We start from the raw sequence: 72,089 nt of genomic DNA on the forward strand, positions 1-72,089 counted from the left end.
GTCTCTCATACACGTCCAGCAGGGTCTTTATTGCCACTTTTCATCCCCAATAGGCCATGGACACATCTGTCAATGGATTTCATCACTGACTTACCGTTGTCAGCGGGTAAAACAGTTATCTTGGTAGTAGTAGACAGGTTTAGCAAAATGGTACACTTTATTGCGCTACCCGCACTTCCTAATGCTAAAACTCTCGCTCAGGTGTTTATCAGTGAAATCGTGAAGCTTCACGGGGTCCCTTCCGATGTGGTTTCGGATCGGGGAACCCAGTTTATTTCTAAGTTTTGGAAAGCTTTTTGTTCCCGTTTGGGGGTTCACTTGTCCTTTTCCTCAGCTTTCCATCCTCAGTCGAATGGACAGACTGAGCGTACCAACCAAAACCTAGAAACATATTTAAGGTGTTTTGTGTCTGAAAACCAAGAGTTGTGGTCATCATATTTACCGTTAGCTGAGTTTGCCATAAATAATCATTATCAGGAGTCCACTGGCAAGTCACCATTCCTTGGTGCATACGGTTTTCATCCCCAATTTTGTACTTTCAAAAAGGGGGGGGTCTTCTGGGGTTCCCGAAGAGGAAAGGTTTTCTTCATCTCTTTCATCGGTATGGCAGAAGGTGCAAGTTAACTTGAAAAAGATGAGTGGTAAATATAAATGCATGGCCGATAAGAAACGGTCGCCAGGTCCGGACCTAGGAGTGAATGACTATGTGTGGTTGTCTACTAGGAATATTAAGTTGAAGGTTCCTTCTTGGAAACTGGGTCCTAGGTTCATTGGTCCCTATAAAATAGTAGCCGTCATTAACCCTGTGGCTTTTCGCCTGGAGCTACCTCAGACTTTTAAGATCCATAACGTCTTCCATAAATCGTTACTCAAGAAGTATGTTCCACCTCTAGAACCATCGCCGCTGCCACCTCCTCCTGTCATTGTGGCTGGTAATCTGGAGTTTCAAATAGCCAGAATTGTTGATTCTCGTCGGGTCCGCCGCTCTCTTCAGTATCTGGTGCATTGGAGGGGTTACGGTCCCGAGGAAAGAATGTGGGTTCCAGCGTCAGAGGTAAACGCCAACAGGCTAATTCAGACTTTCCATGCCTCTCATCCGGAGAGACCTGGTCCTGAGTGTCCGGAGGCCCCTCGTGAAAGGGGGGGTACTGTCACGAGGGTATCAAGAGCCACGTCTGACTCCGTTATACCCGGGGTCAGGAAGTCGCAGCGGGTGGCTGCGCGCTCTATATCTAAAGATCACGTTGTTTTTTAGTCATTGTTTTCTGTGTTTGCCTTGCTATCCTTTTTGTCTCTCTCAGGGATCCGTAGCTTCTCCTCCTCAGCTGTTTCTTGTCTGCCACTCCCTACCTCCTTATATTCTCCCCTCACACTTCTCTAGTTGCCAGTTATAGAGCTTCCTGCCTGGACATCTATACTGACCCACTGGAGTGGTGAATCCTGCTTGTCGTTCCTGAGTGCTACCCTCCGGATCCCTGTTGGGCTTATTGTTGTCTCCTGTTGTCGCCCACCTGGGAATATATGTTGAGTCTGTGTTGTCTGTCCTCCCCTTGGTGTTTTCCCTTAGAGTTAGTGGTGCGGACTAGTGTTCCCATCGCCCTGTTCACTACTTAGGGCTCAGCTCAGGGAAAGCCAGGGCTTTAGGCACGTGATCGGCGTACGGGTGAGGAACCCATCTAGGGACGTCAGGGCAGCCAGGTGCCAGCCGCCAGGTGAGTCAGGGGTCACCATCTTCCCTCTCACTTGGGCAGGGCCTTCCTCGTTCCCTCCCTCTGTGTCACGTATGTGATAGCCACGCCGACCGTGATAATATGGTTTTCATCCGCAGTCTGGGACATTCTCTGGAGAGGGGTCTTCTGGTTTACCTGATGAGGAGAGATTTTCCTCGTCTTTGTCATTTATTTGGCAAAAGATCCAGGGTAATCTGAAGAGGATGAGTGAGAGATATAAGCGTGTGGCGGATAAGAGACGTGTGCCTGGTCCGGACCTGAATGTGGGTGATCTGGTGTGGTTGTCTACAAAGAATATCAAACTGAAGGTTCCCTCCTGGAAGTTGGGTCCTAAGTTTATTGGGCCTTACAAGATCTTGTCCGTCATCAATCCCGTTGCCTTCCGTCTTGATCTTCCCCAGACTTGAAAGATCCATAATGTTTTTCACAGGTCCCTATTAATACCTTATGTCCAACCCACTGTACCCTCCTCTTTGCCTCCTCCTCCGATTGTTGATGATGGTAATCTTGAATTTCAGGTCTCTAGGATTGTGGATTCTCGCATTATCCGCGATTCTCTCCAGTACCTCGTTCATTGGGAGGGTTATGGTCCTGAGGAGAGGATGTGAGTCCCAGTGGCGGACATTAAGGCCACTCGTCTCATCAGGGCTTTCCATAGGTCTCATCCTGAGAAGGTGGGCTCTGGGTGTCCGGAGTCCACCGTAGAGGGAGGGGTACTGTCACCGCCAGTTCTGTGAGAAGGTCTGTTAAACGTTCTTCTCTACCTCTTGCATGAGGTTTTTTGTTTTGGTTTCACTTTGTCATCTCCTTTCCTTCTCCTAGCTGTCACCTATTTACACTAATTATCTCCCTTTATATTCCCTCCCATACTGCCTCACTTTGCGGTTTATACTTCTTCCTGGCTGAGATGTGCACTGCTGGATGGAGGCTGCTACTGCTGATTCCTCAGATAAGTCCTTTTCCTTTATTTGTGTTTCCTTGCTGGCTTGATTCTAGGTGACCCTGACTCCGTCCGTATTAAGTGCAGGGAGCCGGTGGTCGTGTCCCCTCACTATTATAGGGTTTTCAGGTGTCACACAGTATAAGGTACGTGGGCATGCAATCGTCTACCATAAAGACCTTTGCATGGACATAGCAGTCAGGGAGAGCTCTAGGGGTTTTATAGGGCTCACCCATATACTCCTTAGTTTGTGATCAAGCCAGTCGGATGTTTATTTATAAGTTCCAGCTTTCTGCATCACCATCCGTGACACAGTGTCACTTTAAGCGGTGATAACTTTAAAACGCTTTGATTTATCCAGGCCATTCTGAGATTGTTTTTTCGTCACATATTGTACTTCACGACACTGGTAAAATGGAGTAAAAAAAAATAAAAAAATTTTATTTATAAAAAAATACCAAATTTGCCAGAAATTCGCAAATTTCCAAGTTTCCATTTCTCTACTTCTATAATACATATTAATACCTACAAAAATAGTTATTACTTTACATTTCGCATATGTCTACTTCATGTTAGGATCATTTTGGGAATGACATTTTATTTTTGGGGGACGTTACAAGGCTTAGAAGTTTGATTGAGATGACAGTTTGATTGGCACTATTTTGGGGTGCATATGACTTTTTGATCGCTTGCTATTACACTTTTTGTGATGTAAGATGACAATGTTCGTATTGACAGGCGTCTTAGAGAGAGAGAGGAGACTACTCCTTCCTGTCATATTCAGCCCAAGGACAGTGGGGCTGTCTCATTCAGTGCGCAGGGGTCTCAGTCTCTCTCAATCCCCTCTGAGGAGGAGGCCATGCAGCTGGGTTTGCTTGCCTCTGATAGTAGAGAATTCAGCTCTCAGAGGAGGGTTTGTTTCTGTTGTGGGGGTATAAATCATTTGGCGAATGTTTGCCCCTCTAGGAGATTCATGGAGTTTTCTGAGGGTAATAAAAGAAAAAGAAAAAGAAAAAACCCTCTAAAAACTTTCCATTTGCTACTATTGGCAAGGTTGATGCGGAAATTGAAGGTTTGCCGTTTACTTGTAGTTCCCGTTTTCTCCTACCTGCCAGGGTGGCGCTAGACAGCAAGAACATTGTTTGTGAGATTTTTGTAGATAGTGGAACAGCTGTCAATCTCATTGATAATCAATTTGCAATAACGCATGGTTTCGAGGTATGCACTTTGGAAAAGGATATACCTGTTTTTGCTATCGATTCCGCTCCATTTTCTCAAAGATCATTAAAGGGCATAGTTCACAATATCCATTTGACTGTGGGTGATGCTCATGTTGAGGATATGTCATGTTTCGTCTTAAGCGGATTACCTACTCCTCTAGTGTTGGGGCTACCCTGGCTCACTAAACATAACCCCACCATTGATTGGCAAGCAAGGCAAATAAATGGTTGGAGTGAGTTTTGCAGAGAGAATCGCCTCACGGCATCTCTTTCAGAGGTTTCTACCAAGACTGTGCCATCTTTTCTCTCTGAATTTTCGGATGTGTTTTCCGAGAGTGGTGTCCAAGAGTTGCCCCCGCATCGGGAGTATGACTGCCCTATTAACCACCTCCGGACCGCCTAACGCAGATTCGCGTTCCGGAGGTGGCAGCCCTGCGCAGAGTCACGCATATATGCGTCATCTCGTGATGGCCGAGATTTCCTGTGACACAGGCGCGCGCGCTCACAGGAACGGAAGGTAAGCGAGTGGATCTCCAGCCTGCCAGCGGCGATCGTTCGCTGGCAGGCTGGAGATGTGATTTTTTTTAACCCCTAACAGGTATATTAGACGCTGTTTTGATAACAGCGTCTAATATACCTGCTACCTGGTCCTCTGGTGGTCCCCTTTGTTTGGATCGACCACCAGAGGACACAGGCAGCTCAGTAATATGTTGCACCAAGCACCACTACACTACACCCCCCCCCCCCCTGTCACTTATTAACCCCTTATTCACCCTTGATCACCTCTGATCACCCCATATAGACTCCCTGATCACCCCCCTGTCATTGATTACCCCCCTGTCATTGATCACCCCCCTGTAAAGCTCCATTCAGATGTCCGCATGATTTTTACGGATCCACTGATAGATGGATCGGATCCGCAAAACGCATACGGACGTCTGAATTGAGCCTTACAGGGGCGTGATCAATGACTGTGGTGATCACCCCATATAGACTCCCTGATCACCCCCCTGTCATTGATCACCCCCCTGTAAAGCTCCATTCAGATGTCCGCATGATTTTTACGGATCCACTGATAGATAGATTGGATCCGCAAATTGCATACGGACGTCTGAATGGAGCCTTACAGGGGCGTGATCAATGACTGTGGTGATCACCCCATATAGACTCCCTGATCACCCCCCTGTCATTGATTACCCCCCTGTCATTGATCACCACCCTGTAAAGCTCCATTCAGACGTCCGCATGATTTTTACGGATCCACAAAACACATACAGATGTCTCCCTGGAGCCTTCCAGGGAGGGTGATCACCCCATATAGACTCCCTGATCACCCCCTTGTCATTGATCACCCCCCTGTCATTGATCACCCCCCTGTCAGGCTCCATTCAGACATTTTTTTTGGCCCAAGTTAGCAGAATTTTTTTTTTTTTTCTTACAAAGTCTCATATTCCACTAACTTGTGTCAAAAAATTAAATCTCACATGAACTCACCATACTCCTCACGGAATCCAAATGCGTAAAATTTTTTAGACATTTATATTCCAGACTTCTTCTCACGCTTTAGGGCCCCTAGAATTCCAGGGCAGTATAAATACCCCACATGTGACCCCATTTCGGAAAGAAGACACCCCCAGGTATTCTGTGAGGGGCATATTGAGTCCATGAAAGATTGAAATTTTTGTCCCAAGTTAGCGGAAAGGGAGACTTTGTGAGAAAAAATAAAATAAAATCAATTTCCGCTAACTTGTGCCAAAAAAAAAAAAAAATTCTATGAACTCGCCATGCCCCTCATTGAATACCTTGGGGTGTCTTCTTTCCAAAATGGGGTCACATGTGGGGTATTTATACTGCCCTGGCATTTTAGGGGCCCTAAAGCATGAGAAGAAGTCTGGGATCCAAATGTCTAAAAGTTTTTATTTTTTGTCACAAGTTAGTGGAATATGAGACTTTGTAAGGAAAAAAATAAATAAAAAATAAATCATCATTTTCCGCTAACTTGTGACAAAAAATATAAAATTCTAGGAACTCGCCATGCCCCTCACGGAATACCTTGGGGTGTCTTATTTCCAAAATGGGGTCACTTGTGGGGTAGTTATACTGCCCTGGCATTTTCCAGGGGCCCTAATGTGTGGTAAGTAGGTAAATGACCTGTGAAATCCTAAAGGTGCTCTTTGGAATGTGGGCCCCTTTGCGCATCTAGGCTGCAAAAAAGTGTCACACATCTGGTATTGCCGTACTCAGGAGAAGTTGGGCAATGTGTTTTGGGGTGTCATTTTACATATACCCATGCTGGGTGAGATAAATATCTTGGTCAAATGCCAACTTTGTATAAAAAAATGGGAAAAGTTGTCTTTTGCCGAGATATTTCTCTCACCCAGCATGAGTATATGTAAAAAGACACCCCAAAACACATTGCCCAACTTCTCCTGAATACGGCGATACCACATGTGTGACACTTTTTTGCAGCCTAGGTGGGCAAAGGGGCCCACATTCCAAAGAGCACCTTTAGGATTTCACAGGTCATTTACCTACTTACCACACATTAGGGCCCCTGGAAAATGCCAGGGCAGTATAACTACCCCACAAGTGACCCCATTTTGGAAATAAGACACCCCAAGGTATTCCGTGAGGGGCATGGCGAGTTCCTAGAATTTTATATTTTTTGTCACAAGTTAGCGGAAAATGATGATTTATTTTTTATTTATTTTTTTCCTTACAAAGTCTCATATTCCACTAACTTGTGACAAAAAATAAAAACTTCCATGAACTCACTATGCCCATCACGAAATACCTTGGGGTGTCTTCTTTCCAAAATGGGGTCACTTGTGGGGTAGTTATACTGCCCTGGCATTCTAGGGTCCCAAATGTGTGGTAAGAAGTTTGAAATCAAAATGTGTAAAAAATGACCGGTGAAATCCGAAAGGTGCTCTTTGGAATATGGGCCCCTTTGCCCACCTAGGCTGCAAAAAAGTGTCACACATGTGGTATCTCCGTACTCAGGAGAAGTTGGGGAATGTGTTTTGGGGTGTCATTTTACATATACCCATGCTGGGTGAGAGAAATATCTTGGCAAAAGACAACTTTTCCCATTTTTTTATACAAAGTTGGCATTTGACCATAATATTTATCTCACCCAGCATGGGTATATGTAAAATGACACCCCAAAACACATTCCCCAACTTCTCCTGAATACGGAGATACCAGATGTGTGACACTTTTTTGCAGCCTAGGTAGGCAAAGGGGCCCACATTCCAAAGAGCACCTTTCGGATTTCACCGGCCATTTTTTACAGAATTTGATTTCAAACTCCTTACCACACATTTGGGCCCCTAGAATGCCAGGGCAGTATAACTACCCCACAAGTGACCCCATTTTGGAAAGAAGACACCCCAAGGTATTCGCTGATGGGCATAGTGAGTTCATGGAAGTTTATTTTTTTGTCACAAGTTAGTGGAATATGAGACTTTGTAAGAAAAAAAAAAAAAAGAAAAAATCATCATTTTCCGCTAACTTGTGACAAAAAATAAAAAGTTCTATGAACTCACTATGCCCATCAGCGAATACCTTAGGGTGTCTACTTTCCGAAATGGGGTCATTTGTGGGGTGTTTGTACTGTCTGGCCATTGTAGAACCTCAGGAAACATGACAGGTGCTCAGAAAGTTAGAGCTGCTTCAAAAAGCGGAAATTCACATTTTTGTACCATAGTTTGTAAACGCTATAACTTTTACCCAAACCATTTTTTTTTACCCAAACATTTTTTTTTATCAAAGACATGTAGAACAATAAATTTAGAGCAAAATTTATATATGGATGTTGTTTTTTTTGCAAAATTTTACAACTGAAAGTGAAAAATGTCATTTTTTTGCAAAAAAATCGTTAAATTTCGATTAATAACAAAAAAAGTAAAAATGTCAGCAGCAATGAAATACCACCAAATGAAAGCTCTATTAGTGAGAAGAAAAGGAGGTAAAATTCATTTGGGTGGTAAGTTGCATGACCGAGCAATAAACGGTGAAAGTAGTGTAGGTCAGAAGTGTAAAAAGTGGCCTGGTCTTTCAGGGTGTTTAAGCACTGGGGGCTGAGGTGGTTAATCTCATCCCAGGCGCCAAACTGCCAAAATCACGTTTATACAATCTCTCCCAACCTGACTTATCCAGTCCATTCTGAGATTGTTTTTTCGTCACATATTGTACTTCATGACACTGGTAAAATGGAGTAAAAAAAAATAAAAAAAATTTATTTATAAAAAAATACCAAATTTGCCAGAAATTTGCAAATTTCCAAGTTTCAATTTCTCTACTTCTATAATACATATTAATACCTACAAAAATAGTTATTACTTTACATTTTGCATATGTCTACTTCATGTTAGGATCATTTTGGGAATGACATTTTATTTTTGGGGGACGTTACAAGTATTAGAAGTTTGATTGAGATGACAGTTTGATTGGCACTATTTTGGGGTGCATATGACTTTTTGATCGCTTGCTATTACACTTATTGTGATGTAAGATGACAAAAAATTGCTTTTTTTACACCGTTTTTCTTTCTTATTTTTTTACGATGTTTATCTGAGGGATTAGGTCATGTGATATTTTTATAGAGCCGGTCGATGCGGACGCGGCGATACCTAATATGTATACTTTTTATAATTTAATTAAGTTTTACACAATAACAGCTTTTTTAAACCCAAAAAAATAATGATGTTTTAGTGTCTCCATATTCTGAGCCATAGTAGGGGCTCATTTTTTGCGGGATGAGGTGGCAGTTAGATTGGTACTATTTTGGTCGGCATACGCCTTTTTGATCGCTTACTGTTGTACTTTTTGTTATGTAAGGTGACAATTTTTTTTTTTATTTTGCACAGTTTTATAATATGTTTATAGAGCCGGTCGATACGGACGCTACGATAACTCATATGTCTACTTTTTTTTTTTCCTATTTTTTTTAACTTTATTTGGGGAAAATTTAGTTTTTGCTTATTTTTACTTGCAACTTTGAATTTTTTGGGGGGAAAACTTTATTTTTTCAACTTTTTTTTTACTTTATTTTTTGTTAACTTTGGGACTTGAACTTTTGGGGGTCTAATCCCTTTTACAATGCATTCCAATACTTCTGTATTGGAATGCATTGGCTGTATGAGTAACACTGTGTGTATTACTCATACAGATTCCGGCCTGTGAGATCCAGGGGGCTGGATCTCACAGGCTCGTCACCGGAAGGCAGCGCTGATGCCTAAGGAAGGCATTGCGCTGCCTTCCATGCCATCGGGTCCCCCCTATAGCCGCATGGGGACCCGATGGCACCTCCGCTCGCCGCATAAGGTAAAACCACAAACCGCAGGTCTGAATTGACTGACATGGGGGAGGTCACGGGACCCCCCCTCGCATTTAGCCAAGGTGCCTGCTCAATGATTTGAGCAGGCACCGGGTTCCGATCACCGCCCGCTGATCGGAAATACACAGGGCGTACACGTACGCCCTGTGTCCTTAAGTACCAGGACATCAGGGCGTACCTGTACGCCCTGTGTCCATAACAGGTTAATCAAGGATTTGGATCAGGCCGGAGTTGTGACCAGTGTAAGGCTACTTTCACACCTGCGTTAATCCGTCTGGTATCTGCACAGACGGATCCGCACCTATAATGTAAACGCTTGTATCTGTTCAGAACGGATCCGTTTGCATTACCATGAACGGATCCGTTTGCATTTTGTTCATGATAGTCAATGGGAGGCGGATCTGTTTTCAATTGCGCCATATTGTGTCAGTGAAAATGGATCCGTCCCCATTGACTTACATTGTAAGTCAGGACGGATCCGTTTGTCTCCACATCATCAGGCGGACATCAAAACGCTGCAATCAGCGTTTTGGTGTCCGCCTCTAGAGCGGAATGGAGGCTGAACGGAGGCAAACTGATGCATTCTGAACGGATCCTTATCTATTCAGAATGCATTGGGGCTCAACTGATCCGTTTGGGCGCTGAAACGGATCTCACAAGTGGACCCAGAAACGCCAGTGTAAAAGTAGCCTAAGACTTTCATTATTACCAGCCTAATCTGAGCAGTAGCTTTCTTATGTATTACAAGAGCCTGTATTTCATTGAGGATTTGCATTTCCCTTTCCCCATATGTACGGGAGATTGTGCTTAATGCCGGATTGTATTAAGAGACTGTTTAATGCATTGGATGTATTGTAATCAAGAGTCATCATCAGTAAAGTGCCATTTGGAGCTTCATCCTGCTTGCCTCAGACTCAAGTTCCTCTATTAACACTATAGTAAATGGTTGTACCTCTATACAAAAGGTACTGGCGTAACAACTACAAGGGACCTATCCACTGGCACATTAATACAGACCACCAAGGGCACCTCGAACCACCATCTGGCCAGTGTCCCTTACACCAGAGTGTGCCCCAGAGAATTCCTGTGTCGTTCTCCTTTTCACTTATGCAAACCTGCCCAGGGACGACGTAACCGTGAGTAACCAAAACTGTATTTTCCTCGGCCCACCTATTGCTCACACCGTGACCTCACGCATAATTCCCCTGCAAGGTCTGGCATACCGGATAATAAAATTTGGCGTCACGAACAGGATAAATATCCTCTGTGCCTTTAAGAAACTGGACTTGTGCATTGTTGTATTTTTGTGCACTACAATAACTGAAATTGGCGCTGTGTGTGAACAGGACTTGCAAAACCCAGCTTTATTGTGGATTGCCTATTGTGAATGAGCCCCAACTGTTTATTGCTTCTATTGGGCCAAAGAACTGTTAAAACTGCTTAAAGACTGTCTGCATGTGTTGCGCTATTCATCTACTACAAAACCGCATCGTTGAGACTGCAAAATTGTGGATTTTTTAAAAGTTAGTAGCGCTGCTTTCTGTATTTGAATGGACTGTTTTTGCATTTAAAATGGCCGCCGAAGAACTTGTAATTGTTTGCTGCGCCATCACTGAGCAGCTTGGCGGTAAAAACTAAGGACACTCCCCCCTGAAAGCGGGAAAACTTGGCGCCACTACATTTGAAAAAAAAACCGGTAGAAATATTTCTGCTGCGCCACAGACCAAGCCTCATTTGCATGGATTACAATATGTGCACCGCATCCCCTATACTGGTCTACCTAGGGGGCGTGCCAAAAAAAGGAGTAAGTCTGACTGAGCAATAAAGAGGTTTGATAAATGTCCTGCTGTCTGCAAGCATGCCGGAGACTGCGCTCCCAGGAACGACGGGCACCGGAGCAGTGAACAAGACTCCAGCATCTGCCGATGCACAGCCTGGAGCCGTAGCCTTTGAAATGGGTGAGCCACCAGCTTACTCTCCGGGACCGGAGAGGCCGCCCTGCCCCTGCCTAAGCAGGAGATACGTGCCGCTGCGGTACGCAAGACGACACAAGCCAAGATATACTTCGAAGAAGTTGCTAAAGCCATACATGAGGACCCAAGAGAATATCAGCCCTTCCTGGAAACGGAGGTCGGGTACCGTAATTGCCTTCGACAAAGATCGTGGGTTTGGCTTCATAAAAGATCTTACCACTGGCCGTGATCTATATGTAAACCGCAGATTGGTGAAGCGGAGCTACTTGCCGGGATACATGCACAATCTCCGTGAAGGTGAGCCCGTTGAATTTACCCCTGCGGAGGGCCTGAGAGGTCCGTACGCTACAGCTGTGACGCGCCCGCGGCCTAAGTCTAAAAAACTGGGAGGAAGCCGATGAACTATCTGAGACTACCCCCGAGGTTCCCAGTAAGCCGATCCAAACCAGTAATCAGGAGAAAGCCATCTTCATTGGGCCCAAAATTTTCTGGCAACCCACTGTGCTGGAGTGTCCTATCAGCCCATATCCATCACCGGAGCTGCCGCACAAAGTCAAAACGCCTGAAGACATTGTGAATCAGGGAAGGTTCAGCGCATACCTGGATCAGATGCGTCAAGACAAAATGAAACCTGCTACTACAGAGCCTGATGCCAAAACTCAAAACCTACAAGAGAGAATTGCTAGACTGGAGATACATCTAGAAGATCTACGCCACATTGCTACACTCCAGACAGACCAGACTCAACATGGTGAGTGTGAACAAATACAGTCACTTGAGAAAAAACGCACTCCTATGGACTCTGCTACATCAGAGCCAATTGACACTGTACCTTTAAATACAAAAGCTATCCCTGACGAGCCTATGATTCCAACATCTGTAAGAAAACTATCTTATGCTCCCAGCCGGGTCCGACTACAAAGAGCACCTGCCCCACAACCTAAAGAACCAATGCAATGGGTAAGTCCTTTTCCAATTTACTTGCCAGCATTCACCATTACAAAGGTTAACCCTTTATTGGATCCAGATTACCAACCTCAGTTAAAGGCAGAGCCTGGATTAACCATCTTTGATGATCAAGGAGGGATGGACACTTATTTGTGAATAGGCCTGCTAACTTAATCCAATTTACCACGACTTTTCCAGTGTGGGATTTCCTTTGTTTTCTACAATGTTTAGCTGCTGCCAGTTCACCATAGCTTCTGACCAAATGCCACATTGTGCCTGTTTCAGGATTCCCTACTGAGCAACAAATGCTCATCATCACCGTTGTGCCTGTTTTTGCACATTTTTCCCTTTTAACCCCCTTTTCAGGTTGATTAGGGATTTTTGCAATGGACCATGTTTTATAATGGTTTAAGCCATATGCCCAGAAAGACATTTTCTGTGATCATTGCACTAAACTATTTTCTTAAAAGTTTTATATGCTATAATATTATATTTGCACTTTGATATATACCAATGCTAATTGGGACTCCTATTACTTGCCATGGACTTTATTGCCCTTACTGATGATCGTCACCCATATTTCCCCGTCAAGCACCGAACAATGTCAACGCCCACTATTCACCCAAACTACTACTGATACATATATATATATATATATATATATATATATCTGCTATATGTGACATATTTGCCTAAAATGTATTTATATTACATTGCAAAGTCCATATTTATATTTGCTCTTTTTGGAGGTGATTGTATATGGCGTATGTATTGGTGTTTTTCATATGACCATCTTCCTGCTACTGGATGTGTCGGGGGCAACACATGTTATACAACGGGTGTATGCAGTGTCCCACTCAAGTTACCGTGGGCCCCGCAAACGTGTCTTAATTATGTATTAATGTCATGTGATATGCCTGTATTTTGTATATTATCTCCTGTCATATTCTCCATGTCACAATGTGATTTTATATGCAAATATCCTTTAAACAGGCCTAGTCAGGGTGCACTACACTTGTTTCTCCACAAGATGGAGCAGTGTCAGTGTGTATATATAGCTTAGCTCAGACCTAAGTTAGGCTGTGCAGTTCAGTTCAGTTCAGTTGCTGGTTGAGGTAAATCCAAACCAGTTCAGAAGAGCTCAGGTAAATCCAAGTGAGAGTTCAGTTGAATGCAGTTCTCTCATGAGCCTACAAGAAAGCAACAGCCATGTAGCTGAATATATGGAGGGAGGCATCTTCCTAGCCTCTCTACTCTGTCCCTGTCGGCTCCACAGCCCAGGGTTAAGGCCTGCAATCATTTTACCTAGAGGTGAGCAATCCACTCCTATAGATCGCTCTTCCAGGGTGACCAATGTCTAAACTGCATGCAGCCGAGTATTTAAGGAATTATCATGTTTATATGCAAGACAAAGGATTAGCAAGATAGTCATTACCTGAGGACTTATTTGGCACCTTTGTAGTAGGTGTAGGAGATAGCTTGAAGCATCTACATCTCCAGTTTAAATCCTGAGGACAGTCAGGCCAACTGTCAGAACAACATTGGAATAGAAGTTTCAGGATTCAGAAAAGCACCTTTAATCAAGGATTAGGATCAGGCCGGAGTTGTTACCAGTGTAAGATTTTAATTATTACCAGCCTAGTCTGAGCAGTAGCTTTCCTATGTATTACAAGAGGCTGTAGTTCATTGAGGATTTGCATTTCCCTTTCCCCATATGTACGGGAGATTGTGCTTAATGCCGGATTGTATCAAGAGACTGTTTAATGCCTATGGATGTATTGTAATCAAGAGTCATCATCAGTAAAGGGCCATTTGGAGTTTCATCCTGCTTGCCTCAGACTCAAGTTCCTCTATTAACACTATAGTAAATGGTTGTACCTCCATCCAAAAGGTACTGGTGTCACGACAACAAGAGACCTTGCCACTGGCACATTAATACAGACCACCAAGGGCACCTTAAGCCAACATCTGGCCAGTGTCCCTTATACCACAGTGTGCCCCAGAGAATTCCTGTGACGTTCTCCTTTTCACTTATACGAACCTGCCCAGGGACGACGTAACCGTGAGTAACCAGAACTGTATTTACCTCGGCCCACCTATTGCTCACACCGTGACCTCACACATAATTCCCCTGCAAGGTCTGTCATACCGCATGCGCAATTGTCTAGACTGGCTGGCGAATTCGAACCATTATTCAAATTATGATATAGAGTCTCAATTAGCCCACCCGTGAAGAACAGCTTATTGATAAAAGACACAGTGGCAACTTGGAAAGCAGATCGAAAAGAATATGGTCTGCCCTTCTCCCTATCCAAACATATGTCAATATGGGAACATCCGGAATTTTTAGAGGGGAAAAGAAACAAACAATTCACTGAGTGGAGAAACAAGGGGATAAGGACAGTGGGTGATCTATGGCATGAATCTGAACATAGGTATCTCTTCTTCAGAGAAGTATGTTCTAAATTCGGACTTGCTTCCAGACATTTTCTGGCATATTTACAAATACAGAACTTCCTAAAAACACGACTGAGGGATTTCTCACGAGAATTCCCGTCAAACCAGTTTGACCTACTAAATCAATCAAACAATGTCCCCATGTCACTCTCAGATATTGTGTTTAGGATACGGAAAGCACAATTAGAGAAATCCCCACTCAGACCCTTTAAATCCTGGGTAAAAGAACAGAAAATTCCTAACTTACAGGACAAAATTACCAGGGGATGGATAGCAGTCAAAAAAGTAACTCCAAATGAGATCTGGCGGGAAACACAGTTAAAAATCGCACACAGGGCGATATACGGCTTTTACAAACCACAGAATGATCTACGACAAGGTAAAATACCACAATGCCCAGAATGCAATACTAGTAATACCAACCTATACCATGGATTATGGACATGCCCGCAAACAATTTCCTATTGGAAAATGTTTATAAAGTGGTTAGAGGAAGTATTGAAGGTCAATATTCCATTATCTCAGAAAATAATACTATTCCACTATCACCCAGAGAATGCGCACATAAGACAAATAACGCACATAAGCATATTAGCAGCAAAAAGATGTTTATTACAAAATTGGTTGAAAACATCACCACCTCAACAAACATAATTAATCAAGTTAATTGGTGCATGAGAATGGAATTCCTAGCGCCAGAACAGGCGAAAGACAACTTAGTAAAAGGGCTCATGAAAAAGCGGAGGAGCTTTATAACAAAAGTGCTTGACAATGAAGAAATCCAAATGGTAATAAATCCGTATAGAACAACAACCTGCTATCGGAGAGAACATTCGAGGGCCACACTGGGAAAATTGGAGCAATAGCATGGTACACAGACGGAAAGACAATTTAATAAACAAACAAAGCTGTACGACCAATTCTAATAAAAGGGCTATGATGGGGGGGTCCTGGTGATTGGGGATTGAATCTGAAAGAAGGGAGAGAGAGAAGTATGTTAGGCCTTTTGCACATACACGAACACCCACCGTTGGGCAGCCGCAGCGGATCGCGGACCCATTCACTTTAATAGGTCCACGATCCGCAAAAAGATAGGACATGTTCTATCTTTTTGCGGAACGGAAGTACGGGACGAAACCCTACGGAAGCACTCCGTAGTGCTTCCATAGGGTTCCGTTCCGTACTTCCGTTCTGCACCATTCCGCATCTCTGGATCTGCAGACCCATTGAAGTGAATGGGTCCGCATCCGTGATGCGTAATGCACACAGAATGGTGCCCGTGTATTGCGGATCCGCAAATGCGGTTCGCAATACAGCCACAGAGTGCACACGTTCGTGTGCAATAAGCCTTAGTTGTTATAATTAATATTACGTTATGTCAGCAGATTTTTCCACTATACGGTGAACTAAGGCTACTTTCACACTTGCGGCAGTGTGATCCGGCGGGCAGGTCCGTCGTCGGAACTGCACTCCGGATCCGCCGATCTGCATGTGACTAAAAGCATTTGTGAGACACATCCGGATGCGGATCCGTCTCACAAATGCAGTGTAAGAACGGATCCGTCTCTCCGCTTGTCATGCGGACAGACAGATCCGTCTAGTATTTTGAATGCCGCATCCGGCACTAATACATTCCTATGGGGAAAAATGCCGGATCCAGCATTCAGACATCCTGATGCATCCTGAACGGATTACTCTCCATTCAGAATGCATGGGGATATGCCTGATCAGTTATTTTCCGGTATAGAGCCCCTGTGACGGAACTCTATGCCGGAAAAGAAAACCGCTAGTGTGAAAGTACCCTAATATTGTATCCATTATTGTACCAATGAAACGATGTATGCACTTTTCTATGAAGAGATAAAATAATGAAGTTTTGTTTACAAAAATATAAAAACACACATCATGTGTGAAAACTGCCATAGTATAAAAATATATTCCCCATATGGCAAAGAGCAAAACGGAAAAAAGTGTCCAAATGGCCGATTCGCCGTTTTTGGTCGCTTCATTTTCTAAATTTTTTTTTCATAAAAAGTGATCAAAAAGTCATGTACATCCCAGAATGGTATCAATGAAAAGTTCATATCGCCCCACAAAAAATGAGCCCCCATACAGCTCTGTACACATAATTACAAAAAAGTTATAAAGGTCAAAATATGGCAAAAAAATTTAACAGATTTTTTCCCCCCACTTTTTAATTTTTAAAACACAAGAAAAACTATACATGTAACTATACATATACCGCCGGATCCGTACTGACCTGTAGAATAAAAGTAACTAGTCAGTTTTATCGCATATCGAACATCGTAAAAAAAAACGTAAAACTGTGGTGGAATTGCTTATTTTTTGCAATTTCACCCCATTTAGAATTTTTGTCCTACTTCCCACTAGATCATATGAAATATTAAATGGTGGCGTTGGAAAGTACGACTTGTCCCGCAAAGAACAAGCCCTCATACAGCTATGTGAACAGAAAAATAAAAAAGTTATGGCTCTGGGAAGGCAGGGAACACAAATCGAAAAAGCAAAAAAAAAAAAAAAAACCTTAAGGCCTTAAGGGGTTAACATAGCTAACCACACCAACTTTTCCAACTGTTTTCCACCTTATAATGCAAAAAAACTTTGTGAAGGTGACCTAAAAAGTCGCAATAGCCTTATTTTGCAACTTTTTGAACATAGAAATTTTGAGTGCAAATTTCCCTCTTAGGGCTCTTTCACACAGATTGGCTCCGGGTGCGTTCACTGAAACTGTCACCATGTTGCAAGCAAGTTCAGTCCGTTTTTTCTGCGATTGCATTCAGTTGTGATGACGGACCATGTGATGAGCGCAGTGACGTCACCAAAGGTCCTTTTCCTCCCAGGTCATCAAAGAAGAAGAATGAAGATGAGCCAGGCTTCGCGAACAAGTGGATGAGGTGAGTTTAATAATTTATTTTTTTAACCCCTCCATCCCTAATTTACTTTGCATAATGTTATAAGGGAAAATAATAAAGATCGGGTCCCCATCCCGATCGTCACCTAGCAACCATGCGTGAAAATCGCACCGCACCCGCACTTGCTTGCGGATGCTTGCGATTTTCACACAGCTCCATTCACTTCTATGGGGCCTGCGTTGCGTGAAAAACGCACAATATAGAGCATGCTGCGATTTTCACGCAACGCACAAGTGATGCGTGAAAATCGCCGCTCATGTGCACAGCCCCATAGAAATGAATGGTTTTGGATTCAGTGCGGGTGCAATGCGTTCACCTCACGCATTGCACCCGCGTGGAAATCTCGCCCGTGTGAAAGCGGCCTTAGTGTTCTTTTCTTTTTGGAAGAAAAGCTCACTTAAATATCTTTCTTGGAAACCCAAAGGTATGCAAATTAGCTTTCCTTCAATAGAATCCAAATTTTTTAGTGCAAATCTTCTAACAGTCAGTGCATAAAACCATATAAACAACATAAGTGGTATTATAATTTATTTAGCTTTTGATAGGGAATTGCTAGTTGCCTCCACTATTATTAAAATGTTGATCCGAACTCACATAATTGCAGGTTTTACATGGGTGAGTGCCACATTTATAAAATCCTCTGCAACATAGCCACTTATGCCGTCAGTCTACAGGTGCAACACACATGCCAGGGGCAATTACATTTCCTAAAGTGGCTGATGTTCTGTAAATAACACGATAACCCTGTTGTAATGCATTGGACAACACACACATCATCACAATATTCTTAAAGGGGTTAAGCCAACCTGCGGCTCTCCAGCTGTTGTAAAACAACAACTCCCACCATGCCCTGCTGTAGGCTGATAGCTGTAGGCAGTCTGGGCATGCTGGGAGTTGTAGTTTTGCAACAGCTGCAGAGCCTCAGGTTAGCCATCCCTGGGTTAAGCCATGATTGATGTAATTGACAATACCTTTTTAACAAAGCTAGAAGCTGCCCCGTACTGCACATTGACCCAGAGATCTCCACATTCATTGCTCCAATTGATCTGCTAGATTTATTTCCCACTGGCAGCTCAGGAGGCGTGTCAATTTAGCTGTAACTCTTTCCTGGCAACTGCCAAAACAGAAGATATGGCAGGTGACAGTTGAAGATTTAAACTGAGCATGTGCGACCACCTCATTGAGGTGGACTGAAGTAAGAAAAAAAAACTGCAGGTGGCGCTACAGATACATTTTATTGAATAGCTGATATATATATATATTGAATTGAATAGTATAATGCGTTTTGCATGTGCGTGAGAAAAAACAGAATGTGGTACCCAGACCCGAACCCGGACTTCTTCACTGAACATGGTTATAAGGGAAAATAATAGTATTCTTAATACAGAATGCTTAGTAAAATGTGGCATGAGGGGTTAAAAAAATAAATAAAATTAACTCACCTCATCCTGTTGTTCTTTCTTCATCTTTCAGGACCTGCAAAAGGACCTTTGATGACGTAATCCTTCTTTCAGACTAGAACCTTCAGAATGACAGGTGCATATCCATGAAGCAAACATAATTACAAAAAACAAAATGGCTGCACACCGTTATACACTCACCTAAATAATTATTAGGAACACCATACTAATACGGTGTTGGACCCTCTTTTGCCTTCAGAACTGCCTTAATTCTACGTGGCATTGATTCCACAAGGTGCTGATAGCATTCTTTAGAAATGTTGGCCCATATTGATAGGATAGCATCTTGCAGTTGATGGAGATTTGAGGGATGCACATCCAGGGCACGAAGCTCCCGTTCCACCACATCCCAAAGATGCTCTATTGGGTTGAGATCTGGTGACTGTGGGGGCCATTTTAGTACAGTGAACTCATTGTCATGTTCAAGAAACCAATTTGAAATTATTCGAGCTTTGTGACATGGTGCATTATCCTGCTGGAAGTAGCCATCAGAGGATGGATACATGTTCTCATTCTGTTTACGCCAAATTCGGACTCTACCATTTGAATGTCTCAACAGAAATCGAGACTCATCAGACCAGGCAACATTTTTCCAGTCTTCAACAGTCCAATTTTGGTGAGCTCGTGCAAATTGTAGCCTCTTTTTCCTATTTGTAGTGGAGATGAGTGGTACCCGGTGGGGTCTTCTGCTGTTGTAGCCCATCCGCCTCAAGGTTGTGCGTGTTGTGGCTTCACAAATGCTTTGCTGCAGACCTCGGTTGTAACGAGGGGTTATTTCAGTCAACGTTGCTCTTCTATCAGCTTGAATCAGTCGGCCCATTCTCCTCTGACCTCTAGCATCCACGAGGCATTTTCGCCCACAGGACTGCCGCATACTGGATGTTTTTCCCTTTTCACACTATTCTTTGTAAACCCTAGAAATGGTTGTGCGTGAAAATCCCAGTAACTGAGCAGATTGTGAAATACTCAGACCGGCCCGTCTGGCACCAACAACCATGCCACGCTCAAAATTGCTTAAATCACCTTTCTTTCCCATTCTGACATTCAGTTTGGAGTTCAGGAGATTGTCTTGACCAGGAGCACCCCCCTAAATGCATTGAAGCAACTGCCATGTGATTGGTTGACTAGATAATTGCATTAATGAGAAATAGAACAGGTGTTCCTAATAATTCTTTAGGTGAGTGTATATACAAACAATAGAGCTAAGAAATGGGGGTCATTCTAGATAAAAGTGGTACAATACCGACTATAAATGAGTATTGGAAGCTCGTAGCGCACATACGTGTCGGGCCCATCTACCAGGCGTCAAGGTGGCTCCCGCAGATGGGTCCCTAACACTAAATATACTGCCTCACTTTGGACTTACTTAAGCCTACAATATTCAGGGCAGTGTAGGAACCAGCTACAAACATACTCTGCTCAGAAGTCCCAGGTAGATGGGCGTGTCCAGACTAAATGGGGTGCCACCCCCAATATATTGCAAGAGGGTAGCACCTCTTTTAGACTGAACACGCCCATCTACCTGGGACTTCTGAGCAGAGTACGTTTGTAGCTGGTTCTTACACTGCCCTGAATATTGTAGGCTTTAGTAAGTCCAAAGTGAGGCAGTATATTTAGTGATAGGGACCCATCTGCGGAAGCCACCTTGACGCCTGGTAGATAGAGATGTCGCGAACATAAAATTTTCCGTTCGCGAACGGCGAACGCGAATTTACGCAAATGTTCGCGAACGGGCGAACCGGGCAAACCACCATAGACTTCAATAGTCAGGCGAATTTTAAAACCCACAGGGACTCTTTCTGGCCACAATAGTGATGGAAAAGTTGTTTCAAGGAGACTAAGACCTGGACTGTGGCATGCCGGAGGGGGATCCATGGCAAAACTCCCATGGAAAATTACATAGTTGACGCAGAGTCGGGTTTTAATTCATAAAGGGCATAAATCACCTAACATTCCAAAATTGTTTGGAAATAGTGCTTTAAAACATCAGGTATGATGTTGTATCGATCAGGTAGTGTAAGGCTAGGTCTACACGACGATATTTGTCGCGCGACAATGCGCAACATTTGTTGCGCAACATTTTGTTGCACCAATGTCGCGCGACAATTTTTATAATGGCAGTCTATGGTGTCGCACTGCAACATGCAACATGCTGCGACTGCGACGCAACAGTCGAGATGGATTTTTCTGCGACTGTTGTGTCGCAGTCGCAGCATGTCGCATGTTGCAGTGCGACACCATAGACTGCCATTATAAAAATTGTCGCGCGACATTGGTCGTCGTGTAGACCTAGCCTAAGGGTTACGCCCGCTTCACAGTGACAGACCAGACTCTGACAGACCAAACTCCCCGTTTAACACCGCAAACAACCGCAAAGAGTTGACACACTCATGACATAAATTTTATTCCTCTATGCGTCAATCTTGGTGTAGTGATGACTGTGCTCGTGCGCACGTTCGGGAGATTGCAGGCGATGGCGGTTTTTCAAAGCTTATGGTCGTGCTGAGGTATTTCTGTGACAGTTAAGTGACCCAGAAAACAATAATTCTGCAGTGTGGGCCCATTGTTGGCCTAGTAGGCTTTAATGATCCCCTTAGATGATCACAAAAAAAAAAAATAATGTTTTTTCTATGAAAAATTATCCAGCCGATCGCTTTTGGTCTGTTCACAATGAAGCAACGACCTTATCATCTGGGGTGTGCCAACATTGCCAACACACTCATGGAGGTGGTCGCTTCATTGTGATACGCAAGCCCCTTCACCACAACAAGGTAATGATCACGAAGGGGAATTGACACATGTAGGTGCCTTTTTTTTTTTTTTTGTTTTTGCAGCCACAGTGCAGCACCAGAGGCCAGAAAAATTAGGCATGTACACATGCCTGAAAAATTAGGTGTTTTCCAGGCAGAAAGGTGACTAAAACATTGCGGCTTGAACCCTAGTTGGTTGCGGAGAAGTCACGCAAGTCATCCGGCATGCAGAGATTAAATACAGCAGCGTGGGGACCATTTTTAGCCCAAGGCATCTCATCAGGCCTTTTTTAGTCAAATGCATCCCCCACTGTCAGTCGCTTCGGGATCCATGCCTCATTCATCCTTTCTTTTCTTTCTTTTTTTTTTTCATATTAAAACTTCCTCTGTTTATTTGTAAACTTCATCTATGTAAACTTCATCTTTGTAAACTTCATCTATTAACATTTCCATCAGCATGTTTCATAGATCTGACTTTGGTTTTCAATCCTCTTTATGACCTTCAACTGCATTCATGTGAACAATACCTGCATTCCATGTAAATGTTTTTCTTTCTAGTGGAGTCATTCCACACAAGGTTTCAGAGCTGCAGCATATAGCCACTTCAGCCTTTACCAGTGTAGCAGCAGTAAAGCATGCACACAATATTTCACAGGTCATGCTTGAAATAGGAAGAATGGCCTCTACCTATGCTGCCACTATAGGGAAACAATTAGAAAGATTACTGTGGCTATAAGAAGCTGGTGGGACTTTGTATGTATTCTGAAGGGGTCACAAATTAATGTTCCACCAATCTATATGGTCAAGAAGGGATTTTTTTTTTATTATTATTTTTTTCTCCATTTTTAAATATTTATTGAGTTGAATATCAATACACATTATGGAGGATCAAGTTCCTCCTGAAAGTAACATGTAATAAACATATTAACATAAAGGTTCAAGTAATCTTGGATCTCTGGTGTGGTTCTTAGTGTAGCTTAGTCTAGGAGGGACCACCGTAGTGATCGTGAGCATCTACCTGAGCATGAGCTAGAAGATTGTGAAGGGTTATCTCTAGAGAGTTAGGCTAATGGAGAAAGAACTGGAGAAGAATGATCTGGTGTAGGATGATCTAGAAGTGAGTAACCTAGAGCGTCATGATCTGGAGCAGGAACGGCGCAAGGCCAGAGAATAGTTAAGAAAATAGATGTAGGAGCATAAAATGTCCAGGTTCTAAGAGACTAAGGCTGCGTTCACACGAGCGTGTCCGGATTAGTTCCGGATGCGTCCCGGTGTGTTGCGGCAAACCCGCGCGAGTAGGAATGCAATTGCAGTCAGTTTTGACTGCGATTGCGTTCCAATGTTCAGTTTTTATCGGTGCAATGTGTTTTGCACGCGCGTGATAAAAAAACGACTGTGGTACCCAGACCCGAACTTCTTCACTGAAGTTCAGGTTTGGGTTCGGTGTTGTGTAGATGTTATTATTTTCCCTTATAACATGGTTATATGGGGAAAATAATAGCATTCTGAATACAGAATGCTTAGTAGGTGATCAATTGAGGGTTAAAAAATAAAAAAAATTAACTCACCTTGTCCTCTTGTTCGCGTAGTTCTCCCGGTCTTTAGTTCTTTAAAAAGATAAACTATGGGCTAAAGGACCTTTGGTGACGTCAGATCACATGCTCCAATCACATGGTACATCACCGCGGTGATGGACCCTGTGATTGGAGCATGTGATCTGACGTCACCAAAGGTCCTTTAGCCCATAGTTCATCTTTTTAAAGAACTAAAGACCGGGAGAACTACGCGAACAAGAGGACAAGGTGAGTTAATTTTTTTTATTTTTTAACCCTCAATTGATCACCTACTAAGCATTCTGTATTCAGAAAGCTATTATTTTCCCTTATAACCATGTTATAAGGGAAAATAATACAGTGTATAGACAGTCACCTAGCAACCGTGCGTGAAAATCGCACCGCATCCGCACTTGCTTGCGGATGCATGCGATTTTCACGCAACCCCATTCACTTCTATGGGGCCTGCGTTGCGTGAAAAACGCAGAATATAGAGCATGCTGCGATTTTCACGCAACGCATAAGTGATGCGTGAAAATCATCGCTCATCTGAACAGCCCCATTGAAATGAATGGGTCCAGATTCAGTGCGGGTGCAATGCGTTCACCTACCGCATTGCACCCGCGCGGAAATCTCGCCCGTGTGAACGCAGCCTAAGTGTTCTCTGAAGACCTTCCATTTAAGCCAGGTATTATTAAACGTATGGATTGAGCGCATTTCCTAAGCAGATATCTCTTCAAGTCTGGTCGACTTTAAGAGGCCATTGTTCCATTGATGGAAGCTCCTTAGAGAGCCAATACCTAGGTACCAAAAACTTGGCAGCCATGATCATATATTTAAACAGCTGAAGCTCCGGGCTGTGAGAGGAAGTGTAAAGGTTTAGAAGGGCGGACTCAGGGGAAGGTCTATTTGAGGTCTGGCATATTTGATTGCATATTTGGAAGATCTGCTCCCACCATTTTTTGATACTTGGGCATGTCCACCACATATGGAGGAAGGTGCCTCTGTCTTTCATGCACCTCCAACAAATGTCAGAGGCGGACGTCGAGAACAAATATGTCTTGTCTGGAGTTTTATACCATCTTGTGATGATCTTGTACCCATTTTCTTGAATTCTCACACATCTTGATGATTTGTGGGGGGAGGATAGTATACACTCAATTTCAGAACTGGTAAAAGTGGTGTCAAGATCTCTTTCCCAGAGTCTGATAAAAGCTGGGGTAGTTTTGGTGGGGGGGATTCTGAGTTTTTTGTAAATTTGTGAAATGAGCTTCAGAGGGTTCTGAGGGCAACTGATTAAGCTCTCAAACCAGACCTGAGTTCTGTATAGATTGTTGAGACTTACATTTTGGGAGAGGTATGCTTTTAAGAAGTGTAAGGAATTAGTGTAAGGATGGGGAATCCCTGCTTTTTGACCTAGGTAGTCCAGTGTAAGAGTTTGTGAATCTAAAAGAAGTTCCTGGATCCTCATAGGGGAGTGTCTAGTTTTAAGGGGTAGGCTGTCGTATAAAGCTTTAGGGGCCAAATTTAGGACATCTCTAATTTGTAAAAGCGGAGAAGGGAGGGGAATTGAGTACTGTCATTTTTGAAACCAGTCCCAAGTGGAGAGAGTAGCTTTCACTAAGGGAGTGGCTTGGGTAAGGGCCAAGTGAGTAGTCTTGGAGCCCAGGAGTATGGCTCTGAATGATGTGCCTAACATGTGTTGTTCCATGTTTAGCCAGGATTTGTTTAATGGGGCTCTTAGCCAATCTACTACTCTAGCAAGGAGGATTGCCTTGCCGTAAAGTTCAGGGTCTGGTAGCGCAATTCCCCCTAGGTTTTTGGGCCGGCTTAAAGTGTCATATGAGAGACAAGCTTTCTTTTTGTTCCATATAAAGGATCTGAAGATGGATCTAAGTGCCTTATAGAAGGATTTAGGGACAGGGATGGGCAGGACCTGTTGAAGGTAAGTTAATTTTGGAAGAACTAGGGATGTTAGGATATTTTTTCTACCAAACCATGATAGGATGGGGAGGTCAAATCTGTTTAAAACATCTGTAATACTTTTAAAAGGGGTGTGTAGTTGAGAGAAAAGAGTTGATTTGGGTCGGGGCTAATTTTCACTCCTAAATATGTTAAATAGGGTGAGGACCAGTTGAACGGAGAGCTTTGTTCTAATTTTTTCCTTGGGGGGGGGGGGGAGAGTACCTAGGCTAATGATCAGAGATTTGTTGTGATTAACTCTAAAGTTGGAAAGGGAACTATAAATCTCTAGATGGTGATAAATTCTGGGAAGGGCCTTGTCTGGATTACTTATTATGACAAGTAAGTCGTCTGCGAAAGCAGCGGTTTTGTGGTCCTGATCTCCCAAACATAGTCCTTTAATCTCTTTGTCCAGTCTTATTGTTTGGATGAGCGGCTCTAGCATTAAGACGAACAAGAGAGGGGAAATGGGACACCCCTGTCTAGTTCCGTTTTTTATTAGAAAAGTATCTGAGATTTGGTTATTTACCATGATGGAAGTTGAGGCATTGGTATACAGTGGTTCTATATGCAGTAAGTTTGGTTAGGTGAAGCTGTAATAGTGATTGTTTATGTAATTTTTCAAGTTGCTTAATGTTATTATGCAGATCCTCGATTTGTTTGGTTTTCATTTTTTCGAGGTGGGAGCCAATACTAATCAGATGTCCTCTTATGAAGGCTTTGTGGGCGTCCCACAAAGTTTGGGAGGAAGTTTCAGGGGTATCATTGAGAGAAAAATACTCTGACAATAAATGTTGCAAGCAGGATTTGGTATCTGGGAGGCCTAGAAGTTGTTTGTTCAGTCGCCAGGTCTTATGTGTGTTTTGGTTTTGGGCTATTTAGCGATAGGTATATTGGGGAGTGATCCGATAGGAGGATTGTTCCGACGTCCGCCTCAGAGCAAAGGTGGAGGTGGTCTTTTGATACAAACAAGTAGTCTAAACGTTGATACGAACCGCGGACTGGGGAAAAAAAGATGTAGTCAATGGTATTAGGGTGCAGGGTTCACCAAGCATCAATCAGATGTGCTCTCCCAAGTTTTGAGATAAGGGAGCTTAGCGCTCTCTGGGAGTGGCAGGATTTGCGTGAAGATGAATCTATTAGAGGGTTAATGACCAGATTAAGGTCTCCTCCAAAAATAGTAATGCCTTCCTTGAATGAGTCCGCCTCATCTATAACCTGTTTTAGCCATTGGACTTGTTTGCTGTTAGGAGCATAAACATTTATGAGAGTATATGTGTGTTGTCCTATTTGTCCCTTTACCATAAGAAACCGCCCTTCCGGGTCGCTTTTTTGTTCTAGTAATCAGAAGGGGAAACCTCTTTGAAAACCTATGCTGACACCTTTGGAGTTAGATGAAGGGGATCCACAGTGGAATCATTAGGAGTAATAGGAGTGGTCAAGATTTGGGAAATGATTAATTTTCAGGTGTGTTTCTTGTAGAAACAGTACGTTAGCTCTGTCTTTCTTCAGAACCACTGACTGTACTGTGCTTCAGAGTTGAAGCCCTTTACATTGTAAGAGGCTATCTTTATGTCAGTCATTGGGAGCATTTAGAGAGGAAAGACAAGCTAAGGAAGCTATACATGAGGCATATATTGTCACGGATGTATGTGAGCAACAATAGAACTACACAGTACAGAGCTACTGACTGGACCCAGAACTAGGGAGGATAAAGGGTGACCCCTGTCCGACCCTCAACGCTCTCCCTATTCTGCTAAAGCACATGCCCGGATCCAAATGGCGGAACGAGGCATGCCCACGTGCCTAAGACTAATGACCCCTGTAACCCCTACAATAGTGGAAGGGGCACGGCCACCAGTGCCCTACTCAGTATATGGAGGGAACCGTGGCCACCTCAGATCCAGTCAGAAAATAAACAGGAACACAACAATGTCTGCACACTTAGCTGGAGGTGTTGCAGCCGCAGAGAAGACGGATCCAAGGACAGGCTGGCAATATCCGGAGTGCTAGCTGCAGCAGAACACAGGTCCAGTGAACTGATAGCTACAAGTGAAGAAACTAAAGCAAGAGCTACAACTGAAGTGAGAACTATAATCCACATCCTATCATAGGAGGAGGGGGTATATAAAGAGAGGGAAATCAAACACATGAAAAACAGCTGTGGTGAAAGAAACCAAAAGTAAACAGAGTAGTGAGAACTCCTCCCAGCTCTAGTAGTGACATCATCACAGGGGTGGAGAAACAGAGCTGTGAGAACGTCCCAAAGCTCTGGTAGTGACAGTACCCCCCCCTCTACGGGTGGACTCCGGACACCCAGGACCCACCTTCTCAGGATGAGCCCTATGAAATGCCCTGATGAGGCGAGTGGCTTTAACCACCTCAGCCCCCAGTGCTTAAACACCCTGAAAGACCAGGCCACTTTTTACACTTCTGACCTACACTACTTTCACCGTTTATTGCTCGGTCATGCAACTTACCACCCAAATGAATTTTACCTCCTTTTCTTCTCACTAATAGAGCTTTCATTTGGTGGTATTTCTTTGCTGCTGACATTTTTACTTTTTTTGTTATTAATCGAAATTTAACGATTTTTTTGCAAAAAAAATGACATTTTTCACTTTCAGTTGTAAAATTTTGCAAAAAAAACGACATCCATATATAAATTTTGCTCTAAATTTATTGTTCTACATGTCTTTGATAAACAAAAAATGTTTGGGTAAAAAAAAAAATGGTTTGGGTAAAAGTTATAGCATTTACAAACTATGGTACAAAAATGTGAATTTCCGCTTTTTGAAGCAGCTCTGACTTTCTGAGCACCTGTCATGTTTCCTGAGGTTCTACAATGCCCAGACAGTACAAACACCCCACAAATGACCCCATTTCGGAAAGTACACACCCTAAGGTATTCGCTGATGGGCATAGTGAGTTCATAGAACTTTTTATTTTTTGTCACAAGTTAGCGGAAAATAATGATTTTTTTTTTTTTTTTTCTTACAAAGTCTCATATTCCACTAACTTGTGACAAAAAATAAAAGGTTCTATGAACTCACTATGCCCATCAGCGAATACCTTGGGGTCTCTTCTTTCCAAAATGGGGTCACTTGTGGGGTAGTTATACTGCCCTGGCATTCTAGGGGCCCAAATGTGTGGTAAGGAGTTTGAAATCAAATTCTGTAAAAAATGACCTGTGAAATCCGAAAGGTGCTCTTTGGAATATGGGCCCCTTTGCCCACCTAGGCTGCAAAAAAGTGTCACACATCTGGTATCTCCGTACTCAGGAGAAGGTGGGGAATGTGTTTTGGGGTGTCATTTTATATATACCCATGCTGGGTGAGAGAAATATCTTGGCAAAAGACAACTTTTCCCATTTTTTTATACAAAGTTGGCATTTGACCAAGATATTTATCTCACCCAGCATGTGTATATGTAAAAAGACACCCCAAAACACATTCCTCAACTTCTCCTGAATACAGAGATTGTCACGGCTGAGGATGGGGGAAATCCTCAGCCGTGTGGAGCCCGGTGATGTTACGGCTGCTTGGCCATGAAGACAGGATTAGGGAGCAGGTCACCTCCTAAAGGCATCCCTAACCTGACCCTGGCTCCTAACTACATGAGCCAACCTTGATGGTAGGAGGGCTCATGCTCCGGAACCTAAAAGTCCCTGCTAGCCCTCAAGATGACCCTCACCTAGGAGCTGAGTAAGACAAGCCCACTCCTCCTAGACACGGAGGAGCAGGAGTCTCAACGGCCAAGCTGCAGGAAAAGGGGAGACATAAACAGCTCTATGGATATGGCAGGTGAACAAAGAGTTCCACCTACCTGCCACAGCCTTGCTGACTGGATCCCTGTGTTAGCAGGGTGCAGATCACAAACGCATCCCCACACAGGGACCCAGATCCATAGCTGCACAAAATCACATATAAAACATCACACGGATATCACACATAACTAGAAATAACTTAAAGCGACATTATGGTTATGACCACAGGGGTGGCTCTTACTGGCAGGTAATAAAGACATGAGGCTGCTCTCAGCTAAGCATGGCTGAAGCAACCTGCAGGCCTGCAAAAGCAGTGAGGCTTTATAGGCCAAGAAGCCACACCCCACAGTCGGACACACCCAGTGCACACACACACTAGGAAGGAGATTAACCCTTCCAACACCAGGGAAGGGAAAACACCACTTAAAGGAGACGTGCACACAATAACATAAAAAGGAAGTGCACACATACACACATAACTCAAAACCACATGCACAACGTAGCGAGCTGCAATGGCACAGCTCAGCCTGCTACGCTGCCACATACACACTGTTGCCAGCGGCAACCACAGGTGAGGCAAATACCACAGCCCTCACCTGTGATTGAACACCAAAGAAAACCGCTGACAACCGCATGCGGTTCAGGAGTCACGGTCATAGCCATGGCCGTGACAGAGATACCAGATGTGTGACACTTTTTTGCAGCCTAGGTGGGCAAAGGGGCCCATATTCCAAAGAGCACCTTTCGGATTTCACAGGTCATTTTTTACAGAATTTGATTTCAAACTCCTTACCACACATTTGGGCCCCTAGAATGCCAGGGCAGTATAACTACCCCACAAGTGACCCCATTTTGGAAAGAAGACACCCCAAGGTATTCCGTGAGGGGCATGGCGAGTTCCTAGAATTTTTTATTTTTTGTCACAAGTTAGTGGAAAATGATGATTTTTTTTTTTTTTTCATACAAAGTCTCATATTCCACTAACTTGTGACAAAAAATAAAAACTTCCATGAACTCACTATGCCCATCAGCGAATACCTTGGGGTCTCTTCTTTCCAAAATGGGGTCACTTGTGGGGTAGTTATACTGCCCTGGCATTCTAGGGGCCCAAATGTGTGGTAAGGAGTTTGAAATCAAATTCTGTAAAAAATGACCTGTGAAATCCGAAAGGTGCTCTTTGGAATGTGGGCCCCTTTGCCCACCTAGGCTGCAAAAAAGTGTCACACATCTGGTATCTCCGTACTCAGGAGAAGTTGAGGAATGTGTTTTGGGGTGTCTTTTTACATATACCCATGCTGGGTGAGATAAATATCTTGGTCGAATGCCAGCTTTGTATAAAAAAATGGGAAAAGTTGTCTTTTGCCAAGATATTTCTCTCACCCAGCATGGGTATATGTAAAATGACACCCCAAAACACATTCCCCACCTTCTCCTGAGTACGGAGATACCAGATGTGTGACACTTTTTTGCAGCCTAGGTGGGCAAAGGGGCCCATATTCCAAAGAGCACCTTTCAGATTTCACAGGTCATTTTTTACTGAATTTGATTTCAAACTCCTTACCACACATTTGGGCCCCTAGAATGCCAGGGCAGTATAACTACCCCACAAGTGACCCCATTTTGGAAAGAAGACACCCCAAGGTATTCCGTGAGGGGCATGGCGAGTTCCTAGAATTTTTTATTTTTTGTCACAAGTTAGTGGAAAATGATGATTTTTTTTTTTTTTTCATACAAAGTCTCATATTCCACTAACTTGTGACAAAAAATAAAAACTTCCATGAACTCACTATGCCCATCAGCGAATACCTTGGGGTCTCTTCTTTCCAAAATGGGGTCACTTGTGGGGTAGTTATACTGCCCTGGCATTCTAGGGGCCCAAATGTGTGGTAAGGAGTTTGAAATCAAATTCAGTAAAAAATGACCTGTGAAATCCGAAAGGTGCTCTTTGGAATGTGGGCCCCTTTGCCCACCTAGGCTGCAAAAAAGTGTCACACATCTGGTATCTCCGTACTCAGGAGAAGTTGAGGAATGTGTTTTGGGGTGTCTTTTTACATATACCCATGCTGGGTGAGATAAATATCTTGGTCAAATGCCAGCTTTGTATAAAAAAATGGGAAAAGTTGTCTTTTGCCAAGATATTTCTCTCACCCAGCATGGGTATATGTAAAATGACACCCCAAAACACATTCCCCACCTTCTCCTGAGTACGGAGATACCAGATGTGTGACACTTTTTTGCAGCCTAGGTGGGCAAAGGGGCCCATATTCCAAAGAGCACCTTTCGGATTTCACAGGTCATTTTTTACTGAATTTGATTTCAAACTCCTTACCACACATTTGGGCCCCTAGAATGCCAGGGCAGTATAACTACCCCACAAGTGACCCCATTTTAGAAAGAAGAGACCCCAAGGTATTCGCTTATGGGCATAGTGAGTTCATGGAAGTTTTTATTTTTTGTCACAAGTTAGTGGAATATGAGACTTTGTATGAAAAAAAAAAAAAATAAAATCATAATTTTCCACTAACTTGTGACAAAAAATAAAAAATTCTAGGAACTTGCTATGCCCCTCACGGAATACCTTGGGGTGTCTTCTTTCCAAAATGGGGTCACTTGTGGGGTAGTTATACTGCCCTGGCATTTTCCAGGGGCCCTAATGTGTGGTAAGTAGGTAAATGACCTGTGAAATCCGAAAGGTGCTCTTTGGAATGTGGGCCCCTTTGCCCACCTAGGCTGCAAAAAAGTGTCACACATCTGGTATCTGCGTACTCAGGAGAAGTTGAGGAATGTGTTTTGGGGTGTCTTTTTACATATACCCATGCTGGGTGAGATAAATATCTTGGTCAAATGCCAACTTTGTATAAAAAAATGGGAAAAGTTGTCTTTTGCCAAGATATTTCTCTCACCCAGCATGGGTATATGTAAAATGACACCCCAAAACACATTCCCCACCTTCTCCTGAGTACGGAGATACCAGATGTGTGACACTTTTTTGCAGCCTAGGTGGGCAAAGGGGCCCAAATTCCTTTTAGGAGGGCATTTTTAGACATTTGGATACCAGACTTCTTCTCACGCTTTGGGGCCCCTAAAATGCCAGGGCAGTATAAATACCCCACATGTGACCCCATTTTGGAAAGAAGACACCCCAAGGTATTCAATGAGGGGCATGGCGAGTTCATTGAAAAAAAAAAATTTTGGCACAAGTAAGCGGAAATAGATTTTTTTGATTTTGTTCTCACAAAGTCTCCCTTTCCGCTAACTTGGGACAAAAATTTCAATCTTTCATGGACTCAATATGCCCCTCAGCGAATACCTTGGGGTGTCTTCTTTCCAAAATGGTGTTATTTGTGGGGTGTTTGTACTGCCCTGGCATTTGAGGGTCTCCGCAATCATTACATGTATGCCCAGCATTAGGAGTTTCTGCTATTCTCCTTATATTGAGCATACGGGTAATGAGATTTTTTTTTTCCGTTCAGCCTCTGGGCTGAAATAAAAAAATGAACGGCACAGATTTCTTCATTCGCATCGATCAATGTGGATGAAAAAATCTCTGCCAAAAAAAGAAAAAGGAGGGGAAAGGCGTCTGCCAGGACATAGGAGCTCCGCCCAACATCCATACCCACTTCAGCTCGTATGCCCTGGCAAACCAGATTTCTCCATTCACATCAATCGATGTGGATGAATAAATCATTGCCGGGATTTTTTTTTTTATATATACAAAGTGTTTGCCAAAGTATATGAACACCGCCACCTCCTCAGCTCATATGCCTCGGCAAACATATCTTTTACTGCAGAGGAGAAATCTCGTCTTGCAGCGCCGCATACACCGACTTGCGTGTAATCTGACAGCAGCGCAATGCTTCTGTCCGAATGCACATCAGTGCTGCAGCTGGTCGATCGGTTGGTCCACCTGGAAGGTAAAAAAAACAAAACAAAAAAGAAAAAACCAGGCCGCAAAGCAATAACTTTATTAACTTTAGAACAGAACATATTAACTTTTTTTTACTTTTTTTAACTTTTTTACTTACCGGTAATTTTTTTTTTGTTTAGTTTTTTTTACCTTTATAGAACAAACCTCTCCTTCCCCATGGGACAATGTGCAAAGCGCAAATCGCCCAAAGATGTGGCGAAGTACGTTATGCACTTTATCCCAGGTGAAAGGAGAGGTTTGCAGCAGCTGAGAGTAAAAGGGCCCTAATAGCCCTGTGTGCCTGTCCTGTGAGATGCAATCCCTATGCTAGGTGTACCTGTGTGTGGTACTTCCGGAAACACTCACCAAAGCATAGGCAGGGTGGTCAGGACAGTCAGGACAGAAATAGCGGGTGTCACGCCTTATTCCACTCCTGCTACAGACACGACATCTTTTTCGGGGTGACGGTTGGGTTGAGGTACCAGGAACGACACTGGGGAAATGTCGCTCGTGTAGACGGCTAACTACACTGGTGGATTGGGCCACGGAACCTCCTGGGTAAAGGAGGTTCTCGATGATCTCTTCCTGGAATTTGAGGAAAGATCGTGTTCTCCCAGCCTTACTGTAGAGAACAAAACTATTGTACAGCGCCAATTGAATTAAATATACAGACACCTTCTTATACCAGCGTCTGGTTCTGCGGGAAACTAAATACGGAGACAACATCTGGTCATTGAAGTCCACCCCTCCCATGAGCGCATTATAGTCGTGGACACAGAGGGGCTTTTCAATGACACGGGTTGCTCGCTCAATTTGGATTGTCGTGTCTGCGTGAATGGAGGAGAGCATGTAAACGTCACGCTTGTCTCTCCATTTCACCGCGAGCAGTTCTTCGTTACACAAGGCAGCCCTCTCCCCCCTTGCAAGACGGGTGGTTACAAGCCGTTGGGGGAAGCCCACGCGACTAGTTCGCGCGGTGCCACAGGCGCAAATCCGTTCTAGAAACAAATGCCTAAAGAGGGCCACACTTGTGTAAAAATTGTCCACATAAAGATGGTACCCCTTGCCGAATAAGGGTGACACCAAGTCCCAGACTGTCTTCCCACTGCTCCCCAGGTAGTCAGGGCAACCGACCGGCTCCAGGGTCTGATCTTTTCCCTCATAGATCTGAAATTTGTGGGTATAGCCTGTGGCCCTTTCACAGAGCTTATACAATTTGACCCCATACCGGGCACGCTTGTTTGGGATGTACTGTTTGAAGCCAAGGCGCCCGGTAAAATGTATTAGGGACTCGTCTACGCAGATGTTTTGCTCGGGGGTATACAAATCTGCAAATTTCTGGTTGAAATGGTCTATGAGGGGCCGAATTTTGTGGAGCCGGTCAAAAGCAGGGTGGCCTCTGGGACGGGAGGTGGTGTTGTCGCTAAAATGCAGGAAACGGAGGATGGCCTCAAATCGTGCCCTGGACATAGCAGCAGAGAACATGGGCATGTGATGAATCGGGTGCGTTGACCAATATGACCGCAATTCATGCTTTTTTGTCAGGCCCATGTTGAGGAGAAGGCCCAAAAAAATTTTAAGTTCGGAAACTTGGACTGGTTTTCACCGGAAAGGCTGGGCATAAAAGCTTCCCGGGTTGGCGGATATAAATTGTGTGGCATACTGGTTGGTCTCTGCCACGACTAAGTCCAAGAGCTCCGCAGTCAAGAACAGCTCAAAAAATCCCAGGGCCGAACCGATTTGAGCCGTCTCAACCCGAACTCCAGACTGGGCGGTGAAAGGGGGAACTACAGGTGCGGCTGAAGTTGGTGACTGCCAATCAGGGTTTGCCAGCACCTCAGGGATTCTAGGGGCTCTACGGGCCTGTCTGTGCGGTGGCTGCGACGGGGTAACTAGTGCACGTGCCACCGTACCAGCTTCAACTGCCCTTCTGGTGCTCGCCACATCACCATGTTGTACGGCAGTGCTGGTACTAGGTCCAGGGAGGGCTGCGCTGCTGGTGTATGCCTCACCACGTGATCCGGCAGCGACAGCCCCACTCTGCTGCTCTTGAAGCGGATCCTGCATAACCTGTGGTCTAGCGACATGGGGCCGGGTACGCCTGGTGCTGCCAGGGACCTCCACCTCCTCGTCCGAACTTTGGGTCAGAGAGCCACTGCTTTCCACAGGTTCATATTCTGACCCGCTAGATTCATCAGATGAGGGTTCCCACTCCTCATCCGACTGGGTCAGAATCCTGTAGGCCTCTTCAGAAGAATACCCCCTGTTTGACATTTTGGACTACTAAATTTAGGGGTATTCCCTGAGACTACCCAAGAAAAAAAGCAAGCCTGTCTTACAAAGGGGAGGCTAGCGAAGTACCGGAGGCCGCTGCGGTTGATAAAAAATATCAAAACTGATTTTTTTATCGCCGCAGTGCGTGTAAAATGAATGTGCAGTGATCAAAAAATATATATTTTTTTGTCACTGCGGTGGGGCGGGCGTGGGTGAACGCACGTGTGGGCGACCGATCAGGCCTGATCGGGCAAACACTGCGTTTTGGGTGGAGGGCGAACTAAAGTGACACTAATACTATTATAGATCTGACCGTGATCAGTTTTGATCACTTACAGATACTATAAAAGTACAAATGCTGATTAGCGATACGCTATTCAGCGAATAAAAGTGACTGCGGTGGGGTGGGCGCTAACTGACGCTAACTACCTAACCAAGGGGCCTAAACTATCCCTAAAACCTAACAGCCAATACTAGTGAAAAAAAAAAAGTGACAGTTTACACTGATCACTTTTTTTCCTTTCACTGGTGATTGACAGGGGCGATCAAAGGGGTGATCAAAGGGTTAATTGGGGTGCAGGGGGGTGATCAGGGGCTACAGTGAAGTGTTTGGTGTACTCACAGTGATGTCTGCTTCTCTGCTGGATCCAACCGACGAAAAGGACCAGCAGAGGAGCAGAGAAGCCATATAACAGATCATATTTACTAATATCATCTGTTATATGGCTTGTGATTGGATTTTTAAAAAATCGCCAGCCTGCCAGCCAATGATCGTTGCTGGCAGGCTGGTGACGAACTTGTTCTTTAACTTTTGCCGGCCCGCGATGCGCATGCGCGGGCCGGCTTGGAGCGAAATCTCGCGTCTCGCGAGATGACGCGTATATGCGTGACTGTGCGCAGCGCTGCCACCTCCGGAACGCGATCCTGCGTTAGGCGGTCCGGAGGTGGTTAATGTCCGACACCGGAACCCACATCCTCTCCTCAGGACCATAACCCTTCCAATGAACGAGGTACTGAAGAGAACCGCGGACCATGCGAGAGTCCACAATTCTGGAAACCTCAAACTCCAGATTGCCATCAACCAAAATCAGAGGAGGAGGCAAAGAGGAGGGTACCGTGGGCTGGACATATGGTTTTAAGAGAGATCTGTGAAATACATTATGTATCTTCCAAACCCGTGGAAGATCAAGACGGAAGGCAACAGGATTGATGACTGACAAGATTTTATAAGGCCCAATAAACTTGGGACCCAATTTCCAGGAGGGAACCTTCAACTTAATGTTTCTAGTAGACAACCACACCAGATCACCCACATTCAGGTCCGGACCAGGCACACGTCTCTTATCAGCCACACGCCTATACCTCTCACTCATCTTTTTAAGATTACTCTGAATCTTTTGCCAAATGGTAGACAAAGACGAGGAAAATCTCTCCTCCTCAGGTAAACCAGAAAGAGCCCCTCCCGAGAATGTCCCAAACTGCGGATGGAACCCATATGCACCAAAGAATGGTGACTTATCAGAAGATTCCTGACGACAGTTGTTCAGAGCAAACTCAGCAAGAGGGAGAAATGAACACCAATCCTCCTGGTTCTCTGCAACAAAACAGCGCAAATATGTCTCCAGATTCTGATTGAGGCGCTCAGTCTGACCATTCGACTGCGGATGAAAAGCAGAAGAGAAGGACAGCCGAACCCCCAGGCGAGAACAGAAAGCCTTCCAGAACCTGGACACAAACTGCGTGCCTCTATCGGAAACAATATCAGAGGGAATGCCGTGCAATTTAACAATATGGTCGACAAAAGCTTGCGCCAACATTTTAGCATTGGGTAAACCAGGGAAAGGTACGAAATGAGCCATCTTGCTAAAACGGTCCACCACCACCAGGATCACCGACTTCCCCGAGGAACGAGGAAGATCCGTGATAAAGTCCATGGACAGGTGTGTCCAAGGACGGGAAGGAATGGGTAACGGGAGAAGGGAACCTGAAGGCCGTGAACGAGGGACCTTAGCGCGAGCGCACGTCTCACAAGCAGCCACAAAACCCTCCACCGACTTACGAAGAGCCGGCCACCAAAATCTCCGAGCAATGAGATCTACCGTGGCTCTACTCCCGGGGTGACCAGCAAGAACCGTATCATGATGCTCCTTAAAGAGTTTGTGACGTAGCTCAGGAGGCACGAACAACTTCCCAGAAGGACAACGGGCAGGTGTCTCAGTCTGGGCAGCCTGGACCTCGGCCTCCAAATCAGAATATAGAGCAGAAACAACTACCCCCTCCGCCAAAATGGGACCCGGGTCCTCGGAGTTTCCTCCTCCCGGAAAACAGCGAGAGAGAGCATCAGCCTTCACATTTTTTATCCCAGGTCGGAATGTAACAACAAAATTGAATCTGGAGAAGAACAGAGACCATCTGGCCTGTCTCGGATTCATACGCCTGGCCGACTCCAAGTATGCCAGATTCTTATGGTCGGTAAAAACGGTGATAGGGTGCCTGGCCCCCTCCAACCAATGGCGCCATTCCTCGAAAGCCAACTTGATGGCCAACAACTCCCTATCTCCCACATCATAGTTTCTCTCTGCCGGGGAGAGTTTTTTAGAGAAAAAGGCACAGGGTCGCCACTTGGCAGGGGAAGGGCCCTGGGACAAAACCGCACCCACACCCACCTCGGAAGCATCCACCTCAACAATAAAAGGTAAGGAAACATCGGGATGCACCAAGACGGGAGCAGACGCAAAATTCTCTTAAATCTTAGAAAAGGCTGTAAGCGCCTCCTCCGACCAAGAGGAAAAATCCGCCCCCTTTTTTGTCATGTCAGTGAGGGGTTTGACAACAGAGGAATAATTCAAAATGAACTTTCTGTAATAGTTCGCAAAACCCAGAAAGCGCATCAATGCCTTCTGATTCTCAGGAAGCTCCCACTCAAGTACAGCACGGACCTTCTCGGGATCCATGCGAAAACCAGAAGCAGAGAGGAGAAAACCCAGAAATTGAATCTCCGATACCATAAAAAGACATTTCTCCAGCTTGGCGTACAATTTATTTTCCCGCAGAATCTGCAGAACCTGAAAAAGATGATCCTGATGGGTCTGAACATCAGGGGAAAAAATCCAAATATCATCAAGATATACCAATACAAATTTCCCCATTAAATGATAGAAAATACTATTAACAAAATGCTGAAAGACGGCCGGAGCATTCATCAGGCCGAAAGGCATAACGAGATTCTCGAAATGCCCGTCAGGGGTATTAAAGGCCGTTTTCCATTCATCCCCCTCTCTGACCCTGACCAGGTTGTACGCGCCTCTCAAATCCAATTTGGAAAACACCTTGGCCCCAACAATTTGATTGAAGAGGTCCGGGATCAGAGGAAGGGGATAGGGATCGCGAATCGTGATACGGTTCAGCTCCCTGAAATCTAGGCAAGGTCTCAGAGAGCCATCTTTCTTTTTAACAAAAAAAAAAACCCGCGGCCACAGGTGACTTTGAGGGACGAATATGCCCCTTTTCGAGACTCTCGGAGATGTAAGTTCGCATAGCGATTCTTTCCGGTTGTGAAAGATTGTAGAGGCGTGCTTTTGGCAGCTTGGCGCCGGGAATGAGGTTAATGGGACAGTCAAACTCCCGGTGAGGAGGTAGCTCCTGAACACCGCTCTCGGAAAACACGTCCGAGAAATCAGAGAGAAATGATGGCAGCGTTTTAGTAGACACCTCTGCAAAAGTCGCTGTGAGACAATTCTCTCTACAAAAGTCACTCCACTCATTTATTTGCCTTCCTTGCCAATCAATAGTGGGGTTATGTCTAGTGAGCCAGGGTAACCCCAAAACTAGAGGAGACGGCAATCCGTTAAGGACAAAACAAGATATATCCTCCACATGAGTGTCACCTACAGCAAGCCGAATATTGTGAACAATGCCCTTTAGAGATCTCTGTGAGAGTGGAGCAGAGTCAATAGCAAAAACAGGTATATCTTTATCTAATGTGCAAACCTGAAAACCATGCATGGCTACAAATTGAGTGTCAATAAGATTGACGGCCGCTCCACTATCGACAAAAATCTCACAAGAAATGACTTTGCTCTCTAGCGCCACCCTGGCAGACAGGAGAAAACGGGAACTGCAGGTCAGAGGAAAAGCATCAAATCCTACATCAACTTTGCCCAAAGTAGCAGAACTTGATGATTTACCTTTTGAGATTTTTCTCTTATTATCGCTCTTAGTACGGTTCAAGAATCTCCTAGACGGACAAACATTTGCCAAATGACCTATGCCCCCACAACAAAAACAGACCATACTCTGAGGACTAAATCCTCTTTTATCAGGGGCAAGTCGACCTAGCTGCATGGGCTCCTCCTCAGAGGGGAGCGAGACAGGATGAGGCCCCTGCACACTGAATGAGTCCGCACCACTGCCCCTAGACTGACAATGGCTGGACAGAGAGGTCTCGTTTCTTTCTCTTAGACGCCTGTCAAGGCGTACCGCCAATGACATGGCAGACTCTAAGGACGTTGGTCTCTCATGGAAAGCAAACGCATCCTTTAATCTCTCCGAGAGACCATGACAGAACTGACTCCAGAGTGCAGCATCATTCCAACCCGAATCAGCTGCCCATCTCCGAAATTCAGAACAATAAAGCTCCGCAGACCGTTTGCTCTGGCATAAAACACGTAGGTTAGATTCGGCCAGAGCAACACGATCCGGGTCATCATAAATCTGCCCCAGGGCCACAAAAAATCCCTCCACGGATCGAAGGGAGGGATCCCCTGATGGCAGCGAAAAAGCCCAAGTCTGAGCATTACCCCTGAGCAGGGAAATGACAATCCTCACCCTCTGCTCCTGATTACCAGAAGAGTGAGGACACAAGCAAAAATGGAGTTTGCATGCCTCTCTGAAACGAACAAAATTCTCACTGCCCCAGGAGAACGTCTCCGGAAGTGAGACCTTTGGCTCGCAACAGACTCCATGAGCCGGAGCAGGGCCCAATGCTTGAAGCTGGGTCATAGATTGACGGAGATCCGCTACTTCCAAAGAAAGACCCTGCATGCGGTCAAACAGGTCAGAAAGCGGATCCATGTCAAAAAAGGACGGTTTTGGTGGATTATAATGTCACGGATGTATGTGAGCAACAATAGAACTACACAGTACAGAGCTACTGACTGGACCCAGAACTAGGGAGGATAAAGGGTGACCCCTGTCCGACCCTCAACGCTCTCCCTATTCTGCTAAAGCACATGCCCGGATCCAAATGGCGGAACGAGGCATGCCCACGTGCCTAAGACTAATGACCCCTGTAACCCCTACAATAGTGGAAGGGGCACGGCCACCAGTGCCCTACTCAGTATATGGAGGGAACCGTGGCCACCTCAGATCCAGTCAGAAAATAAACAGGAACACAACAATGTCTGCACACTTAGCTGGAGGTGTTGCAGCCGCAGAGAAGACGGATCCAAGGACAGGCTGGCAATATCCGGAGTGCTAGCTGCAGCAGAACACAGGTCCAGTGAACTGATAGCTACAAGTGAAGAAACTAAAGCAAGAGCTACAACTGAAGTGAGAACTATAATCCACATCCTATCATAGGAGGAGGGGGTATATAAAGAGAGGGAAATCAAACACATGAAAAACAGCTGTGGTGAAAGAAACCAAAAGTAAACAGAGTAGTGAGAACTCCTCCCAGCTCTAGTAGTGACATCATCACAGGGGTGGAGAAACAGAGCTGTGAGAACGTCCCAAAGCTCTGGTAGTGACATATATGTGTGAAGGTGAAAAAATGGTACTCATCTTTTTGCAGAAGTGAGAAGGGAGTTCTAGATCTTCCTTTGGTGCAACCGACCTGCTCAAGATAGTGCAAGTGTGTCCTAGGATGGCAAAAATGACAGAGATGGTAAACAGAAACATCAACTTAAAATAGAACATTAACTTAGGGTAGTCTTGGGGTGGGACTACCAATAGGGTCATTGAGGGGATAGGGTGGTCCAATAACCTTAGGCCAGCCCATCTCTAACCCCAATTCAGAACAGTTAGTGGTCTAGGGTGTCACACCAGCTAAAATAGGCTGGTCCGCGACCCAGACCTCCTGGCATTTCGGTCAATTGTGTAGACCCCTGACATTCTGAAGTCTCTATCCTCAGGTCTAAAGTGAAAGAGTTCCAGGGGACAGAAGAGATTAGGGGGAAGGTGGAGAGAGGGAGGGGGGGTAGGAAGGAGAAAATTGAAGACGTTGAGAATAATAAGTGAAATTGTATGGATTTGCATCAAGGAGATGAATGTCCCAATAGTGTGGATATGGTAGAGTGTATCTTCAGGAACTTTTCATCTGTGTGTCAGGGGACTTGATAGGAGAAGGCCTCTGGTTTAGGAGGGAGCATGGATAATTCACTTCAAAAGGTGTATGAGGCAAGAAGTCTCGGGGCTAAAGGAGTGTTCTTCTTCTTCTGTTGTCGCTGGGACTTTGGGGTTTGGAAAAACTCAAAGGGGGTAATTTTCGGGTTATCCGGAAAAGAGTCCATATCTTGGATGAGATCCCAGTTTGCGATTTCCAGTGGTGAGATCTCCAAATGATCATACATTTGATCTAGGTCAGAGTGAGATCTGATGGTGAAACGGCGACCTTTGTGGAAGAAAGAGAGCCCAAATGGAAAAGTCCAGCGATAAGGTACGTTGTGAGACCTGAGACACTCTGTTAGGGGTTTGACCACCTTGTGTTTTCTCAGGGTCGCGGGAGCCAGATCTTGGTATATGTAGATCTTGTTGTTAGCAAAGAGCACCTCCGATGTCTCTCGGGCTTTAGATATCACTGCTTCTTTCCCCTTGAAGTTAAGAAATCTACAGATGATGTCCCTGGGTGGTTCTGCCGGTTTTGGCCTAGGACGGAGAGCGCGGTGGGCTCTTACTAAGGTGACAGACAAGGGATGGTCCAGGCCTAGTAAGTCCCCGCAGATATTTTTTATTACCTCAGGTATTTTGGAGGTCGGGACTGTCTCCGTGATCCCCTGGAACCCCAAGATGTTTCTCCGGCCTCGGTTTTCCTGGTCTTCCAGGGCGGTGTGGATCTCATTTAGGTATGCTTGACATTTATGCAGGTTGGAGGAGGTAGCATGCTGGAAATCAACTATGGCCGATTGAGTCGATTCCAGAGCCTCTACTCTGGACCCTACATGCCTGATGTCTTGGCGGAGGGAGGAGAGTTCATTAAGAACTGGTTCCATCGCTTTTGTTAGGGCCATCTTGAGGAACTTTCTGGAGATTGGCAAGCTTTGTTTGCTACCCGCCTCTTCTGCTTCGCTGTCTCTCTCCCATGCATCCGTTCCTTCATCTCCGGCATCGCTTAGGGCCGTGGGCGCCATCTTAGATTCTTTGGCCATGCTTGGCGGCTTTTTTTATAAATTTATCCATCTCCCCACTACTTTGGACTGATCTATGCTGGTGGGATGAATCACCGGGTTTAGCATTCCCGATTTTGGCCAGGTAAGCTAGCGTTAGCTGAGGTTATGATGAGCTTATAGATCGGAGCTCAGAGATGCACGGCCATTCAGCTCAGGCGCTAGCTCTGCCCCCCCCCCATTCATCCTTTCTGACATGACACTTGAAGCGGGGCAAGCCAGAAGTTCTATCGCAAATTGGGATAGCTCAGGCCACAGGTCAAGCCTGCACACCCAGTAGTCAAGGGGTTCATCGCTCCTCAGAGTGTCGATATCTGCAGTTAAGGCGAGGTAGTCTGCTACCTGTCGGTCGAGTCGTTCTCTGAGGGTGGACCCCGAAGGGCTGTGGCGATGCGTAGGACTTAAAAAGCTCTGCATGTCCTCCATCAACAACACGTCTGTAAAGCATCCTGTCCTTGCCGGCGTGGTCGTGGTAGGAGGAGGATTACTTTCACCTCTTTCCCTGTTAGATTCCCGTTGTGCTGTGACATCACCCTTATACGCTGTGTAAAGCATACTTTTTAACTTGTTTTGGAACTGCTGCATCCTTTCCGACTTCCGGTAATTCGGTAACATTTCAGCCACTTTCTGCTTATACCGGGGGTCTAGTAGCGTGGCCACCCAGTACAGGTCGTTCTCCTTCATCCTTTTTATACGAGGGTCACTCAACAGGCATGACAGCATGAAAGACCCCATTTGCACAAGGTTGGATGCCGAGCTACTCATGTCCCAGTCCTCGTCCTCACTAATCTCATTGAAGGTCATTAAATGACTTTTTTATCTGCAAGGTACTGTGCCATCCTATATGAGTGGTGAGCAGCGGGCACAGTACAGTCAGTGGGCCTGACACTCACTGGCAGGCAACTGCAATTATATTACAGAGGAAAAATGTAATGACTTTTTTTCTGCAAGGTACTGTGCCACCCTGAGTGAGTGGTGTGCACACAGTACAGTCTGTGGGCCTGTGGCCTCTCATACATGGGCAGGCAACTGCATTATATATATACAAAAAATAAAATAAAAGCAGACTGATTTACCAGCCCTAAAAAGGGCTTTTTGGGGTGCTGTCAGGACGCTGTCCTTACAGCAGATGAGTCTGTGGACACAGAACACTGGCCTAGCTAACGCTTTCCCTATTAATTCAGCAGCAGCACTCTCCCTCCTCTCACTAACACTGCAGCTTAAGAATGAATCTAAGATGGATGCTGTCCTTGCTTTTTTAGAGGAGGTGGGAGGGTCTGGGAGGGAGGGTATGCTGATTGGCTGGAATGTGTCTGCTGACTGTGAGGTACAGGGTCAAAGTTTGCTCAATGATGACATATAGGGGGCGGACCGAACATCGCATATGTTCGCCCGCCGCGGCGAACGCGAACAAGCGATGTTCGCCGGCTAATAGTTCGGGACATCTCTACTGGTAGATGGGCCTGACAGGTATGTGCGCTAAGAGCTTCCATTACTCATTTATAGTCGGTATTGTACCACTTTTATCTAGAATGACCCCCATTTCTTAGCTCTATTGTTTGTATATATAACAGTGTGCAGCCATTTTGTTTTTTGTAATCCTTCATTCAGCAGGACCTGCGCTGACGGCACCAAGTGGTGAGCGCGGTGATGTCATCAAAGGTCCTTTTGCAGGTCCTGAAAGATGAAGAAAGAAGACGAGTTAATATGTGTTTTATTTTTTAACCCCTCAAACAACATTTTAGTAAGCATTCTGTATTAAGAATGCTATTATTTTTCTTTATGACCATGTTATAAGGGAAAATAATACAGTAAATTGACTTTTATCAATTTACTAACATCATCTCCTAGCAACCATGCGTGAAAATTGCATTGCATCCGCACTTGTTGCGGATGCTATGCGATTTTCATGCATCCCCATTCATTTCTATTAGGCCTCATGCAAACAGCCGTTGCTTTGATCCGCATCCGAGCTGCAGTTTTGGCGGCTCGGATGCGGACCCATTCACTTCAATGTGGCCGCAAAAGATGCGGACAGCACTCCGTGTGCTGTCCGCATCCGTTGCTCCGTTCTGTGGGCATGAGCCCTTAGGGTGAATAGTACAAGCGATCAAAAGATCCCAGGTTCTAGATCCATAAGGGGGCTAATAGTTATTAAATAAAAAGTTTAAAAAAGTAAAAAAAGTAAAAATAATACATTAAACGTTTAAATCACCTCCATTTCCCTATTTTACATATAAAAATATATTAATAAAAAAATAAAAATAAAGATATGAGGTATCGCCGCGTCTGAAAATGTCTGAACTATTAAAATATTAAGAAAGAAATTCCTGTGTGGTGAACACCAAGCTGTACATACCACAAAAATGGTACCAATAAAAACTACAGTTCATCCCGCAAAAACAAGCCCTCGTACAGCTCTATAAACCAAAACATTAAAAAGTTATGGCTGTCAGAAAATGGCGATGCAAAGAAAATGTTCTCAAAGGTAGGAAAACAAAAAAAAACGATATAAGTTTGGTGTCGCTGCATTCGTATTGAGCCGCAGAACAAGAACATTATGTCATTTTTAGCGCACAGTGAACGCTGTGATGTCAAAACCCCAAAAACCTTGGCGGAATTGTGTGTTTTTTTTTTTTTTTTTTTTTCAATTTAACCCCACAAAGAATTTTTTTCCCATTTACCAATAACAGACACAGTAAATTTATTGGTGCCCTTAAAAAATATAACTTATCCCACAAAAAAATAATCCCTCATATGGATATATGAACGTAAAATTAAAAAAAGTTATGGCTGTTAGAACGTGGAGAGAAAAAAATGCAAAGACAAAAATGGGGTTAAATCACGTTGTTATGTTTAAAATATTTTTTTTGGTCAGATATCTTTTTATTGACATTTTTTTATTCAATACAGTACAGAATAAAGAAAAGAAACTGTACACAATAAAAAAAATTGGAGCAGTATCATGAGTCAATTCGCCTTTTTTTTGCGGATCCACGATTTGCGGACCGCTAAACACATACGGTCGTGTGCATGTAGCCTAAGGGGGAGCTTTTTATCAGTTGCTAGTTTAATTGCATTCAGAACCCGACAAGAGTGGAAGTTCCCCTCCCTGCCTGCCACAAAACCTGCCTGGTCTGGGTGTATTATCTTGGGAATTACCAAAGTGCTCGGGTGCTCGAGTAGAACACCTCGGGATGCTCGGGTGCTCTACAGAGCACCCAGGGGCGTACCGTGGAGGGGGCCGGGGGGGCCGTTGCCCCGGGCGCCAAATTGCAGGGGGCACCAGGCAGCTGAAATTTCAATGAGGGCCACAGGAGCCTATGGCTCCCGTCCCCTCCGTTATGCCTCATAGGCTTCAGGCCATAAGGCAGTGGACTCGGTCACGAATCGATTACCTCACTGTGACCTCCTGCGTCAGATCTTGCGAGATGACGCGGCGCTGGAAGGCACAGTGAGGCGTTCGTGACCGCCTGCCACAGGACGCCACAAGCTGTGATGGAGAGAGGTAAGTATAATTTTTTTATTTTTTTATGTACCCTACCCTAATTGCAGAGCCACTGGGGGCACTATGGGGGTGGGGGAGGAGCAGAAAGAGGAGGACCACTGACTGGACATCATAGTAATAAGCGTGGAGAGGGGGACATTACATTAATAACAAAGAATACATTATTATTAATATAATGTCCCCCTCTTTGTTATTAATATAATGTCCCCCTCTTTGTTATTAAAGAGGGGCCATTACATTAATAATAAAGAGGGGGCCATTATAATATACAGGGGGAATAATATTATGGGGAATGGGGGACTATCTGTCTGGCTCTAGCACAGTATTGGGGGGCAGCAGGATGACAGTGTTGAGACACCAGGAAGGAGAGGATGATAGTAAAGTGAGGAACCTATTTTTTTTTTTCTGCAAAACTCTGCAGAGACGAGAAGCGGCTAAAAGAAGGTATCATGGCGGTCTTATCTCTGAATGAAGACGTTGAGGAAAGTCTACATAACAGGAGATGTCACTGGATGTAACAGGTATGGTGCGGTATTATACTGTTTCACGGTAGGGTTGGGGGAGGAGATTGAGAATATGGCCACCCTGCCGCATCCTGGCCCCAGACTTCAGGTCACACTGTGTTCTGAATTCTGGGGCCTTACACCCATCTACTACATTATCTGTACTCAGAGTTATCACTGTGTTATCTGTGGTGTTACATAGGACTGCAGGTGACATCTACTACATTATCTGTACTCAGAGTTATCACTGTGTTATCTGTGGTGTTACATAGGACTGCAGGTGACATCTACTACATTATCTGTACTCAGAGAGTTATCACTGTGTTATCTGTGGTGTTACATAGGACTGCAGGTGACATCTACTACATTATCTGTACTCAGAGAGTTATCACTGTTATCTGTGGTGTTACATAGGACTGCAGGTGGCATCTACTACATTATCTGTACTCAGAGAGTTATCACTGTGTTATCTGTGGTGTTACATAGGACTGCTTGTGATCTACTACAGTATCTGTTAAAAGGGGCGTGCCCGGGGTAGGGAGGGGGGCACAATTTTTGGCTTGCCCCGGGTACTGGCAACCCACGCTACGCCACTGAGAGCACCCAAGCACAATGGAAGTCAATGGGAGAACCCGAGCAGTAAACCAGGCACCCCCTGCTCTGGTTCATAGGAAAAGGTCAGAAATTGATGGAAACACCAGTGAAATGGTTTGGGAACAGCATGGGGAGGATGTCTGGATGCATCTTGGACTCCTAGGTCGCTGTGGGAACGATGTTGTCCGAGTAGTACGCCACTTTTACAGACTGACAATAATACGCACAAAACCGAAGATAAAATTGATTTTAGGGGAAAAATTGTTAGGAAACGTTATTTCCTGTATATTGTGACACAGTAAAGGGAGTTGTCTGGGAAAACAGGTATTCTCCTCCCAGCGTGTGCTGCTGGTCTGATTTGCAGCCAGGTGGGGTCAAACACCGGACTGGATTTTAAGTGCCGGTCCGGGGTTTGGCAGCACTTAGCTGCCTTTAAAAGACAGCTGGGTTCAAAAGAAGGAATCTCTGTATTGGGATCTGCGGCCTGTGCCGGGGAGGAGGGCTGAGACCCATGTGAGGGGAAACAGGCCGACTAAAGCCTGCTGATGGATCTTGTTGGCAGAACAGGCCGCGTGGTGTGAACTGACGCCAATACTGCAGGTGATTTTTTTGCTTGAAAGTGTTTTTTTTGTTCTTTGAACTTTCTAATGTGTGAATAAACACTGAACCTTTGGTTTACAAACTGGTTGGTGCCTATATACTGCATCCGCTTATCCTGTTTACCAGAGCGAATCCCCACAATATTTACTTATATGTAAAGTGCAAGTGCTGCCACAAATTACAAGGAAGAGGCACTCCGATACAACCTGTATATCACATAAAGGAGGGCCTCATTCACATTGTGGTACAATAGTTCAGGTCCAGGGGCGTAGATTAGGGGGGTTCAAACCCCCCCCTTCAGAGTGTCTGTCCTCCTAACCTGCCAGAGAACGGCCCGGGCATGCCGCTGCCTGCAATAGCGGCGCGGGCAGTGCGGCACACAGAGAGGTGATGGAGGCTGCAGGGCGGGCAGCATAGGCGTGCGCACGGGCACACCCTAATCACACCCCTGTGCTCCGCCTCCTGCACTGCCGCCTGCCAGCCCCGCACTAGTGTCCGACCGGCGACCGCACAGATGGTAACTATGACACAAAGACACATACAGACAGTGTATTCAGTCCACCCCCACTGCGGCCGGCCACGTAACGTCACTCACTCCGACGTCACGCACCTGCTCCGCCTTCATTAACAAAGTGGGAGGAGCATGCGCCTGCGGCAAGACTTAGGGAGTGACGTCACGTTACACTGCCGCCGGCCGCCTAGTTTTAGGCCTCTTTCACACGGGCGTTGCAGGAAAATGTGCGGGTGCGTTGCGGGAACACCCGCGATTTTTCAGCGCGAGTGCAAAACATTGTAATGCGTTTTGCACTCGCGTGAGAAAAATCACGCATGTTTGGTACCCAAACCCGAACTTCTTCACAGAAGTTCGGGTTTGGGTGCGGTGTTGTGTAGATGTTATTATTTTCCCTTATAACATGGTTATAAGGGAAAATAATAGCATTCTGATTACAGAATGCTTAGTAGGTGATCAATTGAGGGTTAAAAAAAAATAAAAAAATTAACTCGCCTTCTCCTCTTGATTGCGTAGTTCCCGGTCTCTTCTTTACTTCTTTAATGATGAGCTGTGGGCTAAAGGACCTTTGGTGACGTCAGATCACATGCTCCAATCACATGGTACATCACCGTGGTGATGGACCATGTGATTGGAGCATGTGATCTGACGTCACCACAGGTCCTAGCCGATAGTTCATCTTTTAAGAAGTAAAGAAGAGACCCTCAATTGATCACCTACTAAGCATTCTGTATTCAGAATGCTATTATTTTCCCTTATAACCATGTCATAAGGGAAAATAATAGTGAATTGAATGGGTCGGTATTAAGTGCGGGTGCAATGCGTTCACCTCACGCATCGCATCCGCGCGGAATACTCGCCCGCGTGTGAAAGGGGCCTTAGTGTTTGAAGAGCGGGAGCCAGCCTGGAGCCTATCTGGAGTCCTGACAGTCCCAGTCCCAGTAAGTTAGTGATAGATTATTAGATAGTAGTAGTACATATACTTTGCACAAGTAGCTCACTTAGTCACTTACATAAGGAACGGCGGGTCCGTCTTACAATAGGGACACTGTTATGGGGGGGGAGATATCTGTGGATGTGGATTATGACTCTTATAATTTGAGAAAGCTGAACCCCGCCAGGAAAAAAATTTATCTACGGCCCTGTTCAGGTAGTGGGACTCCTACACTCATAAAGCCTATGCACTAAGTGAAAGGGCTGCCAAAAATTACAAGGAACCGGCACTACAATACACCCTTTATTACACATAAAGGAGGGCATCATACACCCTTGAAAAATTATGATTGATGGCCTGCTGGTGACCCTCTAAAACATTAGGAGCGAGGGCAGCCTAATAAGCATGTTGATATGATGGGGGAGGAGGATGAGAAAAGAACGATTAAACCATATACCCTTTTTTGTGGTGGAAGGGGTGCAGGGGAATACAGTGTATTCAATACACCATAAAAGCCACATTTAAAGTGCCTTTATGTTCAGCCGCTTTCCTCGGGTGGAGTAGAGAAGTGAGGGGCAATCCAGGCCTTGCTCATTTTGATAAGAGTCGACCTGTCAGCATTTTCAGTTGACAGGCGGATGCGCTTATCAGTTATTATGCCCCCAGCAGCACTAAATACCCGCTCTGACAAAACTCTGGCGGCAGGGCAGGCCAGCACCTCCAAGGCGTAGAGCGTCAGTTCGTGCCACGTGTCCAGCTTGGACACCCAGTAGTTGTAAGGCACAGAGGCATCATTGAGGACACTGACACGGTCTGCTATGTACTCCTTCACCATCTTCAAAAACTTTTCCCTCCTTGTGACACTAGGCCGCGCATCAGGGTGAGGGTGCTGGCAGGGTGTCATGAAACTGTCCCAGGCCTTGGAGAGTGTTGCCCTGCCTCTGTTGGAACTGCTGTGTGTTCCCCCCCCCCCCTCCTGGGTTTCCCAAGGAAGTACGTACTCTGCCGTCAGCGTAGTCAGTTATATTAGGATATTTTGGGAGCAATTTTTCCACAAGGACCTTCTGGTAGTGCACCATTTTGCTAGTCATCTCCACCACAGGAATGAGAGATGAGAAGTTCTCTTTGTAGCGGGGGTCGAGAAGGGTGAACAACCAGTAATCAGTGTTGGCCAAAATGCGTAAAACGCAAAGGTCACGGAAAAGGCAGCCTAACATAAAGTCAGCCATGTGTGCTGACAACTGTGTCTCATCATCATCATCATCCACCTTGTGAAACAGTAATTGCCATTCCCCACCGTCATCTTCTTCTGACTGTGGATGCTCAAGAGTTTGGAAACCAGGGCACAAGATCTTTTCATGTCACTCTTTAAGCATGCTTGGCGAGCTGCCCAAATCAAGGAATGGCGCTGAAAAGAGCTCCTCGGAATATCCGAGTGTGGGATCATTTGTTTGCCAAGACTCTCCATGGTGGGAGGAAGGAGGATCAAGGTGAGTATTCTATTGGCCAGACTCTTGGCTACTGAGACTGGACTTTGTGGAAGACGGTGGCACTTAACCGACTAGAAGCATTATCTTCTGCAATCCAACCGACCACCTGGTCGCACTGGTCTGACTTCGAGAGTGGTGTCCTGCGCCACCCTGCAAACTGGGACATGAAGCTAGGTATCGTGGACGATTGTTTTTCTTGTGCTCTGCCAGCAGGCACAGTTTCACCGCGCCCAGGGCCATGGCCTCTGCGTGCACCATCAGCAGCACGGACACTTCCCCGTCCCTTACTGCTCGCCTTGAGCATATTAAATGGTATATATGCTTGCAAATATGTCACACGTACAGTACCGCAGGTTTTGTAATTGTATGCGCAAATAAATTACACTGAATGTTACAGATATTTAGGATGCGCAAACGTTATACAGGAGATGTAGCACAGATAATGTCGCTGTCACCAGCGGTGAAAAATTATACTGAATGTCAGAGATATTTAGGATGCGCAAATGTAACACAACAGATGTAGCAGAAATTGTGTCACTGTCAGCAGCGGCCAAACAATTTCACGCAAGTTAGTGCAGGTTGTGGTAATAATATATATTGCAGACAGATAAAACAATAGTCCTTAAAAGGACTTTTGGGTCTCTAACACCTTTCAAGACTAAACCCTGCCTAAAAAAAAAAAAATTCCTGTCCCTACACTATCTATCCCTTCTGCACAGCTCGCCCTGACTAAGACTGAGCCAGTGGCGTACACACAATCCATGGGGCCCCGGTGCGAAATTGATCCAGAGTCTGACTACTTGAGTAGGGGACCCTGGCCTGCTGCTGAGAACAATGACCTGCAGCAGTGGGACCCTGGGGGGCAGCCTGAATTTATTGATGGGATTGCCAGATTGGGGCCTGGGCTGATCTGATCATCTGAGGGGGTCTTTGAAAGCAAAGACCGTCTTTGCTTTCAAAGACCCCCTTAGATGATCAGATCAGCCCAGGCCCCAATCTGGAAATCCCATCAAAGCAAGGCAGATGGCCCCTGGCAGATGACCGGGGGGGGGGGGGGGGGGGGGGGGGGAGGGGGAGAGGGTTTACAGTCACTGGCACTCGTCTCTGTCAGGAAAAGCCCGCAACAGGGCACACTGAGTCTGACAGTCAGACTCAGTGTGCCCTGTTGCGGGCTTTTCCTGACAGAGACGAATGCCAGTGACTGTTAACCCTCCCCATCCCCGGTCATCTGCCAAGGGGGATGCCTGGGGGCCTTAGTGTGCCCTGTTGCGGGCTTTTCCTGCCAGTCATCTGCCAGGGGGGATGCCTGGGGGCCTCAGTGTGCCCTGTTGCGGGCTTTTCCTGCCAGAGACGACGAGTGCCAGGGATTGCCAGGCCAGGGACTGCCATGGTCCGCTCCGCTCCCCCAACCAAACACCCCCCAATCAGGGGGGATGCCTGGGCGGCTGGGCCCCTCACTACTATTCCCAATTTCAATGAAGAAATTCAAGTTGCGGCATATAGCCCACGGGCCGGCTTTTACTTACTTCCCGTCGAGTTACCGGCTGGCAGGGCAGGGGAATTTCAGTTCTTCTGTTCTTCCGGTCGGCGCCTCGGCGGTCCTCTTCTCGTCCTCTCTCAGTCACGTCCGGATCCCGTCTGAGTTCAGGCGTGCGCCGCGCGCGCATGTTCCCGCGAGACCTGCACAGGAGTTCACACAGGTCTCGCGGGAGTTCACGGGCCCGGCGCCGGTGCTGACCGCAAGGAGGAGGGCGGGGGCAACTTAACTGGGAATCGGATGCCAGACGCAGCAGGAGCCAGGGGTCCGCAGGCGGCCGAGCCCCCTGGGGTGCCGGGCCCGGTCGCAGCTGCGACCCCTATATGTACGCCACTGGACTGAGTCGAAACACGTGTCATCGGGTGCTATATAACACACGATGTTGCGTTCTGGCCAGCCAATCACTGTAATGCCAGTAGCCAACATGGCTACGGCATTACAGTGAGTGGCAGTATTCCCCCGCACGTTTATTGGCTGCGTAGCAGGCAACAAACGTACGGGTAGGAGACTCGAGCATCGCGCTCAAGCACACGAGGTGTTCGTCCAAACAATGCGATGTGCTGAGAATTGCGATGCTCGAGTAAATGGTGTTCGGCCAAGCATGCTTGCCCAACACTAGAATTAACCTATTCAGCCTAGTCGCTAGCAGTTTGGCCCAGATTTTCACATCCAGGTTGAGAAGAGAAATGGGCCTGTAGTTGCCACAGGCCTTTTCATGTTTGCTCTCTTTGGGCAATACTGTAATGGTCGCCTCTAGTGCCTGTTTCGGGAGAGATTCTCCTTTCATCAGTGCTTGGCACCAGGCGGTGACATGAGGAAGTAAGGTTGGAAAGAGTTTTTTGTAGTACCCAGCAGGTAGGCCATCAGGACCCAGGGCTTTGCCATGGCGTAGGGAAACAATGATTTTGGATAGTTTTATGGTAAAATGGGAGATAGAAGTGAAGAGCTTTCCTCCGCTGTGAGAGAGGGTAGCTTGAGATTGGCAAGGAATTGGTCCATTTAGAATGGTCTGCTGTTGCCAGCGTGTGTGGTGGGATGGCATACAACTGGTGATAAAAGTAACTAAATTCCGCAGCAATATTTTTAGGTTCAGTAGTTGTAGACCCCAAGTTTGTTCTGATACATTTTATATATTGGGCTTTTTTTTGCCTTTTGACTAGGTGGGTCATCAATTTGTTACCCTTATCCCCATATGCGTAGTATTTGAACTTCGCATATTGGTATGCTTTAGCACATTGGACATTTAGTAGCTCTTTTAGTCTTTGTCGAAGAACAAGTAAGTCATCCTGCATCCTCCCCACGTTAGACTTCTTCTGAATGGTTTCTAGTGATGCAATTTGGGACAATAAAGCGTTCATCAGTTCCTGTCTATCTCTTATGACTTTGGTGCCTAGTGCTATAAATTCTCCTCTGATAAAAGCTTTGTCTCATTCAGACTAGTGTTGGGCGCGAATATTCGAATAGTGAATATTTATCGCGAAAATCGACACTTCAAGAATTCACGAATATTTAGAATATAGTGATATATATTCGTAATTTCGAATATTCAAGATTTTTTTTTTCCATCAGTAACCTCCATTCTTGCTTGTGGGCCAATGAGAAGGCTGCAATGTCTTTGTCTGAGCTTACCAACATCCCTAGCAACCAATAGGAAAGTTGCCTACCCCTTACTATATAAGAAGCTCCCAGCAGCCCTTGTATGCAGTATTTTGCAGATCTGAGAGAGACAGCAGTATTATTGCTGTGCTCTGTGCTTTCCTGTGTCATTACATTAGATAGTTAGTTAGTTAGTTAGCTTATATATAGTGTTGAGCGCGAATATTTGAATCACGAATTTTAATCGCGAATATCGCCACTTCGAGAATTTGCAAATATTTAGAATATAGTGCTATATATTCGTATTTGCGAATAGTGTTGAATATTCTAATCGCGAATTTATCACAAATTTATCGCGAATATATTACATTGCCAATTTTTGCAATCAAGTAAACAATGGAGATCACGAATTTTCAAAATTGCTAATTTATGGCGAATATTCGGCTAAAAATTAGCAAAATATTGCGAATTTGAATATTGCCTATGCCGCTCATCACTATCTCTATATATATATATATATATATATATATATATATATATATATATATATATATATATATATATATATATATATATATATAATTACAGATAGTTAATGGGAAATAGTGTAGGTTAGATAGTGATATAGTGTAGCTGATCGGTTCTGCTGTCCATACATACATACATGCTACAGACATAGTGCTGTGATGTCACAAGTTCACAACAATACTTAGTGCACCAATCAGTAATATGTGGTCAGACCTGTTAAAATGTGAAGTTGCACGTATTGCGCCAAAATATTTGCATCATTAGTGCCGATTTTGCAATAGCGAATATTTTGGAGCACTCTATCTACATATAAAGCTATTGTAATGTTCTGCCATGCCAACCATTTTCTCCAGTCTCAGGAAACTTCTAGCAGCTTAAAAAATTTAGCTATAGTGACCCACGCCTGTATTTCACGCGCATTGCGGGAATATTGCATTGCTGATTTTTCGCGATCAAGAAAATAATCTCGAATTAGCGAATTCGCAAATATATGACGAATATTCTACCAAATATTCGCAAAATATCGCAAATTCGAATATTACCCCTGCCGCTCATCACTAATTCAGATGCCAAGTCCATTCTCTGACAGGAAGAGAGGAGAAGAATAGAGATGTGGAGATTGGGGCGTGATCTGATATCGTCAGTGGGCCGATAGTGTAATGACCCAGAGGGGCATTACCACCTCCTTTGTACCCCCATTATCTTGGTTGGTGCATCCTGCGTCATTACTGATGTCATTTCCTGCAATGTGTGTATATGAATTTCCTGGCTACTGTTATGTTAACATGTAATGTGCTTGGTCTACCAGCAGATGGCGGCAGTACTGGCTGTCACCGCCAGTTCTGTGAGAAGATCTGGCAGACGTTCTTCTCTACCTCTTGTATGATGTTCTTTGTTTTGGCTTCACTTTCTCATCTCCTTTCCTTCTGCCAGGTGTCACTTATTTTGACTAATCGTCTTCCTTTATGATCCCTCCCATACTGCCTCACTTTGCGGTTTATACTACTTCCTGGGTCAGGTGTTCACTGCTGGAGGCTGCTTCTGCTGTTTGTTCAGATAAGTCTTTTACTTTATTGTGTTTCCTTGCTGGCTTGATTCTAGGTGACCCTGACTCCACCCGTATTAAGTGCAGGGAGCCAGTGGTCGTGTCCCTCACTATTATAGGGTTTTCAGGTGTCACACAGGATTAGGTACGCGGGCATGCAATCGTCTACCATACAGACCCTTGCATGTGCATAGCAGTCAGGGAGAGCTCTTAGGGTTTTATAGGGCTCACCTATAAGCTCTTTAGTTTGGGATCAAGCCAGTCGCATGTTTATTTATATGTTCCAGCTATCTGCTAACTTCATCCGTGACACTGGCAGACTTAGTTTCCCTGGAGAGGAACCTTCTAGTTCAATTCCAGCCCTCTCTAGAGAGGGAGGAGTTTAGTTAGAGAGTGAGTCAGTTCAGAGTAGCCCCTGTATGGGAAAGCAGCAGGCCTTGTCCCTGCCGGACAGGCCTTGCCTGCGAAGTCTACACGGTTGCATGTCCCCTCCTGGGCTCGCATTGCCTTAAACTCCAAGCTAAGAGAGCTTGATGCAAAGAAGAAGTTCCTAGGATTAAAGTAAGAGACAGACTACAGCTAAACTAAGTTCCAGCAGAAGAGGAAAATGTCTTATTTACTCCAGCTAGTATAGCAGAGCTGAGAAAGCTACAGATATAGCAGAGCTGAGATTGTTGCAGAAGTGTTTGCTTGCCAAAGTTAAGCCAATACCTGCTGATGACCAAGATAAAGTTTGGAAACTGTTTGGATTACCGTTTATGCCAAGTAAAGCTGTGTTCAACGTTACTACAAGTCTGGACTCCATTTATTCTACTTATTCATCATCCAAGTTCAACTACCCTTTTTGCACTGCTTCAGACCACTTCACGTCTGGGATCCAAGGATATCCAGGTAGGAACACCGTGACACGTGTATACAACATCTATAGAGACTGTAGGCCACTCTACACCACTCTGGCAATCCTACATCTGGGTACCCACACTACCATCTACAAAGGGGACTCCATGTCCTCGTTGCTTAATGGCAACTGGCGTCACGTTTACCTGGGACATATGCAGTAAGCCGGATTGGGGTTATGCACACTGACGCTATGATATGCAATGACTGGGTCAGGTGTAGGTGATAGTTAATAGTTTTTGTTTGTGACGCCAATTGCAGCGTGCGCAGGGTACAGTCTCAGGGCCCTTTAAGATGTTGCGACTCACGTACCAGGTTAGGAATGCCAGAGTGGTGTAATGTCTCTGTATAGTAGTGGGTATAGTGTCAACAGTGTCTCCTACCTTGGTACGGCTGGACTCCTGGATCCTGGCTCACTTGCAATAAAATGAGTGTTGCTAGTAGGAGTAATTGAGGAACTTTGTAGCAATGAATGAGATCCAGACTTGGAATATAATTCAAACTGGTCTTTACTTGATGCAGCAGTAATCCATATGAGATACAGCAATCGTCTTGGGTCCCAGCAGGTATTGGCAATATGTGGCAGGAATTACTATCTTCTGCTCTGTCTATCTTCTGCTGTGTATGGGACTAACTAGCTGAGGAAGAATTTGGCTTCTCCTGGTCTCTGGACGGTACTCACAGTTATGCTCACAGGGTATGGTTCTTCCTGGAGTTCTGGAGGTGGCTGCTTGCTTCCTACCAGCTGAGGCTGAAGGGCTCAGACTGGGAATGATGATCTTTGGTCATAGCCGAGACACGATCCTGGGTTGGGATCCCTAGAACTGGGAGCTACTTACCAGCACAGCCTTCCCCTAGCCGGGGTGGCTGGCACACTAACTCTAACTTCCTTCTCTCCCCATGAGGCAGGATGTGGGAACATTCCACACCTCCTCATAGAGGGGGGGCTAAACTGGAATGTACTATTCCAGTCTAGATATACTAAACTGTTACTAAAGCCCTGCTGACACATTGCTGCCACCTGCTGGTGAACATTGAAATTACAGCAATATATTATTTACAAGGCTTCCAATGCACATTTGTGAGGATATAAGATAAATCACATTAGATGACCGTACAAATACACTTAACGGGTTGTAGCGGGGTAAAAGAGTTTAGTAACATAACTCTGGGATGTTACATATATTTCGTAGAAACCTCCTAAGGGGCAAGGGATACCGCAGACGCCCTTATGAGTGGGCCGTTGCAATAGCAGAACGCAGGAGCATGTCCAGGTGATTATCTGAAATTAATATATAGTCCAATCTTTGATATGTGTGGTGTACCTATGAATAAAACGTAAAATCTTTAGTAGTGGCATTTAGGGTCCTCCATGAATGCACTAGATCAGCGGTCCCCAACCGCCGGGCCGTGGCCCAGGACCGGGCCGTGGAAGATTGTTAGCCGGGCCGCGGCGATCAGGGCAGTCTTTAACTCTGTACAAATGAAGCGCTTCCATTATGGAAGCGCTTCATTAGTACAGAAGGACCAGGGAGCGGTGAAGGATCTGTACTCACCACTTCCTGGTCCTTGGCTCGGCTATCGGCTGTGCATGGCTGCGCACAGCGTGAGGTCTCTCTGTGACCTCACGCTGTGCGCCGCTATACACAGCCAGCCGACAGCAGAATGAAGAGGATCGCGATGGTGACCAGGAGCAGGAGAGGTAAGTGTTTTTTTTTTTTATTTGCACTGGGGGCTGATGGCTGACCTGGGGGACATGGGGCTGACATGAGGGCCTTATGGCTGACATGAGGGGCTAATGGGGGGCTTATGGCTGACATGAGGGGCTAATGGGGGGCTTATGGCTGACATGAGGGGCTAATGGGGGGCTTATGGCTGACATGAGGGGCTAATGGGGGGCTTATGGATGACATGAGGGGCTAATGGGGGGCTAATGGGGGCTTATGGCTGACATGAAGGGCTAATGGGGGCTTATGGCTGACATGAGGGGCTAATGGGGGCTTATGGCTGACATGAGGGGCTAATGGGGGGCTTATGGCTGACATGAGGGGCTAATGGGGGGCTTATGGCTGACATTGGGGGGGGGGTTTATGGCTGACATTGGTGGCTGATAGATGGCTAAAGGTTTGGGGGTTGATCTCAGCCATTGGGGGTCTAATCTGAGGTCTGATTAACATTGGGGGTCTGATTGCTGGTCTGACCTGAGGTGTAATGAAAAATATTTTTTTCTTATTGTTCTCTTCTAAAACTAGGTGCATCTTATAGGGCGAAAAATACGGTACAGTGCAGCAGAGACCAGTGCAGCAGAGACCAGTGCAGCAGAGACCAGTGCAGCAGAGACCAGTGCAGCAGAGACCAGTGCAGCAGAGACCAGTGCAGCAGAGACCAGTGCAGCAGAGACCATAGTCAGTTTATATAATCATTATATAGTGTTATATATTTTAATATGCACCTTGTGTTTTGTTATGTGCGTGAATCAGTCAGCCCCGCCCACCCCATAAGTCCCGCCCTCAGAACGCCTTGGCCAAAATGTACACCGATGCCTCATCCAGCATAGAGGCAGGGCAGAATGCTGGATGCAGAGTGCTATCACATTTGTATTTTCCGTTTGTATATGTATTTCGCCATAGTGATGTGCACCTACAGGCGGGTTGTGCTGACTCAATCCCCCACATTTTTTCTTTGCAGTATATATTGGAGGCGTGGCGATCTCCTTTGAGTCATGCACACCTGACCAGTCAATCTGTCCTGGAGGCTGGTTTTAAAGTCAGTATAAAACTGAGTCTGCTTATATAGAACCTACCAGTAGCCATTTGGCTCCAGGAGAAGTATATGGTGGGCTTAGATTGCATGTTGGTACTTGCATCCCTGGATCCGATGAAAGCTGTAATGGCACCGGACGGGGTTAAAAGCAGAGTGTGCTTGGCGTGCATGCTGACCTGCATTCCCTGGACTTTGTGTGGCTGTCATGGCCCATAAACAGGTAGGAACTAGTGTTAGGGACCACTCAATAGAGGCGACCTTGACGTGGTAAGTGGCTTATTACGCTCGTCGGGGGTTTGCTCCTGGCTCCACCTCCTGGAACTCAATTTGTGTCAAACAATTCAGACAGCACTCCAGTTTTTTTATGATGCTTAGTTGACTTTTATTGGCTGGACATGGTGGTACGCAAAGCAACGTTTCGGGCAAATAGGATGCCCTTCATCAGGCAGAAGAGTGTCCACTGGACTGAGGAAAGAGCCAGCTCTTTCCTCGGCCCAGTGGACACTCCTCTGCCTGATGAAGGCCATCCTATTTGCCCGAAACGTTGCTTTGTGTACCATGTCCGGCCAATAAAAATCAATTAAGCATCATAAAAAACTGGAGTGCTGTCTGATTTGTTTGACGCAGTTTAATAAGGGCATATGTAATATTCAAACATAGAAATACATATGGCATGAATAAGACAGATGTAGCCAAGATGGCTGACTAACCATGAGGGAGGCTGACCGCATTGTATAACATGGGTACAGCAAAGAGCACAGCAATACAAACAACCAGTGTGGGATAATTAGAAAGGTAGTAAGACTCACCGACCTTGCTATAGTAGGGTTAAACATTAGGATGAAGCCAAATGGTCGAGAGAGACAGACAACATGTCTGGCTTCCATGAGGACAAGATGGCTTCTGCAAGAAGAAGGGGCAGATGGGAAAACTAAGGTGCCTGGAAGGGCCAAACTTAAGGGAGCTCAGCAGGAGAAAATTACTAGAATAGGAAATGGTATAAAACCGGCTGTATCTGTAACGCCCCAGAGTGGCATTACACCTTGTGGGTTAAATGAGGAACTCCCTTTTGTGGGTTTCTACACTGAAATCACTATATACACTGCTCAAAAAAATAAAGGGAACACATAAATAACACATCCTAGATCTGAAATAATTAAATATTCTTCTGAAATACTTTGTTCTTTACATAGTTGAATGTGCTGACAACAAAATCACCCAAAAAAAAAAAATGGAAATCAAATTTTTTAACCCATGGAGGTCTGGATTTGGAGTCACCCTCAAAATTAAAGTGGAAAAACACACTACAGGCTGATCCAACTTTGATGTAATGTCCTTTAAACAAGTCAAAATGAGGCTCAGTAGTGTGTGTGGCCTCCACGTGCCTGTATGACCTCCATACAACGCCTGTGCATGCTCCTGATGAGGTGGCGGACGGTCTCCTGAGGGATCTTCTCCCAGACCTGGACTAAAGCATCTGCCAACTCTTGGACAGTCTGTGGTGCAACGTGACGTTGGTGGATAGAGCGAGACGTGATGTCCCAGATGTGCTCAATTGGATTCAGGTCTGGGGAACGGGCGGGCCAGTCCATAGCATCAATGCCTTCGTCTTGCAGGAACTGCTGACACACTCCAGCCACATGAGGTCTAGGATTGTCTTGCATTAGGAGGAACCCAGGGCCAACCGCACCAGCATATGGTCTCACAAGGGGTCTGAGGATCTCATCTCGGTACCTAATGGCAGTCAGGCTACCTCTGGCGAGCACATGGAGGGCTGTGCGGCCCTCCAAAGAAATGCCATCCCACACCATTACTGACCTAATGCCAAACCGGTCATGCTGGAGGATGTTGCAGGCAGCAGAACATTATCCACGGCGTCTCCAGACTCTGTCACGTCTGTCACATGTTCTCAGTGTGAACCTGCTTTCATCTGTGAAGAGCACTGGGCGCCAGTGGCGAATTTTCCAATCTTGGTGTTTTCTGGCAAATGCACGGTGTTGGGCTGTAAGCACAACCCCCACCTGTGGACGTCGGGCCCTCATATCACCCTCATGGAGTCTGTTTCTGACCGTTTGAGCAGACACATGCACATTTGTGGCCTGCTGGAGGTCATTTTGCAGGGCTATGGCAGTGCTCCTCCTGTTCCTCCTTGCACAAAGGCGGAGGTTGCGGTCCTGCTGCTGGGTTGTTGCCCTCCTACGGCCTCCTCCACGTCTCCTGATGTACTGGCCTGTCTCCTGGTAGCGCCTCCATGCTCTGGACACTACGCTGACAGACACAGCAAACCTTCTTGCCACAGCTCGCATTGATGTGCCATCCTGGATAAGCTGCACTACCTGAGCCACTTGTGTGGGTTGTAGACTCCGTCTCATGCTACCACTAGAGTGAAAGCACCGGCAGCATTCAAAAGTGACCAAAACATCAGCCAGGAAGCATAGGAACTGAGAAGTGGTCAGGTCACCACCTGCAGAACCACTCTTTTATTGGGGGTGTCTTGCTAATTGCCTATAATTTCCACCTGTTGTCTATTCCATTTGCACAACAGCATGTGAAATTGATTGTCACTCAGTGTTGCTTCCTAAGTGGACCGTTTGATTTCACAGAAGTGCGATTGACTTGGAGTTACATTGTGTTGTTTAAGTGTTCCCTTTATTTTTTTGAACAGTGTATATATATATATGTATATATATATATATATATATATATATATATTTTTTTTATTATTATTTTTCCTTCACAGATTCATTATTTTCTTGTATTGTTTTGTGGTGATTAAATTGGGAACTCACATCTGTGGGTTTCCATGTTTTTTTCACAGGTTTGTTTCACTGTCATTTTTGATTTATTTTTATTTTTTTTATAATTTTCACGTTTTTGTTTTGTGGTGTAATTTTCCACCTAAGAACTTCAGGATTTTTTCTGAATTTTTCAGATTTATTGGCCAATAAATATTTTGTATCAATTAACAATTTTTTTTAAATTTTTTTTATTTACTATGTTATGTTTAATCATGCCATTGACTATTATGTATGAATTATACACTCTATGTACTTTATTATCAATCACGCCATTGATCATAGTGATGATTTAATTGTTATGTATATGTTTAATCATGCCATTGATTATTATGACGATGAATTACGCTACTTCATGTATTTTAGTGTTAATCATGCCATTTGATCATAACGATGTATGTATCATGTTATTTCTTGTTTTTAAGTACATTACTGATGTTTGTATATTTGGTGAATTCTTATATAATTACTTTTATATCCTATACATTTTGTCAATATGATTTTTTGCTGATAAATTAAGGAAGTTTATATATAATTTTTTTCCCTACTCTCATATATCAGCTCATTTCCAGCCCCTTAGCTTTGTTTCCTTATACCTGTAGCCCATACGCTAATATCTGCACCCCGCTTGGGAGCACATGTGTGTTCCATTTTGCATGTCTTTGGAGCGCATATGCGTTCCATCGCAGTCATACCTGTTCCGGTTACATGACCGGGTTACTTCCGGTCTCCGAACCTTTCACGCAGACGCAGTGGTGTCCTGGGGACGCCATGAAATCAGACAGACGTCAGGTAACACATGGGTTCATATTTTCATTTAATCCATTGAGTTTAGTCATGGGTATATATAGGGCACACTACTCATTCACTCTTTACCCCTGATGAAGCCGGATTGTGCCGGCGATACGCGTGGGGCGTCTTTTCCTAGCAAACCCAATATACCAGTCCTGCAGACAGGTTATGGCATACAATTTGACCTAACTTGGTCTTTCTTGACTTCTATCTGGTGCCACATTATACTTACTTAATGCACTTTAATGGTACCTTTATATGTGTATCCGATTTGGCTAGGTTATAATTGTAGTCCTTATCTATGGACATTTGTGGGTTCAGCATGTGTGTTCGGTTTTTATTGTTTACCAAATACATTGTTCTATTGTATACAATTTTTAAAATGTGTATGTCTTACTGTTGTCCACATTTTTTTTTATTTTATACATTTCTATAACTGTTTGGATGTGCATAGTATTGTGGTCCTTTGACTTCTTCTGGTCTTTTGTTGTTACATGATTCTCTTTTGACCACATTTGCACTCCCCATTTACCCTAGTGTGCCCCCTGAAAATAATCATTATCTAACCAGAGTGGCATTACCACTTCTGCACCCCGCCACTATCTCCTATGGTTAGCCACATGTAAGGCCTCATGCACACGACCGTTGATTTATTCCGTATCCGTTGTTCCGTTTTTTGTGATTTTCTGCAGACCCGTTGACTTTCAATGGGTCCGTTGAAAACTCGGCTAATGCACCGTTTGTCATCCGCATCCGTGATCCGTGGTTCCAGTCTGTCAAAAAAATATAACCTGTCCTATTTTTTTTTCACGGAAAACGGTTCGCGGACCCATTCAAGTCAATGGGACGTGAAAAAATGCGGAGGCACACAAGATTGTCGTCCGCATCCGTTTTTTTCCTATCATTTGCATGGCAAACTTGACTTAGACTTTTTTTTACTTTCCTTCATGTCTGGTGATCCTCCAAAAATAAAGGTAGACACACGGAAACAAAAACGGAAACAGATCACGGAACAACGGAACCCCATTTTGCGGAACGGAACACAACAACGGTCGTGTGCATGAGGCCTTATTCTGTATATTTATTTCCAGGTCCTGTACAATGTGCATATCTATTTCTATGTAACTGTTGTGTTCAAGTATAATATGCCTGAATCACCAGCAGGTGGCAGCATAATATGGCAGAGTTACAAGTACAGAGCATGGAGCTTTCTATTCCATTCTAACACTCCCCTCTGTGGTGTGGTGGGCGTATCCCACTTGCTGCAGGGAGGGTGGAGTTCTAGTTAGAAGTTAGTGGGGAGTACCCCCTGCTAGGGGAAGGAAGCAGGTGCACATCCCTGCTGGATGTGCCTTGTCTAGACCAGCTAGAGAACCTTCAGCTCTGCTGGACATGGAGGCAGAAACCTGGAGCCTCAGAAGCCAGGAGTAGAAAGTTTTCCCTGGACAAAACTAGAGTCAGACTACTAGAGATAAGTTGCAGCATACAGCAAAAGCAAAATTATTCAGTTAGCCTGTCAGCACAGCAAAGCCAGATAGTAACAGATGTAGCAGAGATGAGTTTGCCTGCCACAGTTAGTGCTAATGCCTGCTGGAACCAAGATAAGGCCTGTGTCATGAGAAGGTAAATAGGAAAGGTGCAAACTGACTCAACCCACTCCTCTGTCCGTGCCTACTTGCACTTACCCGTCCTAGGCAACGGAGCGCAACTGGGCGGCGATCCTTAACCTGCATAAGTGCGGAGAGACAAACAGACAGAGAGGTCGAACTAGCAGGGTCAAAACCAGGGGGACAACCTGGAGTGTCCGTTAGTTGTATCGGAAAAATTGCGTACTCAAGTGCGTGAGCGGGCACAATCCAGGAAGCGGAGAGTGAGAACCATTCCCCCAGGACGCTGACTTCACGTGCTCGGAGCGCTCCGTTGTGTAGCTCGGTGGGTGTGTCTCGTGACAAGTCAGATGTTCCTGGTGGACGGGTCAGGTGGTCAAGTCAGCTGGTTAATTGCTGTAATCATGTGATCCACAGGTCCTATACACCAAGTTCTCTATGCAATAAGGTGTATTTAGAACTTCTTTTGTGCGCACAATTCTTCAATACTTTGGATCCGGACCGGTAGTAGATATAAAAAAAGCCGCAGTTCACTGTTCGCTAGACGCGTTTCGAGGTGACTTGATCACTAATCATACTTTATGTAAAGTACACCCCGCTTATGTCTGTATATGCAATAACCATCTCATCTTATGTCTTTATTCCAGGTCCTCCATGTAGTGTGCATTTCTTCTTATGCATTTGTATTGTTCATGTATTGTTCACCTGGTTCCCCAGCGGGTGGCAGCAGACTGGGCAGTGCTACTTTACAGAGGGTGGAACCTGGCTTTCCAGCTCTCTTAGACACTCTCCTCAGAGGAGACAGTACGGTCTAGGGAGAACCAGTTGGTTCCTGAACTCCATGCTGTAGGGAGAAACAGCAGACGCTCGTGCCTGAGGGACTGAGCTCTCCATGAAATCCAGCCTGGACAAGAAGTTCCTGGATTCACAGTGAGAGACAGACTTAGTGTAGTGTCCCACTAGGTAGGCGTGGGCACTACACAAGCGTCAATTGGTTCACGTGTTACTTCTGCTTCTTAAGGGACAGTAAAATTACATTTAACTGTGCACTTTAATGTATTTTCTATGTGTTTTTATATGCAATGTTTCCCCTGTGTCATGCATAGCAGGCCTATTAGGGTGTAGTTAGGCATCCTAGACACTAGAGGGAGATAGGGAGCCCCTAGTATAAATGTTCAGGCCCAGACAGGGAGGAGTTAGATTATAGTCAGGAGTCTGTGGAGACAGAAGTGAGAAGGCACCAGCCAGAGATATGCTGAGGGCCTCCTCCTGACATGCAACTTGATAGCCCTGGCTGCTAGCTACGTCCAGGAGGCTAGTGAAGAACTCTAGCCTGCCTGTAGATAAAGTGAGCCTCAGTTAGCTCAGAAGACACCCCAGTAGTAGGAGTGCACCTCCTGGGAGAAACCTGCAGTCATCTATTTAATTCAGCAGAGAATCCAGCTAATTAGCAAAGGTACTGTAATAATTAAAGCAAGTGCCAATACTGGAGGAAGGAATTATATACCAAGGATTCAAGCCAGCAATTAGGCATCCGGGCCTTGGGATCCAGCCAGCTAGAATAGCTGTGGGGATAGAGCAGCATTGTACTGCAAAGCATTAACTGTATACCCTCCAAGTATCTTGCAAGATTGAAACCTGCTGTGCTGTGAAGTAAACCTGCTGTGCATTTGTACTATAAAGGACTGCATCATTATCACCTACTGCAACTGTTTGTATAAAGTTGGACTGTTTCCTAAAGTAAAGCAACGTTTGGTTTACCACCTGTGTACTCCATTAATCCTCCTACAAATCGGTGTGCCACCGTTACAGGCACTGGCGTCACGATTCTTAAAGGGACCTTGCCTCAGGCACTCAAAACACCTGCAACATCCAGGGCACCTCACACACCATCAGGCCAGGTCTCTCCATACAGAGTGTGCCCCAGAGGAACTTGTGTCTACCTCTCATTCACTGCCGCATGCCTGCCCGCCCAGGGTTCTCCTCCAAAAAGTGAGTAACCCTCGATTGCCCATAACCGTGACCTCACTGTCGCTATACCCTGCAGGTCTGGCGTGCTGCATTAGAACAACAGCATCAAGCAGAAAGGAAAGCATCCCTATTTAATATTGCTGACATAGGAGAGCTGAGTGAATACACTACAGATTCAGCAGAGAGAAGTTTGTTCTGCAGAAGTATTGGCCTGCCAAAGTCCTGCTAAAACTTGCTGGAAACCAAGACAAGTTCTGAGGATTGTTTGAATTATGCAAAGTAAAGCAACTGTTGAACTTCCATACAATCTGGACTCCACTTTATTTCTACACTATGCAAGTTAACTACCCTTTTGCACTGCTTCAGACGGCCACATCTGGGATCCACGGGTATCCAGGTAAGGAGCACTGTGACACGTGTATATGACATCTACAGAGAATGTAGGCCACCCTGCACCACTCTGGCAATCCTACCCCGGGTACCAACATTACCATCTACAAAGAGAGCCTTTATCTTCCGCTGCTTAACTGCAGCTGGCATCATGTTTACTTGCTCTATAAGAGGGACATATTTCGTAGAAACCTCCTAAGGGGCAAGGGATACCCCAAACGCTGAACCAGTCCGTTGCACTTACCTCATCCGTTTGAGTGCGAAGAGCCGGCCGCCACCATATTGATTGAAGATCTTGCACAAAATCCAGTGCACGGTGATGTATGATGTTACCACGCTAGCTGATGCGATGACATAATCACGGGCCGCACGAGATTTCGCACTAGATCTTCAATCAAGGTGACGGCGGCCGGCTCTTCACAATCAAATGGTAATTATGATTTTATAAATTTTTTAAAAACATTTTACACTGTAATATTATTGTCAGATGCTACAATTTCATGATTTTCCTATTGCATGACGTAAAGTCATGATTTTATTAAAGACACGGAGGCGAGTATTGCAATAACTTCCTTTACTGTTACCATAGCAGCAAAGAAATGAACAGGCACCACAATTATCACAGGAAATAAACTCACACCAAGATGCCATTATTAACTTAAGTGATGTCAATTTAACCGAATCCCAAATCAAACTCCTTAATAAAGGACTAAAATTTGCTCCAACTGTTAAAGCAAATAAATTCGATATTTATATAGGGATTGAAAAGTACATTCGCAAACTCTGTCTTAAAAAATATTTCCTTAAAAATCCAGTCGTTTCTTGTCAGGAGAGGAATTCCAAATATATACATACTGAATTAAAATCCAAATCAGTAAAATTCCCCAGACAAGAAATTAGTCCGGAAATGAATACATTCCGTAAAAATGTGGAACAAGATTTAAGATCTTTAAATATCAAATTTACAAAAAATAACCTCTCTAATTTAGAAATCCAAGCCATTAAATCTTTACAATCAAAAGAAAATATTACAATACGCCCCGCCGACAAAGGTGGCGCTATTGTAATTATGAATACTTTGGATTATAATGAAGAATGTAAAAGACAATTAGCGGATAAAAATACTTACACCAAACTAAACGTAGATCCAATAGAAAGTTTTAAAAAGGTCTTAAATAATTATTGTATTAAAGGCACACAAAACAATATTTTGTTAGAATCTGAAGCGAAATTTATTTTGAATACTCAATGTAGACTTCCAGCCTTTTACTGTCTGCCTAAGGTCCATAAAAATCCATTGAAACCTCCTGGTCGCCCTATTATTTCAGGGATAGGCTCCCTTACAGCGAACCTTTCCCAATACATAGATAACCTGCTACAACCAGTCGTTAAAAATACGAGGTCCTATATTAAGGACACGACTCAAATAGTAGACATTATAGAAAGGTTAAGGTATGATTCTGAATGGACCTTGGGCACCCTAGATGTTCAGACATTATATACATCCATTGATCATACTCAAGGAATATCAGCAATGATTAATCAACTCAAAAACAGTAGGGGCTTCCATGAGGAACAAATTGACTTTATAGCAGAGGGCGTTGAGTTAATTTTAAAACATAATTATTTTTATTTTGATATGGAATATTATCTTCAAACTTCTGGGACAGCTATGGGTACCAGGTTCGCCCCCAGTTATGCCAATCTTTTTATGGCAGATTGGGAAGATACAACTATTAATCCATTACTGGGGACGAGCCTGGTACTATGGCAACGTTACATAGATGACGTTCTTTTTATTTGGAAGGGCAATGAATCATCCTTAACTTCATTCTTGGAGATGATTAATAAGAATCAATTAAATCTCCGTTTCTCTTCTGTAATCAGTAAAACGCATTTGGAATTTCTTGATTTAAATATTAATGTTGAACAAGATAAATTGATATGTTCAACATATCAAAAACCAACGGCGAGAAATAGTTTCATTTTACATTCCAGTTGTCATTTACCTAGGTGGCTGCTTAATATACCCAGCAGCCAATTTAGACGTTTAAAAAGGAATTGTACTATTAATGACACCTTTGAACAAGAAGCTGAAACATTAAAATCACAATTTAAAGAAAAAAATTACCCAATGAAATTAGTTGAGGATTCTTTTAATAAGATAAAAGCTTTAGATAGACAGACCTTTTTTAATAAATCCCTGGAAAAGATCGAGAACCCTATAGTCCAGGAAAAAACAGGAGAATTGGAGCGAATTAATATCATACTTCCTTTCAATTCACACTATAAAAAAATTGAAAGTATCATAAATAAACATTGGCATTTTGTTCAAAAAGATAAAATCATAGGAACATCATTACCTAGGAAGCCAAATATTGTTTATACTAAAGCTCCTAATCTAGGTTTGAAAATTGCCCCGACCATTAAATTTGGAAAATCTACCTCAGACCCAACTATTCACAAGTGGTTAAACTTGAAAGGCTTCTTTAGATGTAATACTTGTTCTAATTGTAAAAAAACACTTTTCTCCAAGAAAACAACAGAAGTTTTATCTACTTCGAATGGTTTTAAACATGAAATTAAGGACTTTCTGACTTGTAATAGTAAAAACGTAATATACATCCTTCAGTGCCCTTGCGACAAACAATATATCGGTCGCACGAAAAGGACTCTGAAGGAGAGAGTCTCGGAGCATTTTACAAAGATTAAGACTGGATCGGACAAACATACTGTCTCCAGACATTTCAAATTGTATCACAATCAAAATCCAGGTGTCTTGTCCTTCGCAGCCATTGAAAGGGTTAAACCCCACTGGAGAGGCGGGGACCTTATTAAACAAATGTCCCGTATTGAGTCCAGATTTATTTTCAATTTTGACTCAATTATACCTTCGGGCTTGAATGCCGAATCAGAACTCTACGGCTTTCTTTAACATCCACCTAGGTTGGGCGCCCCTCATCTGACTCAGGCCCAGAGGTGGTTTGTTTTACCCACTCTGGTCCTTCTCGGATGGAGGGCTCCCAATCCTCTACTCCCCTTTGGTCCTTTCCCCCTTTGAAATGGCTTCTGAAAAATTCACTGGATAAATATTCGGAAGACTTATTATAGAACACCCATGAAGTAATTATCGAAGATAGACAAATGAGGAAGTTCACGACTGTATTTCATATCTTTTTCGCATGTGCCCTGTAATCTTATTCATTTTAACCTATATATGATATTAACATAAAAAGCGATATTTTAATTTTATTTTAATTTTAATAATATAAGCATTCTTATTGATATATTATATAAACAGTACTCAATGGTTAAATTTTAATTACTGATATATAGAATGTTTTAACTTATACTATTTATTGTTATCCGTTTTATGTGGTATATCATATGCCATAACCATCCAAGATATTTGTGATTAACATACAGACATATGTGGAGCCATTATTGATTAAAATCTTTGAAAAACGCATGAAAAACGCATGAAAAACGCATTGTTTAAAAAAAAACGCAATTGCGTTTTTCGGAAAATTATATTACTGGGATATAGATGGTCCTATATATGTATACATATATATGTATTATATGCTGTTAAATATTTTTAGACACAAATTCCTTGGAAAACCTTGTGCTCTCTGTAGATGTAGGATTCTGAGAAAACGCATGGGAAAAATACATGAGTTAGATGAATCGCACCTGCGTTTTTTCAGAGCACTATTTGTTTTATAGACTACATTGTATGTTGACATAACTTTATTATGGATTATTTAAAAGGAATTATTTGTGAGATATTGGTCTTTCTAGTGATGTTTGATAAGTTTTCTATTCCATTTCGGGTTTTATATACAATCAACTCAAACAAGCTGTTAGATCCATTCCAGATTTCCCTTTTTGCCCAATTATGGAGGATTTTGGGTATAAAAAGGGGCTTATTTCGTTTTGCGGGCTACCACTGAGGAAGGGGCTAGGAAAAGACCCCGAAACGCGTCTGGTTTCAAAAGACCCGCACATCAGCTGATGGACGTTTTTGACTTCAATAACTGGAATCGACTTCTTTTTACCCTGATGGATCCATATGGCATATAGCGAACATTTAAACCCTTGAAGTGACAGAGCTGCATTGAAAGACTCTCCTACTAAAGAATCTCTACACAGAGGGCTACATCGTTCACATTGCTCCTGTTGAATCATCATTAACAGGTACCAGCCGAATCTGATTCCATTAGCCACGTGGGACGCCACCGTGAGCTATAACCAGACGGCATCTCACAAGAGTGAATGTTTATTCTTTTCGCATTGCCACACAGGGAATATTGATTGAATAATATTTAATCAACATTATCACTGCAAGTTCTAATCGAATATCGTATTCCAGTTTGGACATTTATTCGAAAGGAAAAAACTTGTTCTTATATTTATTCGAACATTTATTTTCTTATGGTCGAAAATTATTTTCGCAACATCGAACATATTGAATTGATATCGACTCCTTTTTTTCTTCCAATCAGCATATCTTCATTCAGGTTGCATATATTAACCTTTTGTATACCACCGCAGATGAATTATTAATGCTTTTTATCTGCACGCTTTTTATTCAAATAACTTTTATATTGTATTTTTTAAGGTGTATTTTTATTGTGTAATTTGTTATATGTTCACTTTGTTCTTGATCTATATATCGGTGTAATAAATATAATAATTTTGAATAGTCTGTGTGTGGTCCATTGGGAGAGTGCTCAGCCTTTCTATATACAAAGAAATGAACATGTCAATCACAAAAGAAACACCATAGTAACCGACTCCTCCCCCTTATCCCAGTATATATGGACTCCACACCCTGGGATCATCCTCTTTCTTTAAACAGCCACTCTAACCGCTGACTCTTCCGGAAACTGGACCTTCCTGAACGAAAACCAAACAGTCCTGAACTTTAGGACCAATTCGTCAGCCGACCAGACAGTCGAACTTTAATAACATCGAAAATGCCCATCGTGTGTGTTTATACCAAAAACAATGAGGAGGAGATTCTTCAACCTGCGGAGTAAGAACACAAAAAAAAAACACGGTAGGACCACAAACACTTCATGAAAGAAAACAATCTATACAAGGTATTCAAAAATATCAAACATCAAATCATGCATAAAAAAAAAAAACTTGTAATAGGTATCACTGAAGACCAAACAGGGAGGGTAAGGGAGGGCAATACTCGACTCCGTGTCTTTAATAAAATCATGACTTTACTAGAGTTGAGCGAACACCTGGATGTTCGGGTTCGAGAAGTTTGGCCGAACTTCACGGAAATGTTCGGGTTCGGGATCCGAACCCGAACCCCATTGAAGTCAATGGGGACCCGAACTTTTGGGCACTAAAAAGGCTGTAAAACAGCCCAGGAAAGAGCTAGAGGGCTGCAAAAGGCTGCAACATGTAGGTAAATC

This window comes from Bufo bufo, chromosome 5 (assembly GCF_905171765.1).
Source record: "Bufo bufo chromosome 5, aBufBuf1.1, whole genome shotgun sequence".
NCBI classification, from domain to species: Eukaryota; Metazoa; Chordata; class Amphibia; order Anura; family Bufonidae; genus Bufo; species Bufo bufo.